This window comes from Pelodiscus sinensis, chromosome 17, assembly GCF_052426305.1.
Source record: "Pelodiscus sinensis isolate ZL-2025 chromosome 17, ASM5242630v1, whole genome shotgun sequence".
Classification (NCBI taxonomy): domain Eukaryota; kingdom Metazoa; phylum Chordata; order Testudines; family Trionychidae; genus Pelodiscus; species Pelodiscus sinensis.
This window is the reverse complement of record NC_143068.1, coordinates 33,188,697-33,249,644: the sequence shown is the minus strand read 5'-3', so window position 1 is coordinate 33,249,644 and position 60,948 is coordinate 33,188,697. Positions and strand designations below refer to the sequence as shown.

General features: G+C 57.2%; 2 protein-coding genes across 4 annotated transcripts; one reads left to right on the top strand and one right to left on the bottom strand.

Moving 5' to 3' along the window:
• The first annotated feature begins 281 nt into the window (after positions 1-281).
• On the top strand, positions 282-42,791 carry SNPH (syntaphilin). Of its 2 annotated transcripts, none has more exons than XM_075900902.2 (6): positions 282-478; positions 637-706; positions 30,157-30,246; positions 33,120-33,326; positions 35,980-36,129; positions 40,275-42,791. In XM_075900902.2, exons 3-6 carry the CDS (start codon positions 30,203-30,205, stop codon positions 41,497-41,499), a joined length of 1,626 nt encoding a protein of 541 aa, XP_075757017.2. In that variant the 5' UTR covers positions 282-478; positions 637-706; positions 30,157-30,202; the 3' UTR covers positions 41,500-42,791. The 2 variants fall into 2 exon arrangements, with proteins under 2 accessions (XP_075757017.2, XP_075757018.2); XM_075900903.2 differs by having other exon boundaries at positions 354-478; positions 33,219-33,326; positions 40,275-42,790.
• Positions 42,792-45,594: 2,803 nt separating this feature from the next.
• Positions 45,595-57,738, bottom strand: SDCBP2 (syndecan binding protein 2). 2 transcript variants are annotated; one of them, XM_075900908.2, is made up of 9 exons: positions 57,508-57,738; positions 51,736-51,812; positions 51,285-51,354; positions 50,336-50,445; positions 49,700-49,861; positions 48,345-48,520; positions 48,087-48,258; positions 47,327-47,418; positions 45,595-46,832 (listed from the first exon to the last, which is right to left on the bottom strand). In XM_075900908.2, the coding sequence occupies exons 2-9, from the start codon at positions 51,787-51,789 to the stop codon at positions 46,778-46,780; spliced, it is 891 nt and encodes a 296-aa protein (XP_075757023.1). In that variant the 5' UTR covers positions 51,790-51,812; positions 57,508-57,738; the 3' UTR covers positions 45,595-46,777. The 2 variants fall into 2 exon arrangements, with proteins under 2 accessions (XP_075757023.1, XP_075757022.1); XM_075900907.2 differs by having other exon boundaries at positions 49,700-49,864; positions 57,508-57,737.
• Between the last annotated feature and the right edge of the window lie 3,210 nt (positions 57,739-60,948).

The following is a 60,948-nucleotide window of genomic DNA, read 5'->3' as shown; positions in this document are numbered from 1 at the left end:
TGGCACACACAAAATCTACTAGCCTGGGAATTGGGGCGAGCCTGTCTCCTGCCCAGCCAGGGCCACCTCAGGGAGGGGCTGGCTTTTCTTTCTCGCTTCTCACTTGTGTGCAGCCCCCACTGATTTCTTCTCTGGGTCAGCGGCCCCCGACCCCCAAAAGGGTCCCCGCCCCGTCGTGCGGAGTGGGCCCAGGGCGGAGTCCGGCCAGGGCCCCTCCCTGGCGTGGCTGCAGGGCCCTGGGGAGCGCAGGGCTGCGGCAAACTTTGCCCGAGCCCCCGGGGCGGGGGGCCGGCGGGGCGGGGACCCCCCTTGGCGGCTGCCAGGCGCCCACTAGCCCTTTAAGAGGCGAGCGGCTCTTGCGCAGCGGCGTGTGAGCCAGGCAGGCGCAGCCGCCCGCCCCTCCCCGCAGCCCCCGCCCGAGCGCCGAGCCCGGCCGGCCAGACAGCAGCGCCCTGGCGTGGCACCGGCCCGGCAGCAGGTGATGGAGGCGGCGCGGCGAGCAGCCCGCGGGGGGTCTCGGCGGGGGCCGCGGGCGGAATAGGGGCGGGACGCTGCACCCCCTCCCCCCGCGCCTGGGCTGGGCTTGGGGGGCTGGCGCTGGTGGGTGACCCTGGGCTCTGTGCTCCCTGCCGGCAGGTGCTGAGCCCGGCTGCTGCACCGCCCCCGCCCCGGAGGAATCGCTGCGGGCCCCGCTGAGCGAGCTCAGGTGAGCCCGGGGCGCACGGGATGCGCACAGAAAGCGCCGCATCACTGGGGAAGGGGGGGGGGGTGCAGCGCATGGGCTGGAGGGGGACAGCCGCGGGCTGGGGGGGCTGCATTGGCCATGCGGGCGCAGCGCCACCCTGCCGCGGGGGTGCCAGGACGGGTCGCCGGTCCAGGCTCCCCATCAGTAAAACTTCCTGCGGCTGCATGTGACCGGCCCCCCTCCCCCTCCCCTTTGCAAATGCAGCAGCTGCCGGGCTCTGCAGCCAGGAGGGGGCTGCCGGCGGCTTGGGTCTGGAGCCCACCCCGGGCGAAGGAAAGCAGGGGATTTATCCCACCCTGGGGCCGGCACCCATCTGGTCCGCATCCCGCTGGGCCCCTTCCCGGGCCTCCCCTGCAGCGCTGGGCCTGGCTGGCCAGAGGAGGGTCTGTTATTTACTGATTTATGCTGCATGGCCAGGGGGACGCTAATCGCACGGGGGGGATGGATGGGGGGGCCTGGATCAGGTCTGCCCCCTCAAGGTCAGCATGGCCGGTCCTCCTGGAAACTCCCTGCTGTGCATGTCTCATCCCTATACAATACGGCGCTGCCTGCCCGGCTGTTGGGGAGGCATATTTGATGTAATGACCTTGCTTGGGCTGTTAAAACCACCATTTTCCCCACCTTTCCTACGGCTCTTTGAGCTTGAAGTGGCTGCGTCTTGCGCTCAAAAGAAAGCGACACATCTGCCTATGGCCCGTGGCGCCAGTGCAAAGTCCCCACCATGGAAACCCTGCGTCAAGCCCCCCCCCCTTTAGGCTCAAAGGGACGTTAGTGGTCCCCAGATCTTGTGCTGGCCCTCTGGACAGCCTCTCCTGGCGCAGCGTGGTTGAGGTTTGAAGGGAGCTGGTTAGAGCAACATTTCGGGTTTTTCTTCCCCACCCCCGAACTCATTCGCCCTCACTCCATGGAATCTACCTTTGTTCCGTTCTGGTTCGTGAGTGGCCCCCACGCCGGCCAGCTCGCTTTGCCTCCTGTAATCAGCTGTGCTCTGTCCGGTTGCTGCTTCTCTGACTCTCCATTGTAGCTGGGCCTCACCTAGGAAGGTGGAGCCTGGACCCCAGGGGTCCTGCCTTTCATTTCCTCCTGCTGTTACCCCGCTGGTCCCTACGTGTCTGCCACAGAATCCCACTCAGCAGGTCTCTGCCCGGGCATAAGCGTCTCTGCGTCACACGGGCCTTCTTGGGGAGACTGTGTTTTGATGTGTGCCGCACGCTGTGCAAATTGGATCAGGCACAGGGTGAAGCTGACAGCCTGTTCGCCCCCCTGGAATTCAGAGAAGCTGAGGCAGAGAGCGCAATAGGGATCGTGCAAACTGAAACCAGCTTCTAGAATCTTGCTAAATGTGTCTCGAACTGTTCTCGAAGATGCTCAAGGAAGTTTTTCTGTTAGGCAAGGGGGGAGGGTTACCCTGCGGTGGTCCCTTCCTCCCGGGAGGACCAGCACCCTTTGGCCCTGCGCTATTATCAGTTTGAAAGGCTGCGTAGCACCATGACGTAGTCTTGTCTAAGGGGTTCTCTTTGCAGTAGGATCTTTGGGGCAAACTCAGCATTTCTTGGTGAGCAAAGGGAAGGTTTCCAGTGACGTGCAAGAACAGCTCCCGGAGAAACCCCTTTCTGCTACTGCGGTGGCTCCTTGATGCACAAAATTGTGTTAGTCCAAAGCATGAGGTTTCCCTCGGCACGTGTAGAAAGTCACCTGCCCCCTTGAAGCCACCAAAACCCCAGAGCCCACGGAACCAAATCCACCTGAAGTGGGGCAGATGGTTCATGAGCACGAAGCAGTGTAAACCTCAGATTTGCCCTACTATTAAATGGTTACAGGAAATTTCCTCCAGATTCTGTGTCTTTGAAAACCATCATCCCATCTCTTGGATAAGAAGGTTTAAAAAATGTAAAAGGACAAGCACCGTGTTTGCTGGGTGGGAGATTGGAAGGACCAAAGCTGAACAGCCACGCTGATGGTTTTAGTGCACTAGCTTGAGCTCTGTTAGTACGTGTGTAATGAGGCTGTGTGTGGACTTACCAACAGAGCTTTGTTGGCTTTCAGTGGCCTGCCAAGGGCTTAGCACGTCGGCACATCCACCCCCAAGTGCTGTTATGCAGGATTCTACGTGCACAAGTGAAGCACAAGTATTCCCCAGTGAAGGTGATTCACCACTGCAACAATTTAACAAGGGTTGTGGGCAGCGTTCCCTCTAATCCCAGGGTGTCCAACCAGTTCTGAAGCAATAGTCAGTATAGTGGCTACTGCTATAGCGAACTAGCCACGTTCAGCCAGCCAAATAGCCACATGTGGCTGGTGGCTAGCATGTTGGACGCCATGTCAAATCTTTTCCATTCACGTGGTGGATTTTTTCCATCCGTGTGCAGAATCTTTTTTGACGTGCACTGTGGATATGCAAATGTGACCACCACCAAAAAAACCAAATACTTAGCGGTGGACACTCTGCTAATCAGCTCGGCAACATTTGAATCTCTCCTGAGCGGCTGCACAAGCATCCAGCTTACAGGGAACACTGGTTGTGATGGCTTCCTCATAAATCAAGATTGGATAGTCTTTGAAGGTTGTGCTGTAGTTCATGGGCAGAACAATAATCAGTGGGGCTTTAGAGCTCCTAAGGGCCGAGGTAGGGACATGTTCTGTGCCCCTCCAAAAGTGTGAAATTTAAATTCCTGCCTATGCTCCTGCTCTAGTCCAAACAGGAGCTATGTTGGGAAAGTCTTACGGTCTGTGCTATTCAGGAGGTCAGGCTAGGTGATCACAGTGCTCCCTTTTGGCTTTATAGCCTATTCATTGAATCTGTTGAAAATACCCGTAATTCCCACGGACCCGCTTGCTGTCAGAATTGGTACGTTTGTATCTGCAAATGCTCTGGGGTTACTGCAGAGGCTGAGATGTGGCTCTTTTGAAAACTTGGCCCGGGATATCTTCCCTACCCTGCAGCACTGGAGAATAAGCGTTGCCGCTCCCAGAACAGGGCGTTTTCCCACTGATTTTGGTGGGTCAGGCTGGCACCCAAGAGACAAGGAATTATACAGAAAGGCGCCATGGTGGCTTGGGTTGAAACCCAGAAATAAATTAGAGTGGGCCTAGTAGAAAACTCTAAGCGTCTCCGGGTGCCAACATGAAACGGCTTTGGCGGCGTTTGCATGGCTGGCTGTGCGTTACCCAAACCGGTTCCTTTCTAATGAAGCCAAGCAGGGCTGAGGGCACATGCTCTCAATGTACTGCAAATCCATCACCTCCCTTTAGGATGCAGTTTGGGGTTAGGCTGGTGGATAACGAAAAGCAAAGGATTCTGGGTAAGCAGGGCCAGCCTTCTGCGTGCTGTATTTCAAATGTTGAAATGTTAATGGAGCTGTGGATTTCAAGGCAGTAGCAAGGCTAGTATTGCACCCAAGATGCAGGGCTCAAATGGCTAAGCATTTAACGCAGCAGGAATTTCTCTTCCCTCCTCCCCGTTGTATATTTGGCAAGTAACAAATCTGAGACCCCATTAGATTGTAACGGTAACCTCACAACCAAAGTCCATCAGAATTAGGGAGCCGTTTTGGCTGGTCTGTTGCAAACAGCTGGGCTTCAGACTGTTAAAGAGTCCTACAGCTTACAGAAATGACCAGGCTCTTCCTACAGTCACTGGTGCCATGCCACTGATAACAGATCCTGGGAGTCCATGTGGGTCCAGTTTCAGGGCGGCTAGATCCAAAAAGCCTGTCTCAGTCTGCCCCTGTGTTCAACATTGTTTGTAAGTTGTTGGCTCTAACATAAGCCTCTTGTATTTTTTACTTCTCCCTCCCGAGGAGAATCATAGAATAATAGGACTGGAAGGGATCTCAAGAGGTCATCGAGTCCAGCCCCCCGCCCTCAAGGCAGGACCAAGCTCCACCTACACCATCCCTGACAGATGTCTATCTAACCTGTTCTTAAATATCTCCAGAGAGGGAGATTCCACCACCTCCCTTGGCAATTTATTCCAATATTTGACCACCCTGACAGTTAGGAATTTTTTCCTAATGTCCAATCTAAACCTCCCCTGCTGCACTTTAAGCCCATTACTCCTTGTCCTGTCCTCAGAAACCAAGAGGAACAAATTTTCTCCTTCCTCCCTGTGACACCCTTTTAGATATTTGAAAACCGCTATCATGTCCCCCCTTAATCTTCTTTTTTCCAAACTAAACAAGCCCAGTTCATGAAGCCTGGCTTCATAGGTCATGTTCTCTAAACCTTTAATCATTCTTGTCGCTCTTCTCTGTACCCTTTCCAATTTCTCCACATCTTTCTTGAAATGTGGCGCCCAGAACTGGACACAGTACTCCAGCTGAGGCCTAACTAGTGCAGAGTAGAGCGGCAGAATGACTTCACGAGTTTTGCTTACAACACACCTGTTGATACAACCTAGAATCATATTTGCTTTTTTTGCAACAGCATCACACTGTTGACTCATATTCAACTTGTGGTCCACTATGACCCCTAGATCTCTTTCTGCCATGCTCCTTCCTACACAGTCGCTTCCCATCTTGTATGTATGGAACTGATTGTTCCTTCCTAAGTGGAGCACTTTGCATTTCTCTTTATTAAACCTCATCCTGTTTACCTCTGACCATTTCTCTAACTTGCTAAGGTCATTTTGAATTATGTCCCTATCCTCCAAAGAAGTCGCAACCCCACCCAGTTTGGTATCATCTGCAAACTTAATAAGCGTACTCTCTATCCCAATATCTACATCATTGATGAAGATATTGAACAGTACGGGTCCCAAAACAGACCCTTGAGGAACTCCACTTGTTATCCCTTTCCAGCAGGATTTAGAACCGTTAACAACAACTCTCTGACTACCGTTATCCAGCCAATTATGCACCCAGAAAATAACAGATTGAACTAAAATGCCATTTTTCAATTTCAAACATCTTCCCCCATATCAGATTAGTGTTTTGTTGGTAAATGTAACACACAACCTACCCACACAAAAGCCTGATCTGGAATAGTGCCGTGAGGTCTCTTTAAAGTGCACCTCAGCATTGTGTTAGCCATAGGGTGGCCAGGTGTCTGGTTTTGAACTGGACAATCCAGTATTTGAGCTTTCTGTTTGGGAAACAAATTGAGAAAATAGAAATGTCTGGTATTTTCTAAATCAGATGGAATGCAGATTGGGTTGTGATGTCAAGCGTGTCCGGTATTATTGTTGAAACCATCTGGCAACCCTAGTTATCCATTTCACAGCTCGGTTCTCTCTTCGCTGTGTGTTTAAACTGCAGAATTGACACAGGCGGAGTCGAGCTCAATAGCCACTTTGCAGGATCTAGACATGACCCGGATACTTGCGGTATCTCCCGAGAGCAGAGTGAAAAGCAGTGTATAGAAGCCGGAATGGAAATCTTCCATGTTTTGGGCGTGCCGGCTGGTTATGAAATGTGTGTATGCCCGAACTGTGTTCTTGATGCTACTGGAGTGATGTGTGGTAAAGAAACCAAGGAAGTGCTGAATTCAGACACTCTCTGCTTTTCCTTTAGCGCTATCATGCTTTGGGTTGTTATCAGTGAGGCAGGGCTGTGTGGTTGCACTGTCAGGCCGAGACAGCCTTGCCACAGGATTTCCTTAGGTTTGTCAATGACCTTTAGGGCCTCTTGTTGTTTTTCAGAACTGGCCTCCAGCGTTGTGGCCGCAAATGAAAGTGTTCAGACATTCCCTCGCTGCGCCCACAAGCCAGGCATTTGGCCGGCTGAATTCTGACGTGTGCCCAGAGTTATTTGTGGGCGTAGAATTACGCCCACAGAATTGGAGGCTGGGTTGAGGCTTGCCCCAAAGCGTGGGGTGGGTTGGCTTTGGGCTGTTCCTCAAAGCACAGGCCCTCATTCTGAGTCAGGATCCTGTAGCACGGACCCCTGCCCCCATGCCGCGTGTATCTCACATCAGTGGGGCTCCGGGCTGGTTCATATTAGTGTAATGTCAACAGGCGGAACGGAACCCGGAACCTCTGGAGCTTAGTGCATGAGCCGCTACGGCTTGAACTAAAAGCCAGCTGGCTCTGAGCTAAGGCTGCAGAGCAAACTCATTCTCTCTAAGTCATTTCAGTGCCAGTGCATGGGACAGTGCACCATTCGCAGGCAGTGTGGGGGTTACAATAGCTTGTTGGGGATTTATATTAGTGTACGTGGGGGGAAGGGCGAGTGTTCACTTTTTACCATAGAAACCAAACTTGCCATCCAATTCCTGCTGGTTTTATTTGTTACCCATCAGTTAAAATCTCTGCTCCAGAACGGGTAGAATTCCCATTTAATGAAGAGCCCAGGCTGCAAAGGGCAGACCCGTTCATCACTAAAAATAAACTCTTCGCCTTTGAGAGAAATGTGTTTTCCCGGGCTAGAGCCTAGTGCAGGGGTCACCAACCGGTGGATCGGGATCGCCTGGTGGATTGTGGAGCCTGTGACGGGATCCAGACTGGCCAAGAGGCTCTCAAGTGCAGGCCCTTCTGCTGCCCCCCACCCCGGCCCAGTGATGTGCGGTTCCTGCCCTTCGCCTTGGAGCTTTTCTCCCCTCCAGGAGCCTCCTGCTTGCTGTGCAGGGAAGGGAGAGGAGGGTGCTTCCCACCGTGTAGTCTATCTCCACAGAATGGAGGGCAGGGATATCACAGGGCTAGCGATGGAGGGAGTTTGCTGGCTGCTGTTGAGTGCTACAGGGCTAGGGCAGGGGCGAGCCGGCCTTAGCCCCACGGCACCACCACCCAGGAGCCACCTGAAGTAAGCAGTGTCCAGCTGGATCCAACTCCGAACCCCTGCCCCAGTCACGTACCCCCTCCCTCACCCCAGCCTTAAGCCCTCCTAGACCCAAACTCCCTTACAGAGCCTGACCCCTCTCCGGCACCCCAACTCCCTGCCCCAGGTTCGCTCAGAGCCCCTCTCACACTCCAGATCCCTTAGCCCAAGAACTGAATCTGTGCTCCGGCCCTCTGCCCCTGCCTGGTGTAAGGAGAGGAGGGAGGGGGGACAGAGTGAGCAGGGGCGGGGCTTCGGAGAAGAGGCACGGAGGAGGCGGGGCCAGGGTACCTGGGTTTGAGGCAGAGTCTGGATTACACTTGCATTCAAAAAGTGATCTTGTGCTTTAAAAGGTTGGAGAGTCCTGGCCTAATGAATTCACCTGATTGTGACGTGAACTGGTCCCCTCTGTTCAGACACAGCCAAATTTAAACCTGGCTTGATAGCTCTGTGGGCACCTAGCAGAGATCAGTCTGCAACCAGGTTTAGTTCTGGGGTGGGAAGGGGGGGAATTGTCCCATCAGTCACAAGAGCCCTTAGGACACCGCTAGCAACAGCTGCATTGAAATCGAGCTGTAGCTTCCTGGGCTCTGATCCCAGGAGGATCCAGCTGGGATGGATGGAATCGCCCGTTTAGAACCGGGGTGTCCAGCGCGCTGGCCGCATGTGGCTATTTGGCCAGCTGAGTGGGGCTGGTTGGCTAGAGCAGCTGCTATAGTGGCTCCTGCTTCAGAACTGGCTGGGCCGCGCAGGGAGCTGGCATCAGCCCAGCCCCCGGGAGGCCAGGCCATGGTGTTAGAAACACACAGGTCAGCATTGGAGGCAGTTCTGTAAAATAGAACAAAAGGAGCAATGGAAGGGAAAACGACCGTCAACCCGACACAATAGCAGCCCTGCAGGAGGCAGAGGGACTCCGACAGCAGGCGGCCATTCTGCTGGAGTATCCCAGTTAATGCTCTGAAACACGTCTCCTGGGAGTGGCCGCTGCAGGTCCCTGCTCTGGGAAGGAGCTGATGGGCTCTGCTCCAAGGAGCGGAGGGAGGCTGTTGTGACCGGCCACCTCATCACAACCTCCCTCTCTGAACATTCAGAGTCGCCCGGGTGCAGGAGACTGCAAGGCTGCTCCGCCGCCAGCCTGGACTCCTGCCACATCCCAGGAGCACGGACGTGCTGGGGTCCCCCAAAGAATTCTGGGTAACTTCCATACCGTCCTGGGAACTGTCCGTCCTTTCCCGTCTCGGGTAACGGCTACGGGCACCGTGCCCCGGCTCTCACACGGGACTCATCCGTTCTGCTGGGAGCTGGAAGGTACGCGATGGTGTCTCGGCGTTTTCCGTCAGATCGTCAGCTGGGGCAAACCAGCGTCACTCAGCTGACATTGTGCCATTCAACCGCCGGTGAGGCTCTAGTCCTGTCTCTGCAGAGAACAGACCTCCCACCCCCACTTTGAAGCATTTGATTCTTTTACTGGGTAGACCCTGTTCTTCCCTTGGCGGGAGCTTCAGGGTCCTCACGCAGAGGAATACGACTGCTTGGCTCCTTTGTAGGGGGCTACTCTCTCTCCCTGCCTGAGTGAAGAGGGTGCTGAGGGCCTGTGTGTTGGAGTCAGTGAGCGGCGTGGACATCCGTGTGCCCATAAGCATGCTGGGAAACAGAACACGCCCAGGGAGGCTGCTGAGTTAGACTGCTCTGGACCCGGCACAGTATCAAGGGACCATGAATTGGTCAGAATTACTGGGGGGGGAGAGGAGATGCCCGCACATGTATATCTGCCTGGCACAGGAAAGGGAGGCCAGGCTGGGCAAACGGCACACTTATTCCAACGTGTGTCTTCATGCGGGGTGCCGCCTAGAGGCCGTTGACGTGACAGTGGCTCACGCATCCTCCTCGGTTCGGCAGTCGCGTCAGGCTGGTACGTGATGCTCTCAGAAGTGCTATTGATGCCTTGGCTCCCGTGAGGCCCGCCCGTTGAATCCGCCGGCTTTTCTATCTGTGGTGTCTCTCGCAAGTGTCAGCAACAGCCCGCGCCGCCTGCGAAGCATCAGCCTGTGACTGCGGGAATCACAAACTAGAGCAAAAGGCTCCAGATGGATCACTTAGCGGGGCTGGCCGCCTGGTGGTGTTAAAAGCTCCATCGCTTGGCATGGCACAGCGTCAGCCCCTGAAAGGCCGGCTCTGCCAGAAAGGACAGGTGAGGGTGCCCAGTGGCTGGCCGGAGAAGGTTCAGTGGGCAGGTAGCCAGGGGTCTGCGTGAGACAGGGCGTGGGAAGGGAGGATCTTCAGGCATTTCACAAGCAAGGAACGGAGCAGCCGTGTGCAGGTGAAAGTGTTACCAGAGAGCAGAGGAACAAAGGCTCAAACAAGGGAGCCCAGTCCCCTGGCTCTGACAGCAGCCAGCGCTGGATTCACCAGCAGAAAGTGCAGGAAACCCTGGAGATGTTTTCCTTTCCGAGACACCGATGGGTCAGAGGCTGGCTCAGGCCCTGGACTCTGAGGGTATGTCTACACTACAAAGTTAATTCGAACTAATGGACGTTAGTTCGAATTAACTTTGATAGGCGCTACACTAGCGCTCCGCTAGTTTGAACTTAATTCGAACTAGCGGAGCGCTTAGTTCGAACTAGGTAAACCTCATTGTACGAGGACTAAGCCTAGTTCGAACTTACTAGTTCGAATTGAGGGCTGTGTAGCCCCTTAATTCGAACTAGTGGGAGGCTAGCCCTCCCCAGCTTTCCCTGGTGGCCACTCTGGCCACACCAGGGAAACTCTATTGCCCCCCTCCTGGCCCCGGACCCCTTAAAGGGGCACGGGCTGGCTACGGTGCCCGTGCCAGGTGCAAGCCTGCCAGCACCCAGCCAGCAGACCCTGCACCTGGCACGGCACAGAGCCACCCACCCGATGCCCCCCAGCCCTCCCCCTCTTCCTGGGACCAGGCTGGCGGCTCCCGGGAGCTTGCCCGGGACCGCAAGAAGCGGGCACCCGCCTGGTCTAGTGCGGACATCGTGGACCTTGTCCACGACCTCCGCACTAGGCACAGGAAAGTGGCCGTCTAGGGCAGGAGAGCTGCCAGCCTGGCCACCCAGGAGCAGGTGTGCATGAAAATCAAGGTGGTCCAGTGAGACCCCCGATCCTGAGCTTACAATGGCCGTCCTGGGTCAGACCAAAGGTCCATCTAGCCCAGTAGCCTGTCTGCCGACAGCGGCCAACCCTAGGAACCCTGGAGGGGATGGACCGAAGACAATTACCAAGCCATTTGTCTCGTGCCATCCCTCTCCAGCCTTCCACAAACTTTGGGCAGGGACACCACTCCTACCCCCTGGCTAATACCACTCCATGGACCCAACCTCCATCACTTTATCTCACTTCTCTTTAAACTCTGTTCTAGTTCTAGCCTTCACAGCCTCCTGCAGCAAGGAGTTCCACAGGTTGACTCTTTGCTTTGTGAAGAACAACTTTCTGTTACTAGTTTGAAGCCTGCTACCCATTCCTTTCCTTTGGTGTCCTCTAGCCCTTCTATTATGGGAACTAATGAAGAACTTTTCTTGATGCACCCTCTGCACCCCACTCATGCTTTTATAGACCTCTATCCTATTCCCCCCTCAGTCTCCTCTTCTCTAAACTGAAAAGTCCCAGTCTCTTTAGCCTCTCTTCATATGGGACCTGTTCCCAACCCCTGATCATTTTGGTTGCCCTCCCCTCTCCCAGCCTCTCTCTTCCCCTCTCCCACCTCCTTTTCCCTGTCTCCCCGAGTTTTGTTCAATAAAGAGAGATTCTATTTTTGAACACAATTGTCCTTTATTTTGTACATCAGGAAGGGGGGCTAGGGAGGGGTAAGTGGAAGGAGGTGAGGGAGGAATGGGGTAGGAGCCCCCGATGGGGAGGACTGGGCTGGCTCTGCAGGCTTCTGGGGGTGGAACCTCTCCTGCAGCCCCCCAATTGTCCCCTCTCCCCAGATGGCAGCCTGCGGCAAGTGCAGCCGGTCCGATGGCCAAGTGCTGTGATGTGCCCAGTGTGGGCACTCAGGGCACTCCAAGCCAGGACTGCTTTGCAAGCGGGGCACCCCTGAGAACTGTCTGTCCGGGGTGGGGGTCGGGTCCCTTTAAGCACAGCCCTCGGCTAGCCTGAGGCAGCAGCTCCATGCTCTAAGTCCTCATCTGATGCCCTGCCGGCACTGCTTCTGGCCATCCTTAACCCCGGTTCGGGGTCCACTTAATGTGGACATGCTAGTTCAAATTAGCAAAATGCTAATTTGAACTAGTTTTTTAGTCTGGATCCGTTAGTTCGAATTAGCTTAGTTCGAATTAACTAATTCGAACTAAGTTAGTTCGAATTAGCGCTGTAGTGTAGACGTACCCTGAGAGTTTATCTCCATTCCTCAATTCTTGGAGCTGTTTCACCTTTAGCCTGTAGCTTGGGAGATTCCATTGGCCACAGAAATGCCCAGTTCTTTTTCTGACTCATGCAAAATCCTGTGGCGGTGAGTTCCACACGCTAATTGAGTTGTAGGGAACATAACGTTCCAATGGGTAACGTTAAACGTGCTCCCTTCTGCTTGTACTGAATATCGCCCCTTCCTCCGATTATTGTAGTACAAATAGAAGGGCTGATCTCCCGACTGTAGACCCTTCTTTATTTGGGCTTCTGTCCAACATACTGGGCCCGAGCACCCGCTCCACGTCATGCAAAGCCCCATATAAACCAGTCTCCTAAAAATAACTAGCTATTTAGGAAGCAGGTGCTGGGGGCGTGATCTGCTCTGCCTTGCGTCCCTTTTGTTCACTAGGTTCCCAGGCAGCGAGGGGCAACCTAGGCTGCGAGGGGGTCTCCTTCGTCTCACTGGGCCACAAGGTTGTGGTAGCCAACAGGGCCAGGGTGGTTTAGCAACTGTGCTTGCATGGCTGGAATTTGTGGGTGGAGCCAATTGAGCTGTAGCCGCGCTGGGATTGGCTGCAGAGGGAGCGCGCGGTTCTCCTGGTCCGTGCTGTGAGCAATCAACATGCCCCGGCTTCCCCTGCGTGTCACTCTAGTAACACCGGTAGGAAAAAACCAACCTTGATGGAAACCTGCGGGATCTGTGCACGGGCAACAATAACACAAGATCTCGCGGGCCACACATAGACCCCAGTGGGCCCACGTGCCCCAAGTTGCCCACCGCTCCTCTCAGGGGAGACCCCAGCCTGTTCTAGCTCCTTCCATAGATGAGCCCCCTTCAAATGTCCAGGGATGCAAACAACTAACCGCTCTTACCGGGTGGTGCTTACTGAGTACCAGTTACCAGGGAGCAGCTCCATGGGCGCCAGGAGCAGAAGCCAGCTGCCTCACGCATGCGGCTGCTGGCTCCTTTGCCAGCCCCCGGGAGCCTTGCACGGGGCGGGGGGAAGGAGGCAGGAGCAGAAACCACTTCGTCCAACTTCTGACTCCTGCTCCCAGCCCCCTGCTTAACTGATCAACTGGGATTTTACGTCCCTAAACGTGTCCCTAAAGCCTCGTTTCTGGGTGGGGGTAGAAGGCGGCCATCCAGCTCTCCCTGCTCGCTACCCCTGGCATGGGACGTGTGCCCAGGGTAAGGCTGCAGCAGGCAGCCCTGCATAGATCCTGAGCCAGGCTGTGGTCCACAGCTGGGCCTGGGAGGCTGCCATAACGAAGGCCCCCAGGATGGTGTGTCACACAGGGACCCTGTCCAATGCCCAGGGAAGCCGAGCTTTAAAAGGATAAAACAATCTCTTAAAGCCAACTGAGCCTTCTCCCGGCCCCCTCTTCTCCCCCCCTCCCCCTCTGCAGCAACTTCCATGCAGCATAGCCCAGAATCTCAGCCCAGAGCTTTTCAATCTGTTAGATTCTACGTTCTTCCACGTCTTTCTCATTGCCCAGTTCAGAACCTTCTGTATTTCTGTTCTAGCCTCTTGGAGATGCAGTGAATGAAGCAGAGTATTTGAGGTGCTGGCATTTTATATAAGGGCACAGTTTTGCTCTCCCTCCCATCCCTTTTTCATTCTCTGGCCAGGTCTACACTGGGGGAGAAATTCGATTTAAGATGCGTGAATAGCTTAGCTGGAATCAAACAACTTTCTGGAGTGCCCCTCTGCGGGAGGGAAATGGGAGAGACTCAGTTGAGGAGAAACTTTCCTGTCAACTTCCCTTACTCCTCTGTGGAGTACTGGGGTTGATTGGGGTGCCTGCAGCATTTGATTTAGCAGGTCCTTACTAGACCCACTAAATCAAACCCTGTAAAATCGATCTCCGAAGCGTGGATGTCCACATGGATAGAGACAACGCCTAACATTTGGTTGTCTCTTGTGACTCCTGCCGCACGCTGAGCAGAGATCTCCTGCAAGCTGTCCACACGACAGCAATTCTTTTTGCTAGCTTATAGCTAACTTAGAACTCAGAATGGAATGATCGGGAGAGCTAGGGACGCTAAGGCTACATCTAGACAGCGGGGCTATTTCAGGATACTGGAAGTATCCCAAAATAGCAATTCCATATCTTTAAACGTGCCCATTGTTTGGAAATATATTTCCGAATAACAGGTGCTCTATCCTGGTGTCCCTGTAACCCTCGTTCCATAAGGGTTAAGGGACTTGTCAGAATTGCGTTTTTGTTTTTTTTTCAAAATTTGGCACTGTGTAGACAGCGCCAAATTTCGAAATAAGCTATTTCGAGGTAAGGGTGCTGTGTAGATGCCACCTATGTGCTAACTTGCTCTTACATGGTGCACTGCAGAATGTCCTAAATCTGCTCTTCTGGATTTGGGGCATGTCAAAGTATGGATGCTTTGCAGTTTCATTCCCAGCGACAAGTCTCACTTGGATAGGTAGGGATGAATCGCAGAGTCTGGATACAGCACGGCTATCCTGCACCAGACTAGAGAGCTTGGAATGGTGTTCTGGCTGTGATCTTAATTTTCACATTTAGTGCAATAAAATCACCATGTTTCAATTGAAACTAAGGCCAAGTCTACACTGGCACGTCACAGCACTACATTTTCTGGCTCTGGGGTGTGAAAAACCACCCTTCTTCCCCGAGCACGGCAAGTTACAAGGCTGCAAAGCGCCAGTGTGAACCTAGCGCCAGCACAGGGAGCTGAGCTCTTGGCTCCTCTCCATGTCGAGGTGGTTTCCGTGGTGCGCTGGGAGATCTCTTCCCCCCACGCTCGTGCCGTGGCCTCACGGTCACGGCTGCGCTTTAAACTTTTCCGTGTAGCCGAGGCCTTCGCTGCCTGGGAATTCAGGTCTGCAGAGCACCCCACAATCCGGGGGACTGGGTGCAGAATTTCCATCCAGCTTGTGCGAGAGTCGATGGAGCGAAACGCTCTAAGCACGGGGAAGGAGTCAGCTAATACGAATTCCATAGAAACCGTGAAGGTCGCTCTCTGAGCTGGCAGCTGGCAGGCCCTCCCACTACCATCTGGTATGAGATTGTGCTGGACTGTGGCGGGAGCTGGAGGAAGTTGCCAACACCTGCGTGCAGGCTGAGTCGGAATGCGTCTTCGGAAAGCCCAGCCCCTTGCCGGTCTCATCTCCCAGGCCTCCCTGCACGTGAGACTGGGCACGTTCTGTCTTGGATTTACTCTGTACTGACCCAGCCTGCCAATAGGGAAAGTTGGGGCAACTGCCCCAGGGGCCAGAGATTCAAAAGGGTCCAGGACCGCTGGACCCCACTACTGTGGCAACCAGAACCCTGGGCCCTTTTAAATCCTCGCCGGAGCACCGTGCTCGGAAGGGTAGGGGGGGAAGATGCATTGCAGTCTGGACAGCACTGAGGGCTGGCTATCCCAGCCCCGCCCCTCTTTCCTGAGGCCCCGCCCCTTCTGGGATTGGCTTCCGTCCCCGCTTGCGTCCTGGCCCAGGGGCCTGGCAAGGCTGTTGGCTCCCCTGGTCCTGACTGCAGGGTGCTGGCTTCTGAACTTGACTGCAGAATACAGGGCTTAGCTGCCGGGAGAGGCCATCCCTGATGTGCCCCGGTTAAGGATGGACGTAAACAGCACCTGACCTGTTAGAACCTCCTGCGAATGGCCACTGGGTGCTGAACAGTGGCACCATTTGTGGCATTGGCTGGGTGGGGCCCTGGGCCGGAGGTTGCTAAGCCAGTTCCTGCCCTAACAAGAGAAGAAAGTTCCATGTTTTGGGTCCGCGAGAGGCGCTGTCTTGCCCAGGCCCACGTGGAAAGGATAAGACGACGTTGGACACTCTCCTGGCGACTGACTCGTAGTGGGTTGTTGCACGGCAAACGAGTTACAGCCACACGGGGTGACGTGGGTTTTACCCACGAACGCTGATGCCCTAATAAATTTGCTGGTCTCTGAAGCACCACAGGACTCTTCATTGTCCTACCCTGTGCGGCTTAGGTCTGGTTTGGTGCCTCGTAGCCGCTTCCTCCATGGTATGGGTCTGCTCCCTCCACTTACATAAGAACAGCCACGCTAGGTCAGACCAAAGACCCATCTAGCCCAGTGTCCTGTCTACCGACAGTGGCCAATGCCAGGTGCCCCAGAGGGAATGAACAGAACAGGAAATCATCCAGTGATCCCTCCCTTGTTGCCCGTTTCCAGCCTCCAGCAGAGGCTAGGAACACCATCACTGTCTATCCTAGCTAATAGCCATTGATGGACCTATCCTCTGTGAATGTATCTAGTTCTTTTTTGAACCCTGTTAAATTCCTGGTCCTCACAACGTCCTCTGGCAAGGAGTTCCACAGGTTAACTGTACATTGCATGAAGAAAAACTTCCTTTAGTTTGTTTTAAATTTGCTGCCCATTAATTTCATTTGGTGACCCCCTCGTTCTTATGGAAACAAGTAAATAACTTTTCCTTATTCTCTTTCTCCACACCGGTTATGATTTTATAGACCTCTGTCCTATCCCCCCTGAGTCTCTTCTCTTCTAAGCTGAAAAGTCACTTGCACTGCATGCTCCTACATTCTTAATCGCTTCCCCATACTGCTGGCCCCATTGACTCCAACCCTCTCATCCTAATCCCTTAGGCAGTGGGGATGGGAGAGAGGCAAATGGAGTCATTTCTGTTGTAGTTTGAACAAAGGAGTCACACACAACCAAGGAGATTCCGGTGGCAGGTTTCTGTTGGAAGGCTCTGCTGCGTTCCTGCTTTGTCCTTGTGCAGAACTCCGTTGCATGCCTGCGTCCCAATCTCTGCCACCCATTGTCTGCATGCTGCGTACCCCACGCTCAACACCAGCACTAAGGGAGCATCCCCATTAGGGGGCAGCAGGAGCAGTCTCTTGTGAACACGGACCAGTTACTAGAAGAGGCAGCGCCAAACTTAGCTAGTGCATTACAATGAAAACCAACAGTCTCTCAGTTCGGCTGCATTGCTGGTGTGTGTGGCTGCCGGCCAGGCCTGGCTTTGGCAGATGCTCTGGGATGTAGTCCTGCATAGAATCGTGGGACTGGAAGGGACAGTCTAGTCCGATCCCCTGCCCTCAGATCAGGGCTGTGTCCTAAGTAGCCCATTTATGACAGGCGTTTGTCTAACTTGTTCACAGACCCTACTGTGGGGGTCCTACAGTTTACTGGGGGGCAGGTATAGTTTGGGGAGGCCTGGCTCCAGGCTCCCAGAAAGGGTGGGGCCGCGGGGGGGGGGCGAACAGCCAGCCAGCCCTTGGTGCTGCCTGGACCATGCCGCTGCTGCAATAGTGGTGGCAACGCCCGGGAGTCCTGGGCCCCTATGAATTGCTGAGCTGTGGGGCAACTGCCCCCTTTGCCTCCCTGTTGGCAGGCCTGGAGGGGGAGCTATGCCAAATAATTTGAGGGGCAGGGCCATCCAGTTCCCTCTACAGTTCCCGTGTTGTGGGGCCCCCTGCGACCGCGCGGACAGAGAGCCCCGGCAGCCAAGTCCCCACGGACTCCAGTGGCCTCTCCCCCTGGCGTTCTGACCGGCTCTGAGCTTTCGTGGCTTATGAATATTTTGGAGGCTGCAGAAAGCGAATCCCGCTGCTTGGTCCTGCCTGGCGCTGGCACGCAGCAGGAGCACGGGGGGGGGGGGGGGGGGCTGTGTGGTGTCTCCTCTGCAGCAGGGTCAGATGATCTCTGATGCTTTAAACCCCATCCCAGTTGCCATGACAACCTCCTCAGCTGGGTGACAGCAACCTTGAGGCCTACCTCGATTTTTCTGTGGCGCTGGGAGAAGGGCTGGGGGCAGGCCGGGCCTTGGGTTTCAACGTCAGCTAGGCCGGCAAAGTCCGGGGGAGCCGGGCTGCAGGCAGCGTGTGCATTCTCCAGGAAACGCAGCAAACTGGAAGGGGAAGGAGCTGGGGATGGGCAGTTCATGGAGTTCCAGTTGTAGGGTAGAGGAGGGCTAGTCCGACCCCGTAGCAGGGTCAAACTTCTCCCCAGACTGCTGTGTTTTGGGGGGAATGGTGACCTGTAGGATAACGCCCGGAGCAAAGAAAAAAGTAAAAATTATCTGGCTGCTTTCCAGCTTTATTTCAGGGCTCTGTTATCACGTTGCACGATGCCTTGTTCCACCTGGCACTAGTCCCCAGCAGGACAATCCAGTGCCCCGGGCGCATGGCACTTGATTGACGTGTATGGGGTGCTGCGCCCCCAGGCGCACAGCGCATGCGCTGCCCCGCCCTGGGCGGCAACCTAAGGGGGGGCGCCTGATGTGGCGCTCCTTACCACTTCAATCAGGTGCCCCCCATAGGTTGGCGCCCCGGGCATCTGCCCGGCTAACCCCCCCCCTTAATCCAGCCCTGGTCCCCAGCATAACCCCCCCTCTACCATTCTGGTGGCAGATGCAGCTTCTGAGGGCATGGGGCACTGAGGTGGGGGCGCAGTTGCTGCTTTTGGGAGAACTTGCCTCCAGATGCTTGCTCTGCTAATAACGGCTCCTGAGGGCAAGCCGCCCGTGGACAGAGGAAGGCCGGGTTTGACCAAACCGTGGGATCCCGTCTTTTCAGCCCCATTTGACAAGAGGCATGCAAGCACCGCCCCTCAGAAGTTGTGCTCGCCGGCGGGGTGTTCGAATGCACGTGAAAAGCTTTCCCGGCAGCTGTGCTATCTCAGCTCCTTCCCCTCGGCCTGAGCGGGCCGATGGCAAATGGTGTGAAGATCTGAGGGTCAGTTTGCTTCTGAATTGACGGGATTCTCTTACGTCTGCCGTGTTTCTTCTGTTAGGCTTTGTGGCGTGAACATAGCCTGCGTAAGCAGAGCTAGGTGCCATAGCCCCTAGATCAGGGGTGTGCACGGGTAACTGGTTTGCTGGGGAGCCGGCAGAGCCGTGGGGGCTGGAGCGATGAGGTCTCACTGGAGGGTTAACCGGGTAAACATTCAGTTAACCTACATTTAACTGATTATCTGGGATTTTACATTCCTAGTATAGACACAGACGCACGCACATGGAGTTGTTCTGCCGGTGTGGGAATACCACCTCCCCACGGACCGTTGGCTAAGCTGACAGAAGCACTCTTCTCTTGGCAGAGCTGTGTCTGCGTTGGGAACTTGCCAACGCTGCTGTTCTAGGCCGGGCCGTGGCTTTTTGCACGTCTCTCACCGGCGGAGCTGTGCTGATCTCGGTTTTCAGTGCAGACCAAGTTAGATTCCACTGCAAGGCGTTCCGCCTAGTCCTTGCTCCCCAAAGTCGGCAGCGCTGGAGCGTTGTTTTACAGTGGGGGTTTCCGGAAGCCAGTGGTCCTCGCTGCCCCCTTAGTCCTGTCTGCCCCCCTCCACCTCATAGACTCATAGACTTTAAGGTCAGAAGGGACCATTATGATCATCTAATCTGACCCCCTGCACAGTGCAGGCCACAGAATCTCACCCACCCCCTCCTACAATAATCCTCTCACCTAGATCTCAGATATTGAAGCCTTGAAATACTTTGAAGACCCCAAGATGCAGAGAATCCTCCAGCTGTGATCTGTACCCCATGCTACAGAGGAAGGCGAAAAACCTCCAGGGTCTCTGCCAATCTACCACCTGATACAGCTGGGGCCAGGAGCGGGGCTGGGACTCTGGGTACATGGATGGGAAATGCAGACCGGGTTAAGGAGGCCAAGCTGTGCGGGAGTGGGAGCAACGCTCCTGGTGCAGGGCTGGTGATGGTGGACCCAGCGGGTGAACTCCAGGTACAGGGTTATGACCAGAACCCTGGGCGTGGCTCCTTCAGCTGGGACTGCACATGCAGGCCCAGGAGTGGAGCCCGGGCACCAGGAAGGCAGCGCCAGGACCCTAGGCAGAGAGTGGTGTGTGGGACCCGCACAAAAACTAGCTCCCCCACCTATGCAGCCAATACTCGCCTGCTTTGGATCGTATTCAGGGCATCCGAGCCACTACCTCGCAAGCCAGAGTGGATGGAGTTGATGAATGAGTGTGATCTTTAACAGGCTTCAATGCAGCCATCACCTCGAGGTGGATGGCTGAAGTTCTCACCTCCGGGGGTGCCCAGCTGCCGATTCGGCAAGAAGTGGCTGCATGAATGACGCCTGCATGCTGCACCCAGCAGGACCGGAGATGCTGCTGTGTACTTAAGTCAGCAGGTAGATCTGACGACTCTTGGTTTGCGTGGCCCTGGCCTGCCCAGCGTTGCTGTTCGCTCTCTTTGCTGGAGTAGATGAGCCGTAACCTGGTCCCGGTTTCCGTTTGGGGGTGTATGTTGGCCTGATCGATGCTTCTGTTAGGTTGACACACACAGGGAGGGGTCTGCTAGCATGCACAGGTATACTACAGAATGATCACTAGGGGGCGCTGTTAAGGGAGTGGCTGGGGGCGGGGCTCTGGAGGTTGCTGGCTACCGTATACAGGTAAGGTTACTGTGTTGGTGAGCCTTATTCAGGGCTGTGAAAAATTTTCACGCCCTGAGGGCAGTGATTAGGTTGACCTGCCCCCCAGTGTAGACACAAGAAGGTCTACAGAAGAAGTCTTCCATTGATCTAGCTTCCACTGCTCAGAAAGGATGGAAGAGCCCTTCTGTTGATGTAGGCAGCATCTAAGCCAGGGGTGGGCAATAATTTCTGACCAGGGGCCCCTTCAGAAATTTTTGAAGTGGCCCAGGCCACACTGAAAGGGGTGGGGCCTCAGGCGGAAGGGGCGGGGCCAGGACACTTCCCTGCCCACAGACCCTGATTGTGGGTGGGGGAAAGTGTGAAGTCTTTGCCCCCACCACCTTCCCCCAGAGAGAACCACCAGCTGTTTTGAACAGCTGGCGGTTCCCTGGAGGCACCCGGGCCCTTGGTGATGGGAGACGTTGTACGCTCTCTGCCGCCCCCCGCTCGATCAGGGTGTGGGGAGCACGCAGAGTCTGCCCCCGCCCTGCAATGGAGCGCTGTGCTTAGTCAGCTGCCTGCTGAGCAGCAGCTGACTCTTTAGTGCCAAGCCCCTTGCAGGGGGGGGAGGAGACTTTGTGTGCTTCCCTATGCCAACCAGCATTGATTTCCATGGTCCAGAACCATAGGTTGCAATCGGGTTTCCCTTGCAAAAGTCTCATTGGTTTCCACGGAGCCAGGATTTCATCCAAACGGTTGACTTGAGATCCTGGCTTTTCTGTTCCATACGCCCTCTGCAAAACCTTCCTTCCCCGTTCCCTTGGCCCCTTTCTCAGGTGTGATCCCATGGAAACCATCCCGTGATGCTTTGGTGCTCTTCGGGCCTGCTCGTTTGTTGGACTCTCGGGATGCTTTTTTGAGAACTCAGATGAGGCAGGTTGGCTTCTGTGTTTTGGCTTTCCTCTCTGGCAGACACCCCTTTGTTCCTGGTCCCTCCCTGCCTCTGCCCTCTTCAGAGTTCCCTTAATTGGTAGCAATGCTCCCCCCCTTTTCTAAGCGATGTAGTCACTAAAGTGACACAGTGCCTTTCTCATATCTGCATCCTCGCCTCTCTTCTTTGGCCTTCCCATCTTGCGCTGAAACCCTGCTCATTCTCTCCTCCCCCGATGCTTTTAGATCTCCCAGAAGCACCTCTCTCTCTGCTGCCTTTGATTACTCTTCTTCCTTTGCGTGGCCATCCTCGGTGGCAGCTGGTGTGTTTGATTGCTGGGGAGCGTGCTGCGCATCAGGGCGTTCCGTCACGTCTCGCTGCACGCTTTGCATTTCCTCTCCGTCTGCTTTTCCTAATGACTAAGGGAGAAACAGCCCCCGTGGGGCGTCTTGCCCCCAGGGCTTGGGCTCGTGGCTGCAGCCAGAAGACAGCTTTCTTTAACGCTGCTGTCAGAAATGCCAGGCATTTCCAGTGCACCCTGGGAGGAAGAAAGCAGGGGGGAGATTCCTCCATGGAGGTACATGGGCTTCTGCAAATGTAGCAACCCCTCTGGCTGATTCAGCCACAAAGGTGACCGTGCGGAACCATGGCGTCCAGCAAAGCGTCCGTATTTTCACCACTTCTCTGCAGAATCAACACTGTGCTTCCCAGGAAGAACTGGCTGCGCTTTATACACTTACTAGCACCTGCACCCGGCGTTACTCTGGCTATTAAGGAGGGGTTCCTGCTTGGGGGATGCAGGGGTCAGTGTTTGGAGGTGCGGGGGGGGGGGGCGTTCTGCCTGCTTGCTGGCATCTCGGGGCAGTGGGAGCCGGGCTGCCTGGCGGGTGGCTCCTTGGGGCTGGTTGGGGAAGTGGGGGCCATGTTGCCCGGCCAGCAGCTCCTGGGGGCTGACCAGGGAAAGGGGCCCACGCTGCCCAGCCAGTGTCTCACTAGCATGGGAACTTTACCCGTATACGGTGGCCGGTGACTCCAGAGCCCCACCCCCATCTAGTCACTCTAACAGAGCCCCGTCCCCCCTGTGGTCGTTGTGGAGTATAACTGTGCATGCTAGCAGACCCCTCCCTCTTGTTTTGTGAGAAACGATTGTATTCCAGGCACATCCGATTGTCTTGGCGCAGCTGAATCCTGACCTTGCTTTAAGTTTTGATCCGAGGATGCTGCCTACCAAATTTGGTGGTCCTCCCTCTTTCCGTTTAGAAGGAGTTCTTGAACAGACAGACTCAGCAATGGCTAGAGAGTCAAACTCTCGCAAGTAGACTGTCGTTTAGCTTTGTCCTGGGCGGGGTCTCTTCCTTGCCTCAGAGCTCTTGGTCAAGCACGTTAGAACTAAGCTCTTTGCTGCTGGTTTCTTCCTTACCTTTAGATCTGAGTCCCTAGTCTTGGGGTTGCTGTTGCGGAAGGACGTCCTTCTGACCGTAAACAAGGACCCCGGGTTCCATATTGGCAATAACTGCACATGCAAATAGATACTTAAATGCTTTTGTGCGTGTGGTTGCCATAGCTACGTAACAGACTGCAATCGAGGCCGTGCTATCGTGTCGTGTAGCCTATCCAACGTGACCTTCCCTGGCAGCCCTTTTGCACGTCGACGCTTGAGAGAGCCAGACGGATTCCTTGAAAGCAAAGACAGTGACTGTTTGTCAACAGTGATTCAAATCAAAGATGCTTGTTAGAGCCGCTCTGGAAAAGCCTGCCAAGGCAGACCGAGACGTCTGTGCTAGACCAGAAGAATGTGCGGGTTTGGAGCACGTTTGCCTTTCAGGCTGGGGTTGGCCAAGAGGTTGGGGGCTGTCCGCAAAACACAACTTAAGCCAAAAACGTTGGAAGCCTGATGGAACTGAGAACCATTCTTGGTGAATGTCCAACAGCTCTTCTGCCTGCAGGTTCTGCCTTTCTGTGGAGACAAGACCTTTGGCTGCGTTTCCGGGCCTAGATGCCCTCGAAAAGGCAGAGACGGAGAGTTTGCCCTGCGATGGAGCTTTTCCCTTTGCTTTTTTTGTTTCTTTTTTTTTAATTAGCTTTACCAACCTAAAACGATAATATACTTAACCGTGAAAAGGCAATTGTGACTCAGACAGTGCCGCTTTGAAGTCGTGTATCCGGACTACAAAGGACAACGGTTCGTGCCCACTGTCCAGACTCGGCAAACTATAGAACAGGGCTGGGGGAACTTTTTTGTGTCGGGGACTCACTGACCCACAGAAAAGCCCGTTGGGGAAATGCACAGAAGGAAGCAGCAAAAATAACTGCAAAACCCCTCACTGACATGGCCCTTGACTGAGAAGGAGAAAGACCCTCCTCTCCTTCCCCTCGCACACCAGAGCCTAGGGGGCCTGGGCTAGTGGATTTTGTGTGCCCCAACCCATAGGAGAGGCCCTATGCCTCAGGGACTGGATCCAGCCAAGCCGGGGGGCCACATCCGAGCCTGGAGTTCCCCACCCCTTCTGTAGAAAGTAACAAATGAGAAAAATGCTACAAAGTGAGTTTAAAAATACCCAAGCCAGTTGCGAAAGTCTGAGGTATGGTTAGTAATTCCAGTACGTGGACTGTTAAGAGCACTGAGTGGGTAGGAAGATGGCGCGTCCATGGAGGAGGCGTGGGGCGGTGGCCCTGAAACAGAAGCTGACGTGGTATTTCAAGGTCGAGCTTTGCATGATCATGCTACTTAGCCCTGGGTCGCAGCCCCGCCCGAGAGTTACATTAAAGCCACCAGAAGCAGGGAGAAGCTAGAGCTATAATTATGCACCGTCTGAACCTATCGCCAACACCCAGTGCCGCCGTATTCCTGCACGGTTGGGAGCCGAGGACAAGGCTGCAGCCGGAGGGGTTTGGGAAGAGACCTTGCTCTCGGAGCTCGCAGACCCAACCCTCCTGCCCCAGCCTTGGAAATGGGTCTCTGGCCAGGGAAGTGTTGGGAAAGGAGTCGGTAGAGATCCCCGGGCTGGGCGAAGGAGAGAGCGGGTCGGGGAGAGGGGCAGAGAGCAGTCTGGGGATGTGCATGGTGGGGGGGGACACCTAACAAGCTGTAGGCTAACGTGGGAGATTTCAGAAGCACCTGGGGCAGGTTGGGGCTTAGCTCCCCCTGGGGACTTGGAAAATCCTCCCGAAGACAAATACTAAGGATGTTAAAGTAGCGGAATGGGGTAACTGTGTAACCTCTGACAATCCCAGCGGTTCCACAACTCAGCTTTATACTCAGCAACGCTTCCCCAGGAGCGGGACTGCCAGTCCCTGCCTGCCGGGCTCCTGGGGAGCAGGCTTCACCGAGTGTAACCGACACCGTTAACCGGGTTCAGTGGTTGGTCGTTTACACTCACACATCCCCACTGAATGCAGTCTCCCCCCTGTGGAAAACCGGGTAAAAGCGGGAGGCGCAGGCGATACTCTGTGACTCCCAGCTCTAAGGAGACCTCGACCCCTGCAGAGAGGGCACAAAGTTGTTTCTGTTGCAGCCGGGCCTAACCCCTGCTGTGGAGAGCTGCTCTCTGGACGCACGGCAACGGACAAACCCTGTTCCAAGGAACTCCTGGCCTAGCTAGACAGGGCAGACAGGAAGGTGTAAAGGGACGTCTGCCCCACACTGGCCCTCTAAGGGTTAAAACCCAGCCCTGGGAGAGGGCTGAGATGGTGCAGCCTGCAGCTGAGGCAGGTAGCGGCCAATTAAGGCCCAGCTGGGGCTGTATAAATAAGGGCTCCTGAGAGGAGACTCACTTGCCCTTGCTCTGGCTGGGGAGCCGCAGGGCCTGGTTGCCAGGGAAGCTGGAGGCTTCCTGAGACAGAGCAGGGCTGGGGAGCTCAGGCCTGACCTCCCTCCCAGGCTGCAGGGCCTGAAGCAAGGCTGGAGGGTCCTAGGGCTGCAGGGAGGCAGCAGATCTGCACCCCTTGCAGATGCTGAGTGACCTTTGCAGATGCAGTTTGTCCCTGAGGCAGGGGCTAGATGACTGGCTGTGGGTCACTGAAGCAAGGTGGGTCTAGGGGGGTCCCTGAGTGCAGGGGCACTGACCTAGGGCAATAGTAGGTGGGAAGGGCTCTCTGGGCAGGAAGGGACATGGAGCTGCACCAGAGGCTGGGCCAGCGGCCAGCAGCGGCACTGAGGGGCAGGGTAGCGGATTCCCCAAGTGACCAGCAGGAGGCGCCGTGGGGGGTGAGTGTTCGGCCTGTGACAGAAGGGCTCTTACCCCCATTTTACACATGGGGCCTCAAGGCAGAGTGGTCTAGCAAGTTCCAAGCTGCAGACGGTCAGTGGCAGAGCCAGGAACTGCACACGGCTGGGCTTCCTGGGTAGCGGTGGGGCTCGTCTGGGATCCAGCCAGCCGCTGCCTGGCCTGGATTTCCTTGTCTGGCACGTGCAGCAACCTCTGCAGGTACCAGCTGGTCTTAAAACAGTTGGCAAAAGGAGCAATTTCTCTCCAGGCGGCTGCCATTCATGCCCTCCCTCTCTGTAGCCCAGTGCTGCGCCTGGAACCATCTAGCGCAGTCCCCAGCTCCAGGGCTGCCACCGGAATCCCCCGCCACGCCGTGGGGCATGCCTCTGTGGCAGCGTGAGGCCGGGTGCTGACCGACTGGGGGGGGTATTTGCAAAGCCCCTGCAACCGCCTGGCTTCGGGAAGCGGACCAGGGCGTGAGCACAGCTGAGCTAGAAGCTTTCATCCAGCATGGCCCGTCCCCCTGCAGCCTTCACACCTGGCTGCTGCCACCCCAGCTTCCCACCTCAAGCTGTTCTGTCCTGCAGGCCTGAATGAGGGCACGGCCACCCGCCCCCGCGGCTGCTGATCTAGCTCCGGGGCTCAGGGCGTTGGCTGAAGTCAATAGGTTGCAGTTCAATAAGCACAAATGCAAAGTGCTCCACTTAGGGAGGAACAATCCGTTTCCCATGTACAAAATGGGAAGCGACTGTCTAGGAAGGATACAGCAGAAAGTGATCAAGGGGTCATAGTGGACCACAAGTTAAATGAGTCAACAGTGTGATACTGTTGCAAAAGAAGCAAACCTGATTCTGAGCTGCATGAACGGGAGTGTTGTGAGCAAGACACGAAGAGTCATTCTTCCGCTCTACTCTGTGCTGATTAGGCCCCAATTGGAGTATTGTGTCCAGTTTTTGGGCACCACATTTCAAGAACGATGTGGAGAAATTGGTGAGGGTCCAGAGAAGAGCAACACAAATGATGAAAGATCTAGAAAACATGACCGACGAGGAAAGGCTGAAAGAATTGGGCTTGATTAGTTTGGAAGAAAGATGACTGAGAGGGAACATGATGGCAGATTTTAAGTAGTTGAAAGGGTGTCACAAGAAGGAGGGAGGAAAATTGTTCTCCTTGGCCTCTGAGGACAGGACAAGAAGCAATGGGCTTTAACTGCAGCAAGGGAGGTTTAGGTTGGACTTGAGGGAAAACTTCCTACCTGTCTGGGTGGTTAAACACTGGAATAAGTTGCCCGCGGAGGTTGTGGAATCTCCATCCCTGGAGATATTGAAGATCAGGTTAGACAGACACCTGGCAGGCATGATCTAGATGGTGCTTGGTTCTGCCAGGAGGGCAGGGGGCTGGACTCGAGGCCTCTCGAGGGCCCTGCCAGTTCGGGTGTTCTATGATTTGGTGTCTATTGGTGGTTTGTGCTTTAGATTCTTTACCATTGCAGCCCTGTTGGTTTGGGAGCCCTCTGTGCAGGTGCTGGGCGTGGCGGGAGTGGGGGAAGCCATGAGGAATGACATTGCAGTCCCAGGCACCAGGCAGAATTTGCCTTAGTTGGTGCTTCCAGAAAAAAGAGGTTGGGGGAGGAGAGAGAACATAAGAACGGTCAGACTGGGTCAGACCAAAGATCCATCTAGCCCAGTGTCCTGTCTGCCGACGGTGGCCAATAGCAGATGCCCCAGAGGGAGGGACCACAACAGGTAATCTTCATGTCATCCCTCCCCTATCACCTACTTCCAGAGAAACAGAGTCAAGGGACACCATTCCTACGCATCCTGGCTAATAGCCAGGTCTTGACAAATCCGTGTACTCGCCTGTGGCGAGTAGATTTCAGCCAGTCGCCCCGTTCACCGGCAGCGCACGCATGTGCAATGCAGGTCTGGTGCATGCGCAGTGCGGGGCTGGTGAGTGGATTTTGCTGCAGTTTGTCAAACCATGCTAATAGCCATTGATGGACCTAACCTCCATGAATCTATCTAGCTCTTTTTTTTGAACCTTGTTAAAATCCTAATCTTCACAATATCCTCCGGCAAGGAGTTCCACGGGTTGACTGTGTGCTGAGTGAAGAAAAACTTCCTTTTGTTTGTTTTAAACCCGCTGCCTATTAAATTCATTTAGTGACCCCTAGTTCTTATGTTGTGGAAATAAGTAAATAACTTTTCCTTGTTCACTTTTTCCACACAAGTCATGATTTTTTTTAACACCTCTCTCCTATCCCTCCTGAGCCTCCTCTTTTCTAAGCTGAAAAGTCCAAGTCTTTTTAATCTCTCTTCATATGGGATTGTTAGAAGGAGGGCGATGAGCTACCAAAAACGATGGAAAGCCCTTCAGCTGCCATTGTTTCCATCCCTGATCATCTCCTTCCTCCCTTCCTTTCCTGCCACACCCCTCCCCCAAGGAGCATGGCCCAGCCAGCACTTAGTGTTTCCACTAGCCACCCTATTGATTATTCGATGGCTGGTTTGCTTGTTCGTGCCTCGCTGACATAAGGGATGCTGGCAGCACTTTCCATGCAGGGGGGAAACAGGTCAAGGACAGCGGCACTAACTGTAGCTTGTCTCAGCTGCTCTTCCCTTGTGGGGCAGAGGAGGCCTGGTGGGAGCCAAAAGGAGACCCACTGACTGGGACGCAGAGCAGTCCTAGGCCAGGCTACGCTAAAAGGGAAGGTCGAATCAAGATATGCAACTCCAGTTCTGTTAATTACGTAGCTGGAGTCGACATACCTTGACTTGAGTTTCCCCGCCATTCCCACAACAGGAGGCCGATGGGAGCAAAGACTGCTGTAGGCTTCCTTTACTCCTCGCGGGAGTACCTGCTGCCAACAAGGGTGCCTTCTGAGCTTGATTTAGCGGGTCTTAATTAGACCCGCTAAATCAAACTCCGGAAGATCAATCGTGGCAGCGTCAATCTTGCATTTAGTAGAGACATGGTCATATTTTCCATAGGCGTATGGTATGTTGGATAGCGTGTGAACAGGAGGGAATGTAAAAGAGACACGGTATTCATCGATTATAAGGCCAAAGGGATGGTTGTGGTCATTTTGGTCCAGTGGTTTTCAACCAGGGATACACAAACGCTTTGGAGTGCACACAGGTCTCTTGGGGTGGGGGCAAAGAGGGAAGACCTCAGATCATCTAGAGATGTGCCTAGATTTACAACAGGCGACTTAAACAACATAAGTGAAGTCAATACAAACTGAAATGTCATACAAATACTGACTTGTACGTACTGCCCTGTATACAATACACTGGAATGTAGGCACCATCTTTACCTTCCAATGGATGTATTTTATAATTATACGGTAAAAGCGAGAAATCGGCCATTTTTCAGTGCAGCTTTTGTGTTCGTAGGTCTGATTGGGTAAGCAAGTCATTGGGAAGTGAGGAGCAACTTGGGGTAAGTGAGACAGCTCACACTCCTGGCGGTACAATTGTCTGGACAGGTTGTCAGCTGCTGATCGAGGCTGGTGTCCTATCTGAGATGGGCTGTGGAGCTTCCCTGAATTAATTTCTATTGGAAATGGAGCTGATCGTCCGGAAAACTAACCCCTCTGGAGTTGAAAATGTCCAGTCAGAGAGAACCCATCCCAGTGATTAATCGCTTCTCCCCACCCCTTCCTGCCTCTTATCAGAAGCAGCAAGGGGAAGGGAGCAGGTGCTAGTGCTGGAGTGAGCCGGCTTAAAAGCTGGTCCCCCCCCCCCACAAGACCCCATAGGGGGCATGGGAGGCCGAGGCATGGTGGGGGAATCGGGCGCTGCGGCTCTGCAGTTCCCTCCCTTATCGACTACTCGATTAGCTGATTAAATGCAATTTAACATCCTTACCCTGGTTGGGAACCATTGCTCTAGAAAACCTCTTGGGAGAAGTTAGGTGCTGCCATCATGTGTTCTAGATTTCTCGTCCCTTGCAGTTCCTTATTCCTAGTCCAGAGCCTGATCCAAAGGAAAAATTCGGATTGTCTTCAGTGAAGCAGGCTCCTTATGTGCATTACAAACAGACCCATTTGTTTTCTTCACAAGAGTCTCTGCGGATGCTGCCCTGCCTGGCACGTCTGATCTCTTTGTGCCATGGATGATTTTTATTTAACTGAGGAATAAAATAGCAGGAGACTATATCCCCTCTTGAGGCATGCATGTTACCGGCTCTCTGGCTCCAACAGGAGAGGGGGATCTAGCTAAGGCTGGGAGCTAGGGACTTGCCTTCTACTCCCCATCGGCCAGCTGATTCATTGTGAAATTTTAGGCGAGTGGCTTCAGTTCTGGCCTCAGTTTCTCTTCTGTGACACAGGAGGAAAGTTGGGCGGGGGGGACGGAGGCTAATATCGATGAAGTGGTTTGAGAGCCCTGCGTGAAAGGCCCGGAGAAGAGGACGGGAGCGGGGCGGGTGGCGATAAAACCGAAGGAGGGTGATTAACCCACCGGAATGGTGAATGGAAACACACGTTCTGGAGCAAGTCTGCGTAGAGCGGAGCTCAGCAGAGCTCCTCCGACATGGCCCGGGGCCCGCTCCCAGGTGGCCTTTCCCCGGCGCTGGGCAGGCTGCGCGTCTGACGGTGCTTCCATTGTCGTCTGCTTGTGTTCCATGTAGCAACCCGCAGGTCCAAAGTGCCAGCTCCGGCGCACACGCCAGGCAAAGCCGGCCTTTGCCCCGGAGAGCTCCCAAAGCCTGCTCCAGCTCTCCCGCGGGGGTGTCTGTCTAGGGACGTTTCCCCCCTCCCCTTCCAGTTCTCACTCTCTTTCCTCCTGTCTCTCTGTCTAGCTGGAGCGCCGGTTACCTCCTTCCCAGCACCCGCAGTGCCGTTGCTATGTCCCTGCCGGGAAGCAGACGGCCCTCCACCGGCTCTCGAAGGTGAATACGTCCAACCTATTGTCCCCTGGAGGAGGAGAGTGCAGTCTCTGCAGTGCCTTTGCCCATAAGATGCAAACTAGCGGCCAGTTTCCTACTCCTCCCAAATGCAGTGAGAATGCAGGAGTCGCTCTGGCGTAGGTGCAGCTGCGGACGAGTGACGGGGTTGGAGAGGCCCTCCCACCCCCGCGACTCCCCGGCCCCTTCCAGCGAGAATATTCATTTAAGAAGGGAGCTAGCAAGGCCCCCTGCGCCATTGCGTTCGGTCCAAACTCCAGGGTTGGGCTTTTGTTGAAATACCGTGTTGCATGTCGTCTGCGCGTGGGCCCACGTTCGTGCAGGTGGAACGTCGACAGGCTCCGGTTGTTTGCGGGTGGAATCGAACCTGGGACCTCTGGATAGGGTTGCCAGGTGTCCGGTATTCCACCGGACAGTCCAGTTTTGGGGCCCTCTGTCCGGTTAAAAAAAACCCTCAGAACATACCGGACATGTGTAATGTCCGGTATGTTCTGGTTTTCCGGCTGGGCGCCCGATGGAAGCCAGGTGGGGGCGGGGGAGAGTGGCTGGGAGGCGGGGAGCGACCGGCGCTGGCAGCCTCTGGTTGCGTCTTGGGGAGGAGGAGAAGCCCTGTCCGTGCTCCTGAGCGCTGTTCAAGCGCGTTGTGGAGCAATAGCCAGACTCGCTCGTGCTTTGCCAGGACCGTGCGCAGGATGGAAAACGCCCTGGGATCTGCCTGTGCCCGGGTCAGTCCCACTTCCTGGCAGCCAATTCTCTCCTGCCCCGCCCTCTCTGGCCAGCCCCACTCCCTCTGACCCTTCCCGGCTCCTCCCGACCCTCATCCGGCTAGCCCTGCTCCTCCCGACCCCCTTCCGGCTAGCCCTGCTCCTCCCGACCCCCTTCCGGCTAGCCCTGCTCCTCCCGACCCCCTTCCGGCTAGCCCTGCTCCTCCCGACCCCCTCCCGGCTAGCCCTGCTCCTCCCGACCCCCTTCCGGCTAGCCCTGCTCCTCCCGACCCCCTTCCGGCTAGCCCTGCTCCTCCCGACCCCCTTCCGGCTAGCCCTGCTCCTCCCGACCCCCTTCCGGCTAGCCCTGCTCCTCCTGACCCCCTTCCGGCTAGCCCTGCTCCTCCTGACCCCCTTCCGGCTAGCCCTGCTCCTCCCGACCCCCTCCCGGCTAGCCCTGCTCCTCCCGACCCCCTTCCGGCTAGCCCTACTTCCTGCTGGCCAGTTCTCCTTCTCTCGATCTCTCTCGGCGAACCCTGCTGCTCCCAACCCCCCTGCCCCGACCAGCCCTGTTTCCCATGTGACACCCCCCCCCAATCTCCCCTAGCCAGCCCCACTGCTTCTACCGCCCCCCTCCCCCCCCATCCATCAAGTGTGTCCAGTATTTTTTCTGAAGCTACCTGGTAACCCTACCTCTGGAGCTTCGTGCAGGAACCTCTACAGCTTGAGCTAACAGCCAGCTGGCTCCCAGCTAAGGCCGTAGAGTAAACTCATTACACTGTCCCTGGGTGTGCTCACCGCCACCCCCACCCTCCAGCAGGCGTGTGGGTTACTGATGCCCCCTTGCCGTGTTGTTTCTGCGCTGCAGAAAGTGATACCGGGATTCTCTCTTCACTGCTGTTGGGCCAAAGGCAGGTAGTGAGTGTTGGTGCCCTTGTCCTCAGCCACTGGGGTGGAGACCGGAGGGTTTGGGCGGGGTGGGGGGGGGCCTTGAAGAGGTCGTCCCTAAGCTGCTGGACTCGGAACAATCTGAGGACAGGGATGCGTGTTCACTCCGGAGCGTGTTCATTGCTCACGTCCTCCCCGCACAGGGGTTACTTAAAAACACAACAGTGGCCAGACTGGGTCAGAGCAAAGGCCCATCCATCTGTCTGCCGACGGGCCAGTGCCAGATGCTCCAGAGGGAGTGAAAAGAACCAGGAATCATCCAGTGATCCCCTGTCACCCATTCCCAGCCACCAACAGAGACTAGGGATGCCGTTCCTACCCATCCCGACTAATAGACATTGATGGACCTATCCTCCCTGAATGTATCTAGTTAAAGTCCTGGCCTTTGCACCATCCTCTGGCAAGGAGTTCCACAGGTTGACTGTGCACTGCATGAAGCAAAACTTCCTTTTGTTTGTTTTAAACTTGCTCCCTCTTCTTTTCAATTGGTAACCCCTAGTTCTTAGGTTATGGGAGCCAGGAAATAACTTTTCCTTATTCACTTTCTCCACACCAGTCATGATCTTATAGCCTTCTATCATATCCCCCCAAAGTCTCCTCTTTTCTAAACGGAGAAGTCCCCGTCTTTCACGCCTGCTCGTGTCCATGCCTTGCTCGCAGTCCCGGCAGAGTAGTGATGGGACGCTCTGGAGCAAGCGATGCCCAGAGGTGGCTTTTCACACTGATTTGGGAGCAGGAGCGTGGACTTGGCTATAAATGAAATTCCAGCGAGGTTGGGGGCGGGGAGGTAGCAGCAGGTGCGAAGGGAAACTGTGTCCTTTGTTATCACCGTGGGAGGGAGGAGAGCTTCAGCAGCTCCACACCAGAAGCCTCCCCCGAGGCAAAACTCACCCTTGCTCTCCTGGGGTGCCAGACCCCTGAATCGGGACAGGGAGCCTGCAGCGCCCTCTGCTGGGCTCCTCAAGAGCTGCAGGGGCTCTTTGTGGCACTGGGCAGGTAGATAGGTGAGTTGGGGCCAAGCAGCCACGCCAGGCCTAGCCCCCGGGGGCAAGAGGACAGCGCAGGGGGTGCAGCGCCCCGCCGCCCCCCACCCCAGGGCCGTTGGGGCCGTGACCGTTGCGAGACAGCCTTGCCCCGTTCCATCTTGATCCCTGCTGTTTTTGTCCTTTTGTCTTGTGTGTCCTGGTGTCCGTGGCGGTGTGGAAGCCGTGGGTTTTACGGAAGGAGTGGCTTGGCCTCGTTCTTTAAGTCTTCAGCGCCCCCTGCCACTCCGACTGAGAAACAGCCTCTTCTTCCTGCCTCCAGGCGCCCCTCTCCCCCCGTGAGCATGCGGGACACCTACGGCACCTCTTCGCTGAGCAGCAGCAGCAACTCGGGCTCCTGCAAGGGCAGCGACAGCAGCCCCACCCCAAGGTAACCGGTCCGGGGCGCCGGGGGGAGGCCCCCTCGCCCGCCCGCTGCAGGGGATCCGGCCCGGCAGGGACCAGGGGGCTGCCCGTGGCTTGGGGAGATTTCACCAAGGGGTTCTTGTCCGGGAAGCCTCGAAGGCGGACTGCTGCAGAGAGCACGGCCAATTTCCCCAGTCGCTGGCTGTCCCGGCAACGAGCAGCCTGGGTCGGAGTCCCGGGCATGACGTCCCTTAGTCCTGTGGGCCGGGGAATGCGCACGTGCCATCAGGCCAGGCACGGCGAGTGTTCAGAACGGTCACGTCAGAGGCAGGTTTGGCCCTGGTGTCCTTGTCCACAACGTCCCCCTCCCGACTCCATTTCCTTTCCCTCCCATCATCTTGATTTTCAAACACCCTTTTCCCTTTGTTGCTTCCCCGCCCCCCATCACCCACGCTGTTGCCTCTTGTCTGCTCCCCCTCCTCGCACACCGGTGGGATACCATGAGAGCCGTCAGGCGCCCGGGAGACAAGCACTGTCGGCGGTTGTCCCTCGGTGATGCCCAGAGGATGCCGGACGGGAAGGCGGGAGACCGCTGGGCTTGTCGGAAGAGGAGAATTCTGCCTGGGCCCTGTGATGGTAGAGCACGGAGCACACGCAATGGCCCCGGAGACTCGACACAGCTCCTGTTGCTCCGCTTTCCCCTGGGAGTGGGCCCCTAGGTCTGGGGATGCTGTGAAATGCAGACAGCTAAGTTGCTCCCCGGTCTCTAATGAGTCATTCCTGCCCCCATCTCTGCTCCCAGATGTAACTGCTGGTTCCCCATAGAAAGGCCCAGGCCGGGGAGAAACTGACCAACATCTCATGAGAAGGAAACACCCGCACTGACCGGCTCGGAAATCCCCCGTCTTCCGGGAAGCTACTGGGAGCCCCTCGGCTCTCTGTCTGGCACCGCTTGTCTGCATGTCGTGCCGCAGCCCTTTGCCGACCCAGCACCCAGCTGGCTTGGGTTTCCGCACATCTACTCCCCCTGCGCACGCTGCACGTCTGAGCCGGGCCTTGCTCTGCCACATATCTTGGCGGGCTTTGCGCAGGCCGTGCAGCCGAAGGCATTGGCTGCGTGAACCTCAGCCCCCTGGCCTGGGGATAAACGACGCCGGGTTTCACAGCCAAGGGGCAATTTCTCCGTCCACCCCCCTTCACCGCGCTTGGCTCCCCCGTGCAGCTCCGTTGGCTTGAGACCAGCTGTGCCCATGGACACCGGCAGGGAAGGCGGCTTGTTTGTCTGCAGCGTTTCGTGTGCTGAGGGCTGGATCAAACCTCATTCCCGATGGGCCCCCCCAAACTCCTTGGTTCTCCAGAGACCCTCTCGGCCCACGGGTGCCCTGCTAGGAGAGACCCTTTGGGTTGATTTCTGGATGGATGCACAGCTCCGGCTAGCGATGACCTAGCAAGCTAGCCAGAGTCTGCAGCTAGAGGCTGGCTGGGGCTTCCTTTGGCAACGACCCGCCACCCTGCTCCCATTCCAGGCTCCCACGCACTCGGGTCAAGATGCTTCCATCCCGAGAGGCAACCCCCCTTCTAATTCAGCCCCAGCCTTCTTGAGCAGCAGCTACTGATCATCCCCCTTGTCCAGCGGCTTCGTGCTGTCGGCGGGTGGCGGCCGTCTGCCTTTCTTCGCCCCTGTGATGCCGCCAGGGTTTGGCTGTTGCTGTGCAGGAGCAAAGCCCACGATGAAGTCCTCGTCCCAGCCCCGAGAACCCTCTGGGTGCCCCTTCCTAGCAAGCAAGTTCTAATCCAGATCTCTCCGGCCCTGGGGAACGTGCTGCCGGTTCCGTGTTCCCGGGGAGAGCTCCCCCCTTGGGCTCCTTTAGAAAATCCCTGAGAATCTTGCCTTGCCGAGGAGCGAGATTAGGGGGTGTGCTGCCTGCAAGGGTCCCCTCTCGCCCAGCGGAGCTCTGCAAAGGTTCTCAGCTTCTTATCGGCCCAGCTTTCCTGCTGGCGTCTGCAAACGGGCCAGCAGCGTTTCTGCCAGCGCCTCTCGTCACAGGCGCCTTCTCTTCTGGCGCTTGCATTTTCCAGGGTTTGTCCGCCACGCCCATCCTGCTGCCCACAGAGGGACTGTGAGCTGTTTGGGGGCAAGGGCTTGTCTTCGGTGGGTCTGTCCACGTCCGTGGATCTCTAGTGACCATGGCCACGTGGCTCAGGACTGCGGCACGGATCCTGCCTTGGAGGGGGGTGTCCCGAGGGAATCGGGGTACAGGCTCAGTCTGCTTTGAACTCTGAATGGAAACGCATTCGGCAGTTCCCAACGTTCTCCCCGGGTGTCCCACTCTAGGAGTAGCTTGCGCAGCTGGGCGAGAGGGGCGTCCTGTTAGTCCCACCGGCGGGATCTGGGCGGCTCTAGGTGTGGGCAGCTGGGGTGTCCCGCTGGAAGCCAGGAGGGCGGGTCATTCCGGGGGGTTGTACTTGGCATCCTGAGAAACGGGGGGGAAACCGTTAAAATTCCCCACTTGGTGACGCCCCTCTTGTTCTCTTGGAGATTCCTGGCTCCTAGCAGCCGGCGCCCTGGCTCCCGGTTGTGCAGAATCCCTGCCTGCAAAGCCAAGGAGCTGAGGGCAGTGCCGATGGAGCTGGACTTGGGTTGCTTGGTGGGGATGTTGACTGTCATGTTCCCCCAGGCGGCCAATCAAGTATAGCCTGTGCAGCGACAACCATGGCATAAAACCCCCCACTCCTGAGCAGTACCTGACCCCCCTCCAGCAGAAGGAGGTCTGCATTCGGCATCTGAAGGCCCGGCTGAAGGATACCCAAGAGAGACTCCAGGACAGGTAAGTGCTGGTGCAGGTGAGCAGGTAACAGGAGGAGCCCAACATCAGTGCACGCGAGGGAATGAGAAGGCTGTTGTTGGATGTGCAGGAACGCCGCAGAATCCTAGAACTGGCAGGGACCTCGAGAGGCCACCGAGTCCAGTCCGCTGCCCTCACAGCAGGACCCGGTACTGTCTAGACCATCCCCAACAGGTGTCTGTCCAACCTGCTCTTCAATATCTCCAGGGATGGAGATTCCACAACCTCCCCAGGCAACTTATTCCAGTGTTTAATCACCTTGACCGGTAGGAAGTTTTTCCTAATGTCCAACCTAAACCTCCTTTGCGGCAATTTAAGCTCATTGCGTCTTGTCCTGTCCTCAGAAGTCAAGGAGAACAATTTTTCTTTCTCCTCCTTGTAACACCTTTTTAGATACTTGAAAACAGCTATCATGTCCCCCCTCAATCTTCTCTTTTCTAAACTAAACAAGCCCAATTCTTTCAGGCTTCCCTCATGGGTCATGTTTTCTAGACCTTCTCCAATTTCACCACCTTTCCTGGAATGTGTCCAGAACTGGACATGATACTCCGACTGAGGCCTAATCAGTGCAGAGTAGAGCGGAAGAATGACTCCTTGTGTCTTGCTCACAACGCTCCTGTTCATGCAGCCCAGAATCCTGTTTGCTTTTTTTTGCAACAGTATCACCCTGTTGATTCGTATTTAGCTTGTGGTCCATGATGACCCCTAGATCCCCTTCTGTGATGTTCCATATAATGTACTGGCCTATCTCTGACAGTGGACAGTACCCACTGCTTTACCAAGGACACCAGGACACACATAGTAGACAACTGTGACCAGCTGCAGGCCACTTGTGGTTGGTTGGTGTCCTGAAACGAGACTCAATACCTCTTGTCTAGCATAAAAATGTGCAGCTGGGGATCGTCTCGTTAGCCACAGGACTGGCTCCTTATGCGAATCTAAGCAGTTGGTAACATCCTGAGACAGTGAGTTCCACAGGTTAGACAGGAGTTGTGTAAGACAGGGCACGTTTGTCAGTGTTAAGTTTGTTGCCAAATTTGGGAGGGACATTTGGCGATTAGAGACTCATTTTCACCTGGTAAGTCTGTAACACTTCCGTTCTTCACAAAGTTGTTCTGTGTCTGATTTTCATGAGCAGCAGCTATTGGTACTCGGGGTTGTTGACATTTCTACTTCTGTTCATTGAGCGGTGTACATGAATACATCTCCCCATGCCCTCCGATACCTGGTATCGCGGCGCTGTAGGGGAAGGGATGGAGTTGTGAGCTCTACTTATGGAGCAGTCGGTTAGATGGGACCCTTGGAGCCATCTGCTCTGATCTCCTATACGTTGCTGGCCACAGATCCTCACCCACCCCCTGGAACAGACCCATAACCTCTGGCTGAGTTACTGAAGTCCTTAGATCCTGGTTTAAAGACTTCATGTTAGAGAGACTCCACCATTTACCCAAATTTAACCCTACGGAGCGGAGAAAATTCTCATCTGAAGGGATCTCTCTAAAAGATGCTTATAGGATTTCTGAACTACCGCCCCCCCCCCCCACACACACACACTCTGCTTCCCTCAGAAAGTATCCCCACCACCATTATGTGCTTTCTTACTCCTTTCCCCATTGAACACACACATAAGAATGGCCATACTGGGTCAGACCAACGGTCCATCTAGTCCAGTATCCTGTTTGCCAACAGTGGCCAATACCAGATGCCCCAGTGGGAGGGAACACAACAGATAATCTTCACATAATCCCTCTCCTGTCAGCCATTTCCAGATACAGAGGCTAGGGACACCATTCCTACCCATCCCAGCTAATTGCCATTGATGGACCTAACCTCCATGAATCTATCTAGCTCTTTTTTGAACCCTGTTAAAGTTCTAGCCTTCACCACATCCTCTAGCAAGGAGTTCCACAGGTTAACTGTGCGCTGAGTGAAGCAAAACTTCCTTTTGGTTGTTTTAAACCTGCTGCCTATCCATTTCATTTGGTGACCCCTAGTTCTTAAACTGTGGGAATAAGTTAATAACTCTTCCTTATTCACTTTTTCTGCACCAGTCATGAGTTTATAGACCTCTGTCCTATTCCCCTTAGTCTCCTCTTTTCTAAGATGAAAAGTCCCGGTCTTTTTAATCCTTCTTCATATGGGACCCGTTCTAAACCCCTCGTCATTTTTGTTGCCCTTTTCTGAACCTTTTCCAATGCCAAGAGATCTTTTTTTGAGATGAGGCAACCACATCTGCACGCAGGATTCCAGATGTGGGTGTTCCATGGATTTATATAGAGGCATTAAGATAGTTTCTGTCTTATTCTCTATCCCTTTTGTAATGATTCCTAACGTTCTATTTGCTGTTTTGCCTGCTGCTGCACACGGAGTGGATGTTTTCAGAGAACTATCCTTAGTGACCCCAAGATCGCTCTCTTGTGTAGTTGTAGCCAAATTAGACCCTATCGTATTATATGTACAGTTGGGATTATGGTTTCCAATGTGCATTACTTTATATTTATCAGCATTACATTTCATTTGCCATTTTGTTGCCCAATCACTTAGTTTGGCAAGATCTTTTTGAAGCTTTTCACAGTCTGCTTTGGTCTTCACTATCTTGAGCAGCTTGGTATCCTCTACAAATTTCTCCACCTCAATGTTTACCCCTTTCTCTAGATCATTTATAAATAAGTTGAATAGGTCCTTGGACTGACCCTTGGGAAACACCACGTCTCCATTCTGAAAATTTACCATTTATTCCTACCCTTTGTCTCCTGTCTTTTAACCAGTTATCAGTCCGTGAAAGGACCTTCTCTCTTATCCCATGACAACTTACATTGCTTAAGAGCCTTTGGCGAGAGACCTTGTCAAAGGCTTTCTGGAAATCGTAGTACATTATATCCAGTGGATACCACTTGTCCACAAGTTTGTTAACCCCCCCCCCCCCTCAAAGAACTGTGGTAGATTAGTAAGGCATGATTTCCCTTTACAGAAACCATGTTGACTTTCTCCCAACAAATTATGTTCATCCATGTGTTGGAGCATAAGCTTTCGTGGGCAAAGACCCACTTTGTCAGATGCATGTAGTGGAAATCTCCAGATTAGCTGCTAGAAGTGGGCCTCATCCTCCCTGACTGGATCCACCACGTCATCTCCAGCCTGATCCTGGCCTGCATATTTATGCATGCATCTGACGAATTGGGTCTTTGCCCACGAAAGCTTATGCTCCAACACTTCGGTTAGTCTATAAGGTGCCACAGGACTCCTCGCCGCTTTTGCAGATTCCACTTACACGGCGACCCCTCTGATACTTGTTCATCCATGTGTCTGACAATTGTATTCTTTACTATAGTTTCAACTGATTTGCCCGGTACTGATGTTAGACTTACCGGTCTGTAATTGCCAGGATCACCTCTAGAGCCCTTTTGAAATATTGGCATCGTGTTGGCTATCCAGTCATTGGGTACAGAAGCTGATTTCAAGGATAGGTTACAAACCACAGTGAATAGTTCTGCAGTTTCCCATTTGAGTTCTTTCAGAACTTGGGTGAATGCCATCTGGTCCCGGTGACTAACAACTGTTACACATCCCTCTCAGTGCTGCTGGTACCCGAGGGAACCTGGGATTGGCAGTCTGATCACGGAACAAGTCTTCCTGCCAAAGTCCTTCGTGTTTCCGCCTAGGACCATTTTAACCTGTGTTTGCCCTTCTCCTGGCCCAGAAGGTCTTTGCAGAGGTCTGTGGTTCTCAACTGGTGGTCCATGGTGACTTTTTCGGTGGTCCCCAGGAACATTGTCCAAAGTTACACGGCGTGGGCAGGCACCAAAAATCTGTTAGTAAGAAATAAATTTAAACCAAATTGTTCGTTGTCTGCTCTTTTTTATCATATCTCAAAAAGGAGGTGGTCCATGAAAATTTTTTGATTGGCCTGGTGGTCCGTGGACTGAAACGAGTTGAGAACCACGGGCAGAGGTGATAGACATAGCTGGTGAGTGGCGGGGGGGAGGTTGGACAATAAATTGCCCTCCAAGAGGGACCCCTGAAGCTCACCGTCCAACGTACTTTTGAGTGTGGACTGTTAAAATTCCAGCCGGTGCCCCAGAACGCGTGGCCGTGGTAGTGATAGTCCGTCTGTCTGTCTGGTGCAGGGACACGGAGATTGAGGATCTGAAGACCCAGCTCTCCAGGATGCAGGAGGACTGGATTGAGGAGGAGTGCCACCGCGTGGAGGCTCAGCTGGCGCTCAAGGAGGCCCGGAAGGAGATCAAGCAGCTCAAGCAGGTGATCGACACGGTCAAGAACAACCTGCTGGAGAAGGACAAAGGCCTTCAGAAATACTTTGTGGACATCAACATCCAGAATAAGAAGCTGGAGACACTGCTGCACAGCATGGAGGTAGCGCAGAACGGGGTGGTGAAGGAGGAAGGGGCGGGGGAGTCGGCGGGGGGCTCTCCAGCCCGGTCCCTCACCCGTAGCTCCACCTACACCAAGCTGAGCGACCAGGCAGCCGGGGACAGGAACGTGGGGGACTCGCAGACCCTGACGGCCGAGGAGATGGCCGACAGCGGCTTCGTGGCGGCCGATGACTCCCTGAGCCGGACGGACTTGCTGGAGCAGAGCAGCCTGCTCTCCTCGGGGGTCGAGTTCTGCACCGAGGAGGGGTCTCTGCAGAACTCGTTCACGCTGGGCTCCCGGCTTCCCACCAGCTCGACCTACGAGAAACTGCTGGGCGTGCACGGCAGCGTGGAGGCGGGGGTGCAGGCGAGCTGCATGCAGGAGCAGGCCATCCAGACAGACTTTGTGCATTACCAGCCGGACCTGGACACCATTCTGGAAAAGGTGACGTCGCAGGCTTGCAGCCTGGGCAGCCCCACTTCCGTGTGGGTGTCGGAAATGGAAGACCTAGCGCCCGCCTCCGAGGCTCTGGCCCCCAACATCTCCGGGACCAGGGACTCGATGGCGGCCGATCCCCACTCTGTGATGGTGGTGACTGCAGGAGATGGGACAGAGACTCTTGCCCCAGAGGGCTACCCCAGAGCGGGGGCCCACAACCCTGCTGTGCACCAGCCCGCCAGCATCAGCCCGTCGGTCAGCGTCGCTTGCCCGCTGGAGGAAGACGTGACCGAGCTGAGTGCGGAAGCTACCGTGCCCAAAAGCTACTGGAGCCGTTATTTCATTGTGGATCTCTTGGCCGTGGTGGTGCCGGCCGTGCCCACGGTGGCCTGGCTGTGCCGCACACAGCGGCGCCAGGGCCAGCCCATATACAATATCAGCTCGCTGCTCCGCGGGTGCTGCACGGTGGCGCTGCACTCCTTACGGAAGATCAGCTGTCGCTCTGTCGGCAACCCAGGCGGCGGCAGCGCCCAGCCGTAACTCTCCTCTTCCGCCAGCCAATCGCATTGCACATGCTTCGAGGCCCGAGGGTGTGAAACGGCCGGATTTGATTTGACCGCTGATTGTAAATGCCAGACACGTGGCCCGTTCCCTTTATTTATTTGAAGTCCGGGGGCAGCTGGACGTGCTCTGATCTGCTGCGTCGAGATTATGCAATTCCAGTGCGGGGGCGGGGGCTCGCCGGGTCCCGAGTTGACGAGATTCTGGGTTGGCTTTGGCTGCGGAGACGTTGGAGGAATAAAAAAAGGCCGAGTGGAGAAGAGCGGCGTGGAGGTGTGGAGGCCCCCGCCTCCGTGCGGAAGGACGCGCGCCCAGCAGGCGATGTAGCGGATGGGTTTTGCACTGTTCACGAGTGAAGTCTGCATAGTGCACGCAGGGTGGGTGCACACTGTGCAGCCCCCTGTGGTAGCCAGTCCCAGAGCCGACTCCACGCTCGTGCGGCGGGGCTAACCAGTGCAGGGGAGCCATTCCTGCTCCGCCTCGGAGTTTCAAACTTTTTTCCCCTCATGATCCAGTTGAAGAAAACAATTGATGCTGTGACCCAACGTGGTGGTATCTTTTGACTAGAGCGCGGCTCCCGTGGGGGCCAAGGTGAGGGGCCAGGCGTGCTCCAGGTTCCGGAGGCTCAGCCCTGGGGTAAGGGGTTGGTACTTGGGGTTGGCCATGGCTTCCCCTCCGGTGGCTCCCAGTCAGGCTTCCTGCCTTCGGCGCCGTCAGCCGCATTGTGCCCTGGGAGCAGCCAGGGGCGGGCCTGGCTCCTAAGTGGAGATACGCAAGCAGCTCTGCACACTGCTCTGACCCACAGGCACAGAGCCCGCCCCTCGCCCCCGCCCCCAGCTCCCATGGGCCAGGAATTGGCCAATGGGAGTGTGGAGGCAGCGCATGGAGCCCCGGGGCCCCTCCCCTTGGGAGCCAGACTTGCCGCTGGCTGCTTGCTGAGCCAGTGCCAGGAGAGGGAGGAAGATGCCCCCCCCCCCACTCGTCACCTGGCCCCCCTACAGCCCGGCGCCCCAGTGCCTCACACCGTGCAACCCTGAGCTGGGTCACGACCCCTAGTTTGAAAACGGCTGCTCTGGCCCTTCCCACGGTCACTTCAGCTAGGCCGGGGGCTCAAACTCAGGGCCAGGGCCAGTCCTCAAGTCCGCCTCACAGGCCAGAGGCCACCCCCCTCTGGCAGCAGCTCTGAGGGGGGGCAGGTGTCTCCGTACACTGGGGGAGGAGGGAGGATGTCTCCCAGTCCTACCTGCCAGCCTGTGCTCTTCTCTCCCCCCCCCCCGCCTCCTCTGTGCCAGGGAGGCAAAATGCCTTGGGAGCCCCCCCCCCCCCCCCCCCCACCGGTTGCACAGCAGGGCTAGGGCGGCTTCCGGCTGCTGGCTCCATGCCGCTGCTGGCACGTCCCTGTGGCACCAGGGAGGTGTGTGCAGAACTGTCCCATCCATAGGATGGTTCAGGGCAGCTGCCCCGGCCCCCTGGCTTTGCCCGTGTCCCATGGTGGCTGCTGCAGCTGCCCTGTGAGTGGGGCAGTCTCCCACACGCAGGTTATCCCGTGGACCTAGGGCCTGGGCGATGGTGGCAGAGCAGAGGCCACTGGGTCACTCTGATCCCCCCCCCCCCACAGCTACTGCAGGGGCCCAACCAGTGCTGCAGTCTTCCCCCCCCCCCCCCCCCCCCCGGTCCCCTGGCAAGTCCTGAGGCTGCATCTGCTGGGGAAGGAGCTGGGGGGGGGAGGGAGAGGGCAGAGCAGCAGTGGAAGAGGCAAGGAAGGGATGGAGCAGGGGCTGGGCTTGGGGGGAGGATGTGGACACACCCAGCCAGGGCTGCAGGGACTCCCAGGCCGGCTTGTGGAGCTGTAGGGGGCCTGTGGCTGAAAGTTTGAGACTCCCGATCCATTTTCCTGGACTGATGGAGCCCTTCCACCCCACCCTGCCTCCCTTGCTTAATCCTCTTCTGCTGTTCCCTCCGCGCACGGCCGGCTCCCGTGAGGTTAGCTGCCCAGCCGGCCTTTCACCGCAGCGCACTTGTTCTGTCATGGTTCCCAGAGCACATCCCCGCAGTTGTGATCAGTGTACGGGGCAACCTCCCCCGTGCTCGGAGAACAGGGGCTAGCGCCGGACGTGGCTACATCTCCCGAGCGCCGTGGCAGAGAGTCGTTTAACGGGTGGCGGCCAAGAGGGAAATGGAGACCTTTTGGGTTGGGGGTATGGGCTCGAAGGGACGTCCTTATGCTGAGCAGAATCAGCAGAGAGGGCTGAGGTCCTGGCTTGCAGAAAAGAGCAGTGTCTAATGCAGTCTGAGAACAGGTGCAGGACGGGGCTTCCCTCTTTTTAAGAGCAGGGCCGGAGCCGGGAGGGCTGCCCAAATCGGTTCCCTGGGCCCGAGGGAGGCCTCCCGCACAGGGTGGGGCCCCTGGTCTGAATGAAGAAAGGCTTGTGCACAAATTCACTTTGGAAACTACGTGACTGTCCCTCCCTTGTCCTTGGTGCCTCCCGGGGACTTGGACCTGCTTGTTCAAGTCCTTGCCCTGCTCTATAGCTCCTGCAAGCTCTGACGGGCCTGGCCTAGTGGGAGAAGCCAGATGTACCTCACGTGACTCTCCGGCCCCAGAGCCCACTGCTCCGCCTTGGCGCGGTGTTATCTCTGCAGCCAGGGTGCCCAAGAAAGCGCTGTAGCGTTCAGTCCATGCTTGGCACCACGGCCACTTTTTTGCCGATAGACGTCCCCATGTAGAAATTGGTGGAGATGGCCGCAGGTTTCAATGACAGGCCGAGGCCACGAGGGTCACCCTCTGCCAAGGACAAACCAGCACGCCGGGGTGCTGTGCGTCTGCCCTGCTCCCTCCCAGCGCTTTGCTCTGGCTCCTCTCCGCTCCAGGGTGTCTGGGAGCAGTGCAGGGGGAGGGGGGCGTCTGGTGACCCGTCGCTGCAGAGTTCTCGGCACTGATTCCGAAAGCCGCGGGTGCCTGAACTTGCCCGTGACAGAGCCCTGGTTTGCTGGCCGGGGGTGGGGGCACCGAGCAGGGGGGCACAGGGAGAGCACAGCCCTGTCCTCTGTCTGAAACAGGCTGGCAGAGAATGTCTTCAAGTGAGGGTGGCCTCATGGCATGCCTTGAAAAGCCAAACTCACAGCAGAGCTGGATCAGCTGGGGACAAATGCCTGGAGAGAATGAGGCTTCATCCACGCCCCTTCCTCTGCCCGGCCGGGTGCCCAGCACCAGCCTGTGGGCCCGTCCCAGTGCCCTGGCACCGGCCAGCGGTTCGGGGTTCTTCGCAGAGCTCGGCCCGGGCAGCCCGAAAACTCCACTCGGTGCGTTTGGGTGGCCTGGCCTCCGTCTGCTCTGCACGTGACTGCCTGGCAGGGCCTGAGTTTCTGTACCCACCCTGCCCGTGCACAGCGGTAACTATGCACATGGACCCTGCCTACAGAACGGCGCACGCCTGCTTCTGAACCAGGCAGCAAAGATTGTGTTTACCTTGGCGATTACTTGAACTCACAATGTTTCTTCTCTTACGTTCCCCTGCCCCGGCCCACAGCCATTTCCCCCCACGCCTTGGGGGAGGGCAGAGTTTGATTTTGGGATGGTTTAGCGCTACTTTCAGGGTGGGGGTCCAGTCATCTGATCACACTGCTGCACCGCCCCGTGGTTTCCCCCTCCAGCTCAGACTGTCAAACCGCTTTATTTCCACTCTACCACAGGTGGCTGGCTACCTTGGTCACATCCCCGCCCCTCCCCACCGACTGTTGCGGGGGCGGGGTATTGCTGCATGTGTTACTGTTGCCACATGCTTGTATTTCCCCAGCCTGTGTCCAGCATGCCTGGACCATCCCCCATATACATCCTTTGGACACACGAGCTTGCTGCAGGATAAAAATGGACCACTGGCTTCCGGCAGGCAGCAGCGAAGGAGCGTGGGGTTTGAGCCTGTAATATAAAGTCTTTGGCAAGAAGTGGACAATATTCAGCCAAAGGGGCAACTGGAAGTAGGATGTCAGGCTCTCGTGCACTGTATTTGTGAATGTGCGTACGCGTCTGTTAGACTATCCAAAGCTCGGCCGAGAAATCCGTGTAGGATTGGATCGGAAAGAGAAATCTATCGATATATTTTTAAATACAGAACTTAAACACTGTAGCCACTTTCTGTTTCCAGGGGCCTGTAATCTCTGTCTGTTGGTGGATGTAATAAATGTCATTGGGTCGTTGCCGCGTCTCTTTCCATGGAGCCAGCCGTGGCCGCCGGTGGTGAAGACCGGCGCTGGAAGCCTTCCGCCGTTGCTCTCCCGCCTCAGAGGGGTGAAATGGCGTCGGGGCAGAGGCACGGCTGTACAGGATCAGACTCGGTATCTCCGCTAGGTCCATTCCGCTCCTAGGATGCGAATGCGCTCTCGGCCAAGCCCAAGCCGGGGTGGGGGAGACGTGGCCGAGGCTTTTGGGCCTGCCTGGGTGGTGAGAGCCTGTTTCTGTCTCATGTGCATCCCAGGGCAGGGTAGGGGGGGAAAGGACGAGGGAAGTAGGAAGGCCGATGAAGCCAAGGGGACAGGGCGTTTCTCGTTCAACGCCGTGGTGGCAGAGCGCCGACCAGCTCCTGCCGGGCGTGGCTCTAGTGGATGAGGGAGACAGGAGCAAGACTTTCTTCACTAGTGCTGAGTGCCGGGTTCTGAGCCAGGACTGGGGCCTTTATGCTGCCTGGAGTTGGGACGGCACTGGGCTCCTGCGGGTGTACTAAGGTGCCCCTGTCTTGCTGCCTTGAGGCCTGTCCCAATCTCACCTGTGTTGCCCTTTACTCTGTTACAAACCCCAGCGGGGTTGCTCGCCTGCTCCGCAAACCCTCCCCGGAGCACAGCCACTGGCCCCGGCTGTAGCTCCTCCCCATGGCCCAACGTGTGCGAAGAGGAATGAGCAAAGGCCCCGCTGGCCAGTCGCAGGGCTCGGTTAAGTCGGTCCCTAGGAGCCACGTTCGTTTAATTTATTAAGCTAGCTCTCGGCATGGGGCCTTTCCATCCCAAGGCCTCCAGCAGGAACGACCTTACGCTCCCAGTCCTGCACCTCGCTTCTGTTTGTCTCTCCCCCCATCCACCTCCCTGCGTTCCTTTGGGCACCAGCTGCTTGGGTGGGCAAAGAGAGCTCCAGCCTGGCCAGGAGACGGAAGAAAAGATTAAAGGAAACAGTCGGTCTTTGCTCCAGCGCCTGGCTCCCCAGGCACCGTACGAAAGTCTTTGGTCAAGTTCTTAGAGGAAGGAAGCTTCTGAGCTATGGCTGACGTTAAACTTCAGGAAGGGAGTGGTCCATGGAGGACTTCATGACGCTGGGTGACAGCCTAGGAAGGAGATGGGGGAAGGCCAGTTAGGAAGGGTTTGTGCAAAGGAGCTGCCCAGTATCTTCTCCTGGCAACTCTACTCTGTCCTCCGACTTACACGACTGCGGGGTGGGGAGTGAGAGGGGAGGGGAGGAATTAGCTCGTCACAGACAGCACCAAAAACTGGTGCCAGGTACAAGCCTAGCGGATGGGGCACCCGGGGATGCCCAGTGACAGAGGAGGCCCCGGCTCCTGCCCAGTGAGAGGAGAAGCGCCCCACAGGAAGACAGAGGAATAGTCCCACAAAAAGCCTGCTGGGGGAGGTGGGAAGGATATTCCACTCCCCCCCCCCCCCCGCCACGGGCACAAACAGGTTGGGCACAGAGGGCACAGCCCACTCTCATAAAAGCCCCGTGGCCCTGGCCTAGCCGAGCACGACGACCCCTCCACCGATGCCTCCGGCTGGGATGCACCAGCCAGGAGCACACGCGCTGTGGGTGGGGGGAACCTCCTACCGTTTGACCATGTGCTCGTAGATCACGGCGGGGATGATGGTGATGGTGACGGCCTGGCCAGCTGTCGTCAAGAGATCCAGGATCTGTTTGTCCTGGAGCGGGGAGAGGGTTGGGAAACGGGATATGGCAGGCCAAGGTGCTGCCCCCGCCACGCTGCCGGGCGAAGGCACAGCTGCATGCCTGGGGGAGGGGGAGTTATCTGAAACCCCCAGCGACTCTCTCTAGCAGCAGAGGCAGGAACCCTCCTGCCACCGATAAAGCAGCCGAGGAGGGACGCTGCCATCGCTCCGGGTCTCGCTCTGCCGTGAGCGAGGACCCTGGCTCCCCCCCGCCAGGCCTGGGGGCCACGCTGGTCAGTGGAAGGAGGGAATAAAACAGCCCCAAGAGGTGGCTGCAGAAATACTCCATTTGAGAGAGACGTCCCAGCTTGCTTTGAGCCACTGTCTGGGGGGAGAGTCTCTAAGTCCCGGGGCGTGCGGGGCTCTAGTCCCACACACAGGGCGGCTCTAAAAGTCTTCCCCTCCGGCTCCTGCGTCTCCAACGGCCCCTCAGGCAACGCTCAATAGCAGCAATTAGCAAGGAGACCCGGTAACCCACAGGCGGGCCCTGGTCCTCCCAAGGGAGCCTAATCCGGACCCGCAGGACACCCTGCCCCGACTCGGCGTCCGCCCCAGCGAGGCGCCGTTGTGGGGCCAGGCCCCGAGGGAAGTGGGGGTTATGTGCAGGGGCGTCTCCCCTGCCGGCCCAGCTCCCCCTTTACCTTCAGGCCGATGACGTTCTGCCCGTTCACCTCACAGACATAGTGGTTGATGAGGAGGCCGTTCCGGGCGGCCGAGCTGCCTTTGGTGAGAGAAACGATCTTCCCCTTCCTGATGACAAACCCGACGTGCCCCGTGCTGTCCTTGTGCATCGTCACAGTGCGCTGGAAGGGCCTGTGGGGGGCACCAGCGCACGGGGGTTAGTCGGGCCCTGGCGTTTCACGAGGGCAGCACGCCAAGCGTCTCCCCTCCCCGCTCACCTGTCCCGCACGATCACGACGATTTTCTCCGGGGCGGCCTTTTTCAGGGCCTTCTTCGCCTTGTCTGTGCTCCAGCCGGCGCAGTCCTTCCCGTTGATCTGCAGCACCTGGTCCCCAAAGCGCAGCCCCACAAGGGAGGCGGGGGAGTTGGCCTTTACCAGCTGCACAAACACCCCCTGTGGGACCAGAAGGAGCCAGACGGTCACATGGGTGCATCACAACGTGGCCGGCAGAGGGGCCCAGCAGGGATGCCAGCCTGGCCGGATGGGGGGCTGCCACGTGAGGGATTGGGACAGAAAGGCAGTGGGCACTGCCAGGCCGACCTTGGCACCTGGCTGGCTACAGGGCGTCTGTAATTTGGCTACGACAAATCAGGAAAGAGATCTCGGAGTTGTCGTGGACAGTTCTCTGAAAACTTCCACACAGTGTGCAGCGGCGGTCAAAAAGGCAAATAGGATGCGAGGAATTATTAAGAAAGGGATAGAAAATAAGACCCAGAATATCTTACTGCCCCCGTATAAAACTATGGTACGCCCACATCTTGAATACTGTGTACAGATGTGGTCTCCTCACCTCAAAAAAGATATTTTGGCTTTGGAAAGGGTTCAGAAAAGGGCAACTGAAATGATCAGGGGTTTGGAACAGGTCCCATATGAAGACAGGCTAAAGCGACTGGGACGTTTCAGTTTAGAAAAGAGGAGCCTGAGGGGGATATGATAGAGGTCTATAAAATCATGAGTGGTGTGGAGAGGGTGAATAAAGAAAAGTTCTTCATTAATAGAAGAACTAGAGGACACCAAATGAAGTTAATGGGTAGCAGGTTTAAAACTAATAAGCGAAAGTTCTTCTTCACACAGCGCATAGTCAACCTGTGGAACTCCTTGCCAGAGGAGGCTGTGAAGGCTGGGACTATAACAGAGTTTAAGGAGAAGCTAGATAATTTCATGGAGGTTAGGGCCATAAAAGGCTATTAGCCAGGGGATAAAATGGTGTCCTTGGCCTCTGTTTGTCCGAGGCTGGAGATGGATGGCAGGAGACAAGTCGCTTGATCATTGACTTTGGTCCACCCTCTCTGGGGCACCTGGTGCTGGCCGCTGTGGGCAGACAGGATACTGGGCTAGATGGACCTTTGGTCTGACCCAGTACGGCCATTCTTTGGTTCTTATGCCTCTGGGTACCTGGCTCACAGTCAGAGCATCCTCTCACCCAACGGCTCACTATGCTCCCAAGGGTGCTAGCTTCTCCCTGCATTTGTCTCACGGCTCCCTCATTGTCAGGGGGACCCCCTTCATTCCAGAGCCAGGTCGGGCCCCACTGAACCACCGGGAGCGGCGTGGACTGGCCCGGGAACCCACCTTATCGATGCTTCTCAGTTTGAGGCCTATCTTCCCACGTTCGTCCTTGCAGAGCTGCAGTTCCCGCAGACCCGGCTTGATCTCCGCCCTGCGCAGCCCGAGGCTGTTTCCCGTCAGCGGGGCGACCAGCAGGCCCTGGGAGGAGGGGTCCAGGCCCCCTGCCTGCTGAGAAGCCAACCGGCGCGTGAACAGTCGCGTAGGAGCCATGGGTGACCCTGCCTTGCACACAGCAGCAGGGACAGGGCTCAGCCAAGGTTCCTGCCCCAGAGCGGCTGCAGAACATTGCAGATGCCCCGTGCAGGGCCCAGCGACGGGGCCGGGGCAGGAGCAGGTTGCGTTAGGGTTCCCTGGTGTTCAGGGGGCTCTGGGGGGAGGAGGGATTCCAAGCTGCGGAGGAGACCAGGATACGGCATGTTCCCCGGAGACAAGGGACAGCCCACAACGAGGCGTCGGCGAGCACCATCGAGGGGCTGGCCAGGAAGGGGTTCTCCCAGGACCAACTTTTGCCCGGCTGCGGCCTGCAGGTTCCTCTCCCCGAGGCCGGGCGGGGGTGGGGACGAGGACGCCACTGACTAGGGCGGGCGGGACAGACGGACACAGGGGTACATCTCTGGACAGACAGACGGCGCTACCTACATTGTCGCTTGCCGAGATCAGGGCGAGGTCCTTCTGGACTTCTTCACTGGCGAGCGAGAGGCCCATGTAGTCCCCCAGCTCCGCGAGGTTTGGGTACAGAACCGGCGAGGCTGAGGGCGAGAGAGAACGTGGGTCAGAGAGCGACGCCGACCGGGCGCTGAGCCCACTGCCTGGAGCCCTGTCCTGCCCCAGGAGGCGAGCAGCCCCCTGGAGAGGAGCAGTAATGCCCACCCCTTGCAAATCCGGCCGCCGCGACGCCTCAGCCCAGCGGGGGAGAGACCCCGCCAATCCCCCAGCTGCTCCTGGGCCAACCGGGCTCTCTCCAGTGGGCACGGTGGGGTTAGCCCCGCCTGCCTGGCGCTGGGCAGGAACCAGGCACGCTGCCGTCAGCAAGGGCTGAGGTCTAGCCCTTCGCCCCCCCCCCCCCCCCCCCCCCCCCCCCCGATTCTCTGCCTACCAGGCTGTGAGGGAGCTCCGGGCTCTGCCCTGCAGCAGGGTGGGGGGAAAAGGGCTTCTGCCCGGCAGGGAAGGGTGTCTCGGGGCTGCGGCCGTGTGGGAGGCGTCTGCCAGGGCTCAGGGCATCACTGGGAGTGGGACCCCACAGGGGCACCCCACAGAGCTGGAGCCCCCAGCCCCAGTGGACTCGCCCCGGCTCTGGGACGTGGGGAGATTGTCATGCACGGCCTGGCGGGTCAGTAAGTTTGCCTGCCCGGGTCCGGTAGCCTCAGGGCAAAGCTCTGCCCTACCCGCCCCAGGTAGGCGGTTCACTGCCCCTTCCCCCGACCCTTCCGGGCCGGGGGGGAGTGCAGCCGAGATTAACCCTTTGTTCCCTGGAGATTATATGCTTTCCCCTGCTCCCTGAAATGCCATGGAAACCAGGCCTGTTCTGGGAGGCTGTCCCTCCAAACCCCCGCTCCTGGCCAGACGCCGCGAACCGGCTGGGACTTACCAGTCACCTGGGCTGGCTGTGAGGTCGCTGCCATCCCAGCCAGCACTTTGGCCGCTGTATGCGCCTGAGCCTGCCCAGAGAAGACAAAGTCGCTGGTTGGCCCAGGGAGAGAGCGTGCGGTCGGTTCATCCCTCCCCCGGCCCGACCCCCCCCCCCACCAGGGATTGCCCCTGTGCTCTGTCGGTGGATGGAGTGAATCCACGCCCCCCCCCCCTTCCCTTTCAGCTCAGTGAAATCAGCTGAGAGGCGTGTTCTCAAGGCAGGGTGCTGAGCCCCAGCCCCGAGGTGACCCTGCGCATTCAGTGTCCGAGGCCTTCACTCGAAGAGGGACGCGCGGCACGGTCAGCTGACGGTGCATCGTCACCGCCCCGTCATGCAGCCAGGGCCTCCCCGGAGCTCTCAGGAGCTCCTCCAGCTCGGCGCCAACAGGCCCCAAAACCCAGCCTCTTACTTGCAAGGTTTGATCCACCTTCATGTCCTCCAGGGACGGGTACAGCGCTGACATGGCGGCTTCCTGCGCAGGCACCTCTGGACGGGGACAGGAAAAGGCAAGGGTGAGCGAGCGGCTCTGGCGCGCACAGCGAGCCAGGATGAAACCGTCCCCCCTCGGCAGGCGCAGGGTTCTGTGTCAAACCGTATTCGGCGCACGCTGAGGTCCCGGGGGTGCCCAGCTGTTAGGGGGGTGCGAGGCTTCACGCACAGTTGCTTTAAAGCCCAGGTTCTGCAGGGCCAGTCGGTGTGGGGCTGGGCACACGCTAGCTTGCAGTGTACCACGCCTGTTCTTAGCTTCCGGGACGTGAAGCCAGAGGGAGACAAAGCAGGCTCACCCCCATCTTGCTGTAAGCTATTTCTGCCTGCGCTGCCCACTCTACTACGCAGCCCCGCATCATGCCAGCAGGGCCAGGAACACCCTCCCCCTGTGAAAATTCCTGCGACCCCCTCCAATCCCAGCAGTTCTCAAACCCAAAGCGCCACGTTTCACCTGTCTCGGGCCTGCTGCCGCAAGAAGGCGCGTTCAGAGCAGGGCCAAAGGAACCGGCACCGGGCCCGAGTGCCTTGTATGGTGCACAAGCTCCGTCTGGGTTCTCTTAGCCACACTGGGCGCCACTCTGTTCCCAAGCAGCCGGAGCAGAGATCCGCCCAAACGCCGCCCCGTCCTCCGCTCGGCTGTCACGGGCAAAGGCCTCGCAGTGGGAGACGATGGCACCGTGGCCCGTCCTTGGTGCACATCAATTCTACAGGACGGAGATCAGGCACTCACGCACGTGGGTGCGCGCAGTTTGCATACGGCACCGCGGTTTCCGTGGAAACCACACGGGGACTCTGCTGCGTCATGCCTCCTTCACATTCGAACCTTGTCGGTGCTTGGCCCACCCCCCACGCAATGAAAAGCATGTGGTGGCTGTGGGTGGTTCGAGGGTGCGAGGTGGGGAAACTGAGGCAGCACACGGGTGACGGGCCACAGCCAATGCTGGGAGCGGCCCAAGTTCCGCGGCATTAGCCCGTGTGACCGGCTGGCAGAATGGCTGCCGCTGTGCCATTAATACCCACATAATGAACAGGCAGCAGGGCGGATGCCTGCCCCGGAGTCCAATTTCCCCACAGCTGCGAGCTGCCCGGGCTCCGAGCTCTGGGCCCAAGCGGCCAGTGTCGGCCAGCGCTGCCCATGAAAAGTCCCATTCAAACAGCTTGGTCATGTGAGGCCTGGCACGGATACAGCTTCGGGTCCAGGCCAAGTTTCTGCAGCATCACATGATCGGTTTCTGCACGTAAAGGGAGGGGTGCCCTAATGCCACAGCCGCTTAAAGGGACAGGAACCCTTTTTTCGCTCGCACTCTCCGCGGCACCTCCCCCACTCTAGATGGTTTGAGGATGCAGTTCTCTGCCCCGGCTCTGTCCCATCTTTGTCTGCACTGGCTGGGGGTGGGTGGGGGAGGAATCGTGTCTGTGTAGATGTCCCTCTGTGGACGCGTGTGCATGCACACCTGTGCCTCTGCGTGTGTGTGAGGGAGCCAGCCATGGAGCCTATGAACGAAGGCCAGGGCAGGACAATTACTCAGTTCTCAGCCTCAGCCCCTGCCCTCTATGGCCATAGAGAGAGAAAGAGAGAGAGAGAGAGACGCACACACAAAACATGCTGAATCAAACACACACACACACACACACACACGCTAGTTGCAGCTGTAAACACACACACACACACACACACACACACACACACACACACACACACGCTAGTTGCAGCTAACAACAGCCTATAGGGGAAAAACAAATATGTTGCTGATCACAATGCCTGAGCCTCTTGGAAGGTACCTCACGTAACTGCAAATCCTGCCCCACGGAGAATTCTCAGATCAACTTAGCCCCCCAAACTGAGGGTTTTTTTTATGAGACACTTTTTTGCAAACCACTAAGGCTACGTCTAGACTGGCATGTTTTTCCGGAAATGCTTTTAACGGAAAAGTTTTCTGTTAAAAGCATTTTTGGAAAAGAGCATCTAGATTGGCACGGACATTTTTCTGCAAAAAGCACTTTTTGTGGAAGAGCGTCCGTGGCCAATCTAGACGCGCTTTTCACAAAAAAGCCCCGATCGACATTTTCGCGATCGGGGCTTTTTTGCACAAAACAAATCTGAGCTGTCTACACTGGCCCTTTTGCGCAAAAGTTTTGCGCAAAGGGGACTTTTGCCCGAACGGGAGCAGCACAGTATTTCTGCAAAAAGCACTGATTTCTTACAGTAGGAAGTCAGTGCTTTTGCGGAAATTCAAGCGGCCAGTGTAGACAGCTGGCAAGTTTTTCCAGAAAAGCGGCTGATTTTCGGGAAAAACTGGCCAGTCTAGACACAGCCTAAGCATCACTGACCCTGGCAAGACAGGAATAAACATTCACCTGCCTCACCCAACCTGATGGGGTCCTGGGTGTAAAAAGGTGAAACTGACCATCAACACAGGTGAAACTGGCTAGTTTATTTGCCTGGGAGGCAAAAGGACCACAAACAGTAAAAGCTGGCTTGCCAGCCCGCTCTGTTTTCGGTACGATTAGTCACGCAGGCCAGCACACTCGGTACGGCTGTTTCTATAGATCTGGTGTTAATAGCCACAGGTCCGTTTGAGTCACTTGGTGGGGGGAGCTGGCCCACAGTTTTAGCCTCATGTTGGCCTGCTGAGCAGCAGTCCTCTGTGTGCGTTTTTGGTACCTCTACGCCTGCCCCTTCAGGGGCCCTCACAGCTGAGTACAGCCCTGTCTTGGAGGTATTCAGCCTCAGGCATTCTGTGCAGTAGGAGAGTGGGCTTAAACGCCTTTCCACAGCTGGGAAACTGAGGCACGGTGCTCACGTGCAATGTGCACAGGTCGCACAGATGGACACGGCCGAGGCAGATTTGCACCCAGGGCACCCGAGGCCTCGGCTAACGGCCACAAGGGCTGGTCGTCCTCCGCTCTGCCTAAGGCACAAATGGGAGAGCTACAGCAGGGGTCTCAAACAATTCATCTCAGGGCCATTTCTCAGGTTCTCGTGGGCCACCTCCCCCCAACTCCGGCAATGGCTCTGGGAGGCGGGGAGGATGTCCCACACACACCTGTCTCCCAGCCCTGCCTGCCAGCCTGCGCTCTTCCCGCACCCCGCGTGTCCCCCAGCCCCGTCTGTGCCCCCTTCTCCCCCAGCACTGGCAGTCCATGGGGCTAGAGACAGTTCTTGCTGCGAGCTCCGTGTCGCTCCTGGCACGTGGGGGATGCAGGGGACGCAGAGCTGCCCCACCCATGGGATGGCTCAGGGTGGCCGCCCCAGGCCCCACAGTGGCCACGCCCCACCCCACCCGGCTGCCCCACCCAACCTGGGGACAGGATGGGTCCCATACACAGGTTAGCCCGGGAGGCTGCTGCATCGCTCCACTTCCCCACGGCTCCCACCACCGCAGTGTGGGGGAGCAGGGGCTGACCCCAGCTGTCCCCCTGCCAGGCCACCAGAGGCTGCGTCTGATGGGGGAGGAGTTTGCGGAAAGGGATGCTATTGGGGGAGGGAGAGGGCACAGCAGGGGTGGGAAGAGGGTGGGGGTGGAGCAGGGGCTGGACTTGGGGGAGGGTACAGACAGCCCTTCAGGGATTCCTGTGCCGGCAGCCGGACTGGGGCGGTGGGTGGCCCTCCAGGGACACCGGCACTGGCCATAGCGCAGTTTCATGGCAAGTCCCGGTCTGACGGCAAAGCACATGCTGCTGCGAGCCCGGCGGGTGTCTCTCTGGGCAGAGCTGTCAGACCAGAGCCCCCCGACGGCTGCGTCCCACCCACAGAGAACCCCACAAAACCAGCTGTGTGCTGCATCAGGGCCCTCCCCGCGACACTGACAGAGGGGCCCAGACTCCAGTGGCACCGAGATCAAATGGGATCGTCCTCTCCTGCGACTGAGGCCTACTCCTGCCGGCGGACCCCAGGCCGGACTCCCGGGACCTGCAGCTGGAGTGCTGGGAAACCGAGCAGGGAAGGTGGAAGACACAAGACCCTGCTTGACTCAGCCGTGTAGCTTTACTTGCTGCCCTTCCTGCGGGCTGGCCCGAACCTCCCCTGCAGAGTGCGGCCAGTTCCCAGCGGGTGCAAAGGAGGGCAGCTTTCCAAGTTACGCCGGGGAAGAATCTGGCCTCTGGCACGTTCTGAAACCAGCGTAGGAGGCAGGGACGTGAGCCAGACGCCTAGCTTCCACTGAAGCGTGGATCTGAGCCAGGGGCCCTGCCCCCTGGATCTGTCCAGCCTGGTGTTAAACACCCCAGAGAGGCAGGAGGTGGCTCTCTTCCCACCCACGTCCTTAGGAAACAGCTGATCTGATAGCAAAGACTGGCCCAGCCCAGCTCATGTCACGCTGTCGTCAGCCAGCCACGGTCCGACCCGCGACGGCTCTGTGTGTGTGTGTGGGGGGGGGGGGGATTGCTCAAGTCAGGATTAGTCAGAGCCAACTAGACGGTGTTCCGGAGCCCTGGCCGTCTGTTTCCCCACTGGCAGGGCTGCGGGTTGCAAAGGCAGGCAGGGAAACAGAGCTTAGCTCCGAGAACACGACCCCCCGAGATCAGGCTTGCCGGGAACGGTGGAGTCAATGCCAGGATTCTACGTGCAGGATCTCAAAACAGGAGCACATGCCAGAGGCCAGCCGCAGTCAAGAGAAATAGCATCACCTTGGGTCTGGGGGCCCCCCACTCCGCCCTGCCTCGGCACCTGCCCCAGTGCCCAGGAGTTCAGAGGTAGCGAGACAGGCAGTGCCGGGCATATGGAAACTAGCCCCCAGCCTCAGCTGTGCAAATGTCATGGCCTTCCCCAGCCCAGAAACTTTGGGACCCAGCCAGGGTGCAGTCAAGTCAGTGACCGGGTGACTCCCGAGGGAGCAGAACCGGGTGACTCCCCAGCGGATGGAAAATGTAGCGGAACCCCCCCACTCCCACCGCGTCCTAGCATCTCTCCGCCCGATTCGGACGCGCCAGGACGGCCACAAAGCGAAGCAGATCCCAGAGCGATTTCCCAACACGGGGAGCAGCGCTCCCTTCCCACGAGCCCCCAGGCTCCACAGCAACGTCGCCCTCTGGGGCAAAGGGGTGTGGAAATCGTCAGAGCCCAGCTGGACTCCATGGGCCTTGGACAAGTTGCATTAGCGGGGAACCTGTCTCCAGAGGTGTCAGTGCCCAGGGCCCACGGCGGGGCCCCAAGGCGCTCAGCAGCCGGTGTGCACCCCAGGCGATGCCCCCTTTGGAAAAGCTGGCCCCCATCCTGTTGTGAAGTGGGTACCTGGGGGTCACCCTGGTCCCAGTGGAAATGCTGCTGCCAGGGATCAGAACCTGGGCCTATCATGTGCTCAGTTACAACAAGCGAAAGCCCAATTTAAAAAATCAACAGCCGGTGTCCCCTCCCGCCCCTGCCACCCACCCCCTGGCCAAACAGCACAGGGCGGAGCAGCCCAGCAAGGAGAACCAGCCTCTCCCAGAGTCGAATGCAGACCTGGGATGATTTCGATGGGGCTGGTCCTGCTATGGGCGGGGGGCTGGACTCGAGGACTCCTGAGGCCCCTTCCAGCCCTGGGATACTACGACTAACTGGGCTGACTTGGAGCCCATCACACGCCCCAGGATTTGATTCCCAACCCTGCGGACGCCAAACACCCCAAAGAAGGGGAAGTGGAGTGGGGGAAGCAGGGTGACACTTCATACATCCCACCCACGGCCACGCAGAAGGGGCATCCCTCCTTACCTGTGGGACAGCTCCGGAGCAGGTGTCTTCTCCTGCACGCTCTACCTGCCTCTCCCACGGGCCGGTGACTTTATAAGAGCAGGTGCTGCCTGTCTGGGCGGGGCCTCGCCCTATCAGCTGACCTGGCCGTCAGCAGATTGGAATTCGGCAGCCCAGGGAACAGGCAGGTGCCGGAGAGAGAGAGGAAGACTTCCTCCATCCAGGCTCAATGTTGGTGAAAGGTGCTAGGATCAGGGGTTTTTTTGTGACGGTACTGCCCAGGACACTGTACTGGAACCTCCAGTCAGCGCTTACCTGGAAAGAACAGAGCATAAGCATACCAGCACCTCTCTACAGGCAAATGTTCGACAGTCGGCTGGGCCGTGTGTCTTAAAGGGGCTGCTTGTCTTAAAAGGGCAAGGCCGGCCCCACCCCATCTTTTTTTTTTGCTCAACAACTGGAGTACTGGCACTTTTTTTTTTAGGATCACCCATGCCCAAAGTCTGTGAAGCAGGGCATCTGCGCCTCAGGCTGCTCTGCGCAGGCAGCTGGAGTCCCCGCCTCTTGGGGGCATCGTTTCCACCACAGCTCCTAGCATGCGGGTCACTGGCCCGAAAATGGCCCAGGGGCTCAGGGTGTAGATGGGAGGCAGGTTCTAAACTGGAGAACGGCTTCCCCGAGCTCGGGGTGGGGAACCTAAGGCTAGGAGCCGGATCCAGCCCTCGACTTGTCTGGAGCCAGCTCTCCCGGCACCCTTGCAGCACTGGGGAGCCGGTGCTGGCACTCCAGCCCTGCAGCCTCGTTGCCCCGAGCCTCGCTGGAGTCAGGCAAGCCTGGAGCTGGGTCCAGCCCTCAGACTCTGCCTGGCAGGGGGAGGAAGTGGCTCCAAGCGCTGCCCCTCCCCCTCCCCTGGGCTGGGGAAATGGCAGCACAGACCACCCCCCCTCCCAATGCCTAGCCTGCTCCTGCACCCTCCTTCCCCCCACATCCTCAGCCCCCACTCTGCTCCTGCCCCCCACCTTCCCTGCTCAGCCCTCTCCTGCACCTTCCCACTCAAGCACCACACTCCACATGCGCTTCCCAGCAGCCCCCCCACACACACATTGAACCCCTCCATGTTTTGGCCCCCACCCCAGAGCCTATGGGGGGGGCACAAAAATCTATTAGCCTGCCCCCCCGCCAGCTGTGTGTGAGGGGAGCGTGAGGAGCGTCTTTCTGCTGCTCAGTTGCAGGTGAGGGGTTTTTCCTTTCTCACTTGTGTGCAGCCCCTGACTGACTTTCCTGTGGAACAGAGGCCTCCCACCCCAAAAAATCCCCCCCCCCCCCGTCCTATCTGCAAGGTCAACATCAAGCACAGGGGCAGCGCGGCCTAGCGGGTGAGGATACAGAGCAGGGACCAGGGCTGACTCCCGGCTCTGCTCTCTGCCTTGTGGCCTTGAGTACGTCACCTCCCAGCTGCAGGCTGGGGTCGCTGCTCCTGCCCATCGTTCCCTCGCCTCAGCCCAGTCCGCTACGAATCCCTCCCGCCGCCGTGTGACCCTCTGGGACAAATTCAAAGCTGCTGCGAGGCCTTGGTCCTCCCTGAGAGCCTGGTTGCCGCTGGCAACCGCTGCCCGGCGTTGGCTAGCACATCGCACAGCCTGGGCCCCAGCGGCAACCAGACCCACAAGCTTGGCCAGCATGGCGATCGGAGCCTCCGCCCCCCGGATGAGAGGAGAGCTCATGTGGCGCTTGGTCCAGGGGTGCAGGATACGGACACAGCCAGGGGCTGTTAATACTGGCACTGCCTGGGCCGCTGAAGGGGAGACCGGCCCGGCCAATTCCATTGGCTTGAAAGGGCCCCGTCTGCAGCCAGGGGCCAGGTGACCCTGGAGACCCCATGACGACAGGGTGTTTGCAATGCTCAGTGCTCCATGGCCACGGTGAGGGGCTGCGAGTCACCGTGTTACGCCAGCTGACGGGAGCCTTGCTTGGGCTTGGCGGGGTGCAGGCTGGCCAAGGGGGGGGCGAGGGGGGCGGCAATTCAAAGGGGCCCAGGGTTCTTGGTTAAGTCATTGGCACAATGTGGATGGGGCGGGGACTGCAGCGAGCTGGCTGCCTCAGCCCCGCCCCTTCCACCTGAGGCCCCGCCCCTTTCTGGGAGAGCCGAGCCCTCCACCTTATTTAGGGGCCCATGGCAGCTGTCAGCCCCGCTGGCTGGGTGGCAGAACCTGCCGCCAGCAGCCTGTCAGCCAACCACCTCTTCTGGGCCATCCCAGGCTCACCTTGCAGATTAACAATTTGCACCCGGAGTCCCTTTGCCGCGTCTCCCTGGGACATCCCAGCCCCTCACCCTGGCCACGCCCAGAAATCCCAGCTCCTCTGCCTCCAAAGGGCCTGAGCACCCAGCGTCTGCCTGAGATCCCAGTCCCTGTGCGGAGCCCTGGGGAGCCCTTGCAATGACACCCCCGGGGGCTGCGTTATGGGAAGAGAAACCTTCAACCAAAACCAAAAGGCTGGTGCACGCCACTGGCTACGATTCAAAAGAACAGACCAGCCTGGCCTGACGCTCCTGGGACCCCTTTCCTAGCTAACAAAGCAGGTGCCCCCCAATACCGTTTGCTGCTGAGCAGCCTGGCTTCCCAGGAGCCAGCGCCCAAAAGTTCAAGAAAACTGCCCTGCCCCCCAACGGGCTCCTGAGTGAAAGGAGACAGGGAGCCCGTCCTCCGCTGGCTTACGCTGACACGCCCGCAGCTTGTTGTGTTTCCTTTATCACCTGCCCCCTGGCTTTGCGTGTTTGCCATTGCCACAGATGGGGTTTTGCCAACATATTGCGCAAGGCCACACAAAGGTGAGACCAACGCCCTACCCGAATGGGCCGGCGCGGAGACACGTCGTCCCCAGGGACTCTCTGCTACCCCCAGACAGCACAGTCTCAATAGAATGACAGGCCTGGCAGAACCTCTGAAAACCGGGATGCTCTGGTCTGGCAACTCCCTGGCAGGACCCCACAGCTGTTCCTAGGCCAGGCAGCCCCAATGGAGAGGACTCAGCCAGCAGGAGGGACTGGCCGGGAGCCAGGCCGCAGGGCAGCGGGGCAGGTGGTTGGAGCCATGGGGCAGGTCTGGCAGCAGCCGTGGGGCAGCCTGGGCTGGAGCCGGTGGCAGTCCCAGGCCAGCAGCCACTGCGGGGCTAGCAGCCTGAACAGGTCATTGGCCAGGAGCCCAGCAGGGCAGAATCAGCCAGTTCAGGGCAGGATCTACCAGTTCAGGGCGTGGCGGAGGTGGCAGGTTGGCAGCTGGGCCAGAATTGACCTCTCTTGGCCCGGCAAAATCCCTCCTCCGGGACCAGCCAGGTGCCGAGGGTGCTGGAGCAGGGAGTCCGACCTGCAGCCCCTCAGTCTTATCCGTGCACGCGACCTGCAGCCCTTTCTATCACTTTCTGCAGTGACTCCCTGGCTGACTAGCCAGCCAGACGTGCTCG

Excerpts from the sequence above, each read along its gene's own strand:
- SNPH (XM_075900902.2), top strand. The coding sequence starts at position 30,203 with ATGTCCCTGCCGGGAAGCAGACGGCCCTCCACCGGCTCTCGAAG. Across the intron at positions 33,327-35,979 it reads GACAGCAGCCCCACCCCAAG|GCGGCCAATCAAGTATAGCC; the intron begins GTAACCGGTCCG and ends ATGTTCCCCCAG. Across the intron at positions 36,130-40,274 it reads CAAGAGAGACTCCAGGACAG|GGACACGGAGATTGAGGATC; the intron begins GTAAGTGCTGGT and ends TGTCTGGTGCAG.
- SDCBP2 (XM_075900907.2), bottom strand. The coding sequence starts at position 51,789 with ATGTCAGCGCTGTACCCGTCCCTGGAGGACATGAAGGTGGATCAAACC. Across the intron at positions 49,865-50,335 it reads TGATCTCGGCAAGCGACAAT|CAGGCAGGGGGCCTGGACCC; the intron begins GTAGGTAGCGCC and ends TTGGCTTCTCAG. Across the intron at positions 48,521-49,699 it reads AACTGAGAAGCATCGATAAG|GGGGTGTTTGTGCAGCTGGT; the intron begins GTGGGTTCCCGG and ends CTGGTCCCACAG.